At 41.4% G+C, this 66,594-nt stretch overlaps 2 protein-coding genes across 4 annotated transcripts; both read right to left on the bottom strand.

The window, feature by feature from the left end:
* Positions 1-7,443: 7,443 nt before the first annotated feature.
* LOC106956463 (endothelin-2) lies at positions 7,444-11,271 on the bottom strand. Its single transcript, XM_015047315.1, has 5 exons — positions 10,758-11,271; positions 9,779-9,935; positions 9,412-9,525; positions 8,220-8,273; positions 7,444-8,137 (listed from the first exon to the last, which is right to left on the bottom strand). The coding sequence occupies exons 1-5, from the start codon at positions 10,813-10,815 to the stop codon at positions 8,050-8,052; spliced, it is 471 nt and encodes a 156-aa protein (XP_014902801.1). The 5' UTR covers positions 10,816-11,271; the 3' UTR covers positions 7,444-8,049.
* A 4,982-nt stretch (positions 11,272-16,253) lies between these two features.
* Positions 16,254-65,361, bottom strand: hivep3b (HIVEP zinc finger 3b). Of its 3 annotated transcripts, XM_015047321.1 has the most exons (10): positions 65,032-65,361; positions 40,265-40,374; positions 31,868-34,195; positions 31,106-31,395; positions 28,981-30,987; positions 27,376-27,521; positions 21,089-21,264; positions 20,881-20,982; positions 19,530-20,188; positions 16,254-17,999 (listed from the first exon to the last, which is right to left on the bottom strand). In XM_015047321.1, the coding sequence occupies exons 3-10, from the start codon at positions 33,843-33,845 to the stop codon at positions 17,346-17,348; spliced, it is 6,012 nt and encodes a 2,003-aa protein (XP_014902807.1). In that variant the 5' UTR covers positions 33,846-34,195; positions 40,265-40,374; positions 65,032-65,361; the 3' UTR covers positions 16,254-17,345. The 3 variants fall into 3 exon arrangements, with proteins under 3 accessions (XP_014902807.1, XP_014902805.1, XP_014902808.1); XM_015047319.1 differs by lacking the exon at positions 40,265-40,374; XM_015047322.1 differs by lacking the exons at positions 40,265-40,374; positions 65,032-65,361 and adding an exon at positions 37,361-37,721.
* Between the last annotated feature and the right edge of the window lie 1,233 nt (positions 65,362-66,594).

Here is a 66,594-nt window from a genome sequence, read left to right as displayed (position 1 = left end):
GAAAAGTACAACTCGTATAAAAATCCGTCACACACACACACACACACACACAAAGTGATGAATGTTATGACCTGCACAGTCATGGAGCAGACAGTATACTTCATCACGGTCTTGCACACCTTCATTGACAATCTCTGTAAGAAGGATAAGCAACAAAAGGCTTATCCAAGCATATTACTGTAAAGTTGAGTGGAAGGAAAAAGTGCGGTTGAAAAAGATGCACAAGCAGCAGGGAGAACAGTTAAGTTGGACTTGTTTGAATTTAATTTCTTAAACGTATGTACTTTTCATGATAGTCACTGATAGTTATTTATCGATATGTAATCACATAAGAAGTCATTGACAAGTTTATTGTTTTTATAAGATGAACCTTGAGATAGATAGATAGATATTTTAAACATGAGTCAAAGAAAATCTTTATCTATAAAAAAGAAGAAAACCCACAATCACAAATAATTTGTCTCCTGAGGAATCTCAAGGCCAATCCAAAAACTTTGACTGATTGTCTGCTTTTAAGCATCTTTTGCAGTTTAATTCATTACTAAAAAACAAAGTGCCAGCCTTGTTTTTTTGTTTTGTTTTGTTTTGTTTTTTGTTTTGTTTTTTTGACAAACCTCATATGTGAAAATACTTAAATAAAGCCATCTAATTTCACAGGACAATAATGTCTAAAAATTGTAAAAACAAAAGACAAAAGCAATCAAACAAAAATAATCATATCTTTAATATGAACCCATTTATTCAGCAGTTTTCAACAAAATCATATTTATTTTAAGGGGATTGCTTCCAACCCAGTGAATTTGTTAAAAACTATTTTGTTTTCACATGGTCTTTTCCTCTCCAGTAAATCATCTGTGTAGCTCAGTTGGCTTTTTATTCACTTTTCAGTGTAAGGTTATGTGTCTGCAATAAAAGATTAATCTACAACCAGCCTTTTTAAATTTTTACTTTTATTTTTACTGTATGTGTACAACATTCCTGCATTCCAGGTTATCAAACATTGCATAATAAGGATCTTCCCTTGATTTGTTAGTTGTTACTGATGAAGTCATGGTGAGCTTTTCTTGTTTCCATTTGTTTGCATCATCCTCACACTCTGTCATTTCTCCTGCAGTCAGATTGAGGCTGTTCTCTCCACTTGCAGAACATTCTCACTCTTCTCTGCACTTAGCACGAGCTTATCTTGTCTCTCCGTTATCTTGATTACTGTTTAGTGGACTTTCAGATGACCTGAATTATACAAGAAAGCTTGCAAAACTCTTTTTTACAGCCTTCGCTTGTTTTTTAGCAATGCAACCGGGAAGATGCTGACTGCTGTTAGTCTTTCAGGAAGTCTTTAAAAGATGTCTAATCTGCATGTGTGTTATAAGTCAGAACTAGCTAAGAAGTCTGAGAGTCTCCTCAAATTTATTGTTTCACACCTGCTGCCTCAATAAATGTTAACTTACAATACAAAAAATATTAATTTGTCTAGAGCAATACAGACAGGGGTTGTAAATATTAGTTTAAGCTGTCATGTCTTAACCAAGAGTTAATCCAAGTTATTCCTTTAAATCTGTCCAACAGCATTTTGCTAACTATATTTGTTCAATTTGAGACTATGGTAGCCACACGCCCTCTACTGGTGAACAACCGTATTGGCATAGTTCTTTTTCCAACTCGACGGATTTATCTGAGTCACTTTTTTTCTGCTGATTATCTTCAAAACAGTTTATATCTATAAGTACTGAGACAGGTTGAAAAATGACATCTGTGTGGATCTGCACAAAGGACATATTCATGATTATTTGAAGCCAGGAAAACCTCCAGCACAAGGAAGCATTTGAACCCACGGGAAAAAACCTAAACTAATCAAATCAATTTCCTCTTTGTGACCCTTGTGAATGTTTGACATTAAACATTAAGCAGTAGAAGAATTGAATGCCTTCTGGTTTAATAGTTTATTTCCATGCAGTGTTTGAGGGTTAGGATAAATTGTTAGTTCATAAGTCGCTTGTAGATGTAAAGTACTTTTAATTACTTTTTCTTGTAATCTTTTGAAAAGGTCTTCATCAATATTTCTTTTGTTTTGGTTTCATATTTGCTACCCTTCCACTTATTTTCGGTCCATTTCCTGATTGTTTTCAAGGAAACTTAACTTTTTTTTTTTTTGTTACGTTATTTAAATCTGACCTTATGAATCATTAAACTAAACCAGAGGATGAAACAAATCTTAAATCAGATACCAATCCGTTACCAGCCTGTCTCAAAGATGCAGTTTGTTTATAGCTATTTTTTAAATCCAGGAATAATCATTTAAACTAAGGTGAAGTTGAAAATACCACTTTAACATCAATACGGTGGTTCCCAAATAGATTGTTGTGCTGGATAGTTTAGGAAGTGACTTTTAGATGCAGATATTGATTAGATTTTGTGAAGCATTCATGTTTGTTTGTACTATTTCACAGTACATCATCAACTGAATCCAGTGTGATAGGGTGCTAATGGCTGTTTTCATGAGGCCAGGTCAAAGGTGAAAGAGGTGCCGAGGCATGACCTCAAACAGGTCGTTCCGATTTAAAAGCCCTTCAACGTTGCTGAATTAAAACGACGTTGCAAAGAGTCGGACAAAGTTCCTGCACAGTGACGCAAAAGACGATGGCAGCTGTTGTTGCCATGGGTGGAGCAACTAGTTAATAGGTTTGTTATCAAATTCCATTAGATTAAATCTCACCCAGTTTCTGCTACCACGAGCGTTATGGGTTTCCAGACTGATCATTACCAGAACTGTCACAATCTGAGTGCAAATTGTCAGAGAATAGAAATCCATGAACCTGGTGGATAAACCTGATATTTTAGAAGCTTATCTTACTCCAAAAGGTGTCGGGAGTGATAAAGAGCAATTTCAGTGCATAACTGGCAGTAAACATTGAAACAATACCAAGCTGGAAATGGGTAGATGACCCATTGTGTTATTGTACAATTTCATCTTCATTTCCTTCTTTAATTGTGACTTTTTCTGTTTTAATGAGTAAAGCAGGAAAAGTCATGTTTTATCACGGCTTTGCTTAGTTTGTTTAGTTTCCTGGTGCTGAGTGGCTTTGTCCGTTTCTGTGCAGCAATTCCTGCTCAGCTTTCCCACTTCCAAGATGCTAATGTATTCGGCAGTGGGGATGGTGGTGGGAGTCCGTCCCACAGTCGGTGGGTTGCCGGACCGCTCTACCTGCGTCTGTAGCGTATGAACGTGTTCAAGCCATTTACCATCGACCATCCAGCTCATCCAGGAAATCACTGTCACCCAATCACTGTAATGTAAACTCCTGGTTTTCTCTCAGTTTCTGGTCAGAATCTCCTGTCTGCTCTTATCCACCAACATCCTTCCCAAACCGCTGGACTTTCTTTCATTTCTTTCGATAATAATCTTCTTCTTCTTCGGCTGTTCCTGCAGCTTAATGCTTTTAAAGCAAGAACTATAAAACAGCATACATCTTTGCAGTGTACTGATACACTGCAACCTAAATAAAGTGAGCATGTTAAAAGGATAAAACAGGTATACTAATTCCTCTGTTAGAGTACAGAATCATTATGTTTCCTAATCAGTTTCATAATCTATCAAAATTCGGTCTCAAGGAGAATTTTTTTTCTTCCTTTCAGTAATATTTGTCGCAAATTTAAAGACAATAATTGATTTCTCTATATTTTTAAAAGAGTCAATTAGCACCAATTTAGGGTAAATTGTATGCGGATAAGGGTTGCAATTCAGAGTTTAGCACAATCACTATTTAAAGTTATGAGTAATTTCATGAGAATGCACTAGAATGGATTATTTTAGTGTTCTGAATTTCCAAATTAGCAAAGCAAAATCATTCACTGTGGATGAACTTTTCCATATACTGATAGGTATTTCGACAGGCTGCTTTCTACCACAACACATTGAGGTTTTCAGAACATAAATATCAAGTCTGGACCTCTATCTGTGCAGGTTAAGATTTCACTACGATGAAATTTAACACGCCCAGAAGAACTCTTTAGAAGTGATCTGAAGAAAGTAATGTTTGTATCTAAAAGATCAAATCTAACGAATTTGTGTACAAGAGCTGAAATGAAAAGCACAACATGCTAACATCTCTGCTGTGTTGCAGATAATCAGAAACATTGATGGTGCAGTGCCTTCTTGTAAGTGTGAAAAACCCAAGGGGTTTTTCTGGCCTGAGTGGCTTCAGTTTTCTTTTGGATGTTTTGTTTCTGTTAATTTAGTCGGAAATGTCTGTTTTTACAACGGTAGTCTACACGGCCGTATTTATTCATATTATATAACAACCAGGCCACCGATTGTAATCTGAAACATGACGTTGCTGTAAGCGGTTGATAGAATATGTAGAAATTCATGTAATCTGCAATATCTGAATTAGGATCCTATGCTCTGTTTATCTAGAAACCTTTATCAGCTGACTCTGTGAACTCTGGTATCTCAAAGTAAAACAGATAAGGGGAACATAAATCAATGAACAAAGATTTCCCTGACTCCGCCAGAGGCACAAGATCTCAGAGTAACAATCTGATGTTAATACTGAAATATAATGTGCAGCATTTTAGAACCGTTCTGTTATTAACTATGTTGAGCTTTGTACAATCTCACCCATTCAACATGAACTTGTTAACTTGTTTCAGCAAGAAAACTACAAAACAAATCAAGTTACTTATTTACAGTAATATACAAACATGGCGATCACAATGTTTTGTTAATTGGTGCAGTGGGAAGGACTTTAACACACGCTTGCACACTCTGAAACCTTTTGCACAAGACCTCAATGATGGAAGTAACTCTTTTATTCCACCAATGATGATCCTGAAACTATGTTTGATTATTTCTGCTATGTTTTCTAAGACCAGCATATTTTGTAAAGTATGCAATCAGAGCTTCCTGACCAACAAAGGAATTGTCCCTTTCAGATTGATTATTGAAAGAGTCCAAACAGACCAGTTTTATTTCCTGAGTCTGATACAAGATCTGACCCATGTTTTTCCTTCCAGGTCTGCCTCATATTTACTTCCTCTGACCAGCTTTCCGATCCCTGCCAAAGAAACACGTTCCCACTGCATGACGCTGCCACCACCATGTTGTGCTATGAGGATGGCGTTCCTTGTGATGTACGGTATTAACTTCGATGCCAGAGCGTTTTGTGCCACGTGTGTCCTCTGTACAGCATTTAGCAAACTTTAAAAAAGGTCATATTATAACGGCTTCCTTTTGAAAACACTTCCTTCCTTTGTGGGGGTGCAACATTCCTACAACTTTATCCTTGACCTGTGACTAATGTTTTAAAAATAGCACAAATGAATGCTTTAACAAGTATGCAACAAACACTCTGACAAGGCGATGTAAATGTTTTTGTTATTTTGTAGGCCGACACGTTTGTGCTTTCAAATGATTCCAAATCAAATCCTAAAGACTTTTTAAAGGAGCTCATTTACGAGGTAAATCTTTTACCAGGAGGCTATTTTAAGAGAGGGAACACACTGTGATCAATGCCTGCTGGCTGTCACTTCAATAAAACCCTTCTGAGAACATGTGAAGGCGGCGCACTAAAAGCATTTAGGAAATGTTCACCAGTCACTTTGGGCTGTTTCTCTTGTGGCGAGGCCTTTGCAAACTGCAGAATTCGCTCAACTCTCGAAACTGCATTACTGCTCTCAATGTAAATAAATCTGAATATGCACATTCAATATGAACGTTGTTTGTATGTGCATGCACAAACAATGTTTTTGTTAGCTTCAGGTGCTTGGATGTCTTGGCAGATAAGCTCAACAAGAACATGACGTCATTTCTTTTTTGGTGATTTGCAACTGCAGAGAGAAAAGTATCGAAGTGGTGGGGAAAACGTTCTACCCTTCAGCCTGCCTGCTCTTGCAGCCCCTCACTTTTTAAAAAGTTTTTCTACTTTGCAAATCAAACATTGATCAAACTGTATGATATAATTCTTAGCCATGTCTGGTGTTATATATTGGAGGATTTATGTATTTACATAGGGACAGGTTGTCGCTATGTTTTTACGCAAGGATAAACATAGGGATTTTTCCTCAAGCAAATCATCAAATGGAAACTGTATTTTCACTTTTACACAGGCTGATGAAATGTGTTTCACGCTCTGAAACACGAGAGGGACACAACGAAACCCAAACAGAAACAGGCTTCATCTAAATGAGGATAAAAAGTGTTTTTTAAAAATTCCTAGCTAAAAAGAAGCAACCGTGTCAATATCCTCATAACCCAAATAATCCATTTACAGCTTCATGTGAACGACATTTCAGAAACATAGGAGAAGTCCTGCATTGACTGATGTGATTGTCTTTTCTAATTTAAATCATTGGTGTAATGAAAACCCCCAGGCGGCGTCAGCAGAAGCAGCTGAAGCAAGAGACGGCTTCCACCTGTTCATGCAACTTTAAAGGGCTTTTCTGTGTCGCTGCTGTGCCAGCACCATGGACAGAGTTTGGCTCCTGAGGCTTGTGTTTAGTCACTTTGGATAATCATTTATTTATTTTTTTTTAAAGATGTGCTTATCTCCTTCAACCTCATAACACATTTTACAACACAATCAGTTCTTCTGATAGTGTTATCAGTATGACTGGCTCTTGGCAACTGAGAGAAAAAAAGAAAGAAAAAAGAAAAAGAAAACCACAACAAACAGCGTGAACCTGCAAGTTACCACAGAAAGACTCCCCTCAACGCCGTCGTCTCAGGATGACGAACCAGTGATGCAGAGCGTTGTCATGGCCGCTTAAAGCATTGCGAAGCACAGTCTGCGTGCGAACACTCTAATTGTTTTCTGCGCTGAAAGCAGCCTGCCTGTGGCTTTGTTCAGGCCTGTCAGGGAAGCATGGATGGCTGCAGGGGGTCTCTACAAAGAAGAGCCCAAGTATGTAAAGAATGACCTGAAATACAGTCAAGCAAGGCAACCTACTTCTTAAAAATAGATGCACTTTAACAGTCAGCTGCTGTTGTTTGTCTTTGCAGCCTGATTAGTCAGAAAAAAAACCCCCAAGAAAAACAAAACATCTCGGTTCAAGACGGCTGTTTTTGTTTTGAGCCGACCTCCGTCGGCCTCGCTTGCATATTCAGGTACACCAGCGCTGTGTGCAGTGGCAAGCAATCAAGGAAAAACGCAGGGTGACAGGGTATTTCTGTGCTTCCCCGACTTATAAATCGCAGCATTCTTTCCACAGATCCCTGTGATAACACGGCCCTGAGTAGCAGGTAAGCTCATTACTGATGTGAAGCGGTAAATTCCTGAGCCATTCACCCATGCAAGGTCTCCTTTTGAACCCAGAAAAGTGTTTGCTTGACACACAATTGAATCACACATGTTCCTCTAATAGGATTTTGTGTTCCTTTGAATTTCTCCTCTCATGAGTTACTTTATTTACTTTGGCACAGAAAACAAAATTGTAGTTCTTTTGTGCGTGTGTCTAACCTTGTTTTTATTGATCTTTTAATGACGCTTTACAGATATAAGTATGATTTACCAAAACAAACAAGAATAAATTCCCTTAAGCAATCAGTCGTATGATAAAGGCTAATTCATACCGACATATTATATTCAATCAATCAATCAATCAATCAATCAATCAGTTTATTCATTCGATTTAACAGATTTTAATCTTTAAATTGTATAAAATAAATTGGTTAGATTGAACTAAAAACAAACAAACAAACAAAAATCCATGCATGTCCCATATTTCCATGCTTGTATTCGAACTTGCGTTCTGCTTCTTAGGGCCTGTGACTCAGTCGCTTCAGTTCCCTCATCCGGAGTTAAAAATAACCCGGTTGCATCTCCACCTCTGATGATCCTCCACTTTTGTTTCCGACGCGTACCTGTAGACCTCGGGCACGTACTTCCAGCCTTCGATTTACAGGCACAAACAGAACAACACGCGGCCTTCCCGGATCGAACTCATCCCTTAGCGACCTCTCTGCTGGAGGAGTGGAATTTGTTCAGGTGCTCGCTTTCTGCTCCCTCTTTCTTCCTCTTGCGCTCTCACTGCTTCTCCAGCTTCCCCCGTTCATCACACGTTCTCCCTCTTAGCCTGGGACGACTGTTCTCTGCCTGCACGCCCCGTGTCTACTTCCCGCTTCGAGTTATTGGCTGCCGTTCTGAAAGAGAGGAGAGGAGAGGTCAGAGAGAAAAGATGTTGCTTCTTTGGGGGGTTTTTTATCGATGGTTTCTCAATCTCACCTCATGATGTGGAGCATGTCAAGCTGAGGTTTCTTCTTAGACCGGATCTCATTACTGCAGACAAGGAAACAAAAATGTCAGCCAAGCACAAACTGCAATTCTCCCCTCTTTACAGGTCGACTAACGGTCCAGTCATCTGATCAAAACTGCATCACTTCTGAGTTTTAAAACATCAATGTATCACAATTCATCTGCCCCGCATACAGTGCCTAACAAAGTCTATCACACACATTGAACTTTGGCATGTTGTGTGGTCAAGCTGGCATCACTTAAGGAAGCAGTCAAGAAGTCCCTATTGACTCTGAAGGAGCTGCAGAAATCCACGGCTCAGGTGGAAGAATCTGTTGCCTGGACAACGACTCTGTCCAGACTCCATAAATCTTTCCTTTACAGGAGAAGATGTAAAGGAGAAGATTAAACTTTTTGGTTTACGGTGACAATGTTATGTTTGTGGAATGAAAACTAACGCTGCACCTCGCTCTGAAAGTGAGGCAGCATCATGACATAGAGATTCTTATCTTCAGCCAAGACAGGGAAGCAGGTCAGAGCCGATTTGACGACCGATGGTGGCAAATACAAAGGAAGTGAGGAAGAAAACCTGGAAAAGGCTTGAGACTCAGCCAGGGCAATCACTTTCCAGGAACTCATGGATGCCTACTACACCTTAAAGGTTTTCAAAAACATGTTGCATCATTTTCTACCTGGTGCTGTTCTATCATGTAAGATCCCAATAAAGCACATTGAAGTTTGTGGCTGCAACACGAACCCCCCCCCCCCCGCCCCACCAAAAGAAAACAAAAAACAATCTGTAAATGTTTAAATGTTGGAAGAACCTTTGCAAAGGCCCTGCATGACTCTGCTCGCTGTCTCCTTGGTTTCAAGGTGCGTACAGTACAGTACAGTCATTTCTGGGGAATGTGACTAAAGGTTTCAGAGCCTCCCACGCACGAGCTTCCTCGGGGCAAATCCAGATCAACCTTTTGCAGACTCTGAGTCTGCACCCAGTCCTTCAGGCCTGAGCGGGACTGTTTTGATGCTCACACCTGTAGACACGTAGAACGCGTGAGGCACTTTTTGGCTAAATATAGCACCAGCTTCTGTTTGCACCCTACCACTCCCTGTCCTCCTTTCTGCTCACTACATGTGCAGTCTGTTTCCTTCCAGCTGATGAGTGGATGGAGACCCGACTCACCGGAAATGGCAGAAATCGGTGCAGGTCTTGTCGCCGAGCCGGGCACAGGAGCAGCGCCCGGCGGACCTTTTGCGCCGCAGCAAGCCTCCGCCTAGGCCATAAACCGTTGTCTTACTGCGGATTGAAAGACAACCCGGGTCACATAAACATTCCGCAGACTTTGTTCTCTGTTACTTTGCAGCTGCCTTGTTTAATGGTCCAGCAATAATGATAGGAGGCTCAGTCTGAGGTTTCTAGGCTCAGAGTTGGAAGCACTAAACTGTTTTGGTATTGAATCCAAGTAGTTCAGGGCATTGTTGTGAGTCTAGAAGTCTAGATTAAACAAACAAAGCTGCTGTGTCTATTTAATGTGTCCTCTGTCGCCCACCTGGGTGTGTTGACCCAGATGATGTCCAGGTGACAGAAGTAGTGGCACTCGGTGTCCAGCAGCTCGCTGCAGGAGCAGCGCTTGGTTCTCACCCGGTGAGTCCGCACGCCGTCGACGGCTTCTGGTTCTGCCTGTTTCACAACCGGGAGACCCAAACCTGAAGAGTTCAGACGAAACCACAGCAAACACAGCCATAAGATCATTCACATTTCACTGCAGGGTAGTTTTATTACATTTTATTTTGAGTTATTTTACCATAAACGTTCAATGGATTAGAGCTTTTTTTTTTTCTTTTTCTTTCTCTAAATATTGCAGTGAACCACTTTGTGAAAAAGAATATTAACATTTTTACCTCGAGTTCAATTTTAGAAATGCATTTGGGAACTGAAAAAAATGTTTAAACAAAAAATCAGATTAAAAAGTATGAATTTCATAAAAAGTAGAAATGAGTTGAGATTGAAACATGTCAACATTTAAAATAAAAAAAACCTGTCTAGGTGTTATTTTGGTTGTTTATTCTGTGGCATCTGTTTCAGATTCTTTAAGACGTTGTTGTCATTTAAAAGTCATATTTTGAGACGACATTTGTCATGTTTTGAGCTATAAAGCTTTTACTGTAAAAGGTGTGGTGGAAAGAAGATGAGTTTGCAAAAAAAAGAAAAAAAAAAGTGCTGCGTCATATCACAATGTCTTGTGAGTGCTTTAAAATGTGATTGCTTTTAGCATACCAAAAATACACGTTTTGAATTTTTCCTTTCAATTAAGCTTGCTCTAAAAAAAAAAATCTGGTTTGGGAAAATTGCTTTTTTTGGAAAATCAAAAGAGCCGCTGCAAATGAACATCAACACATCTATATTGTTAGCAGGACTACGATTGATACGATGTCATGCAAAATTTATACCAAAACTTAATTATAATATTTTCTAAATGAAACCATGCTTTGAATATAAATTATAAGAAGAAGAAGAAGAAAACTTACCGTCCTGAACCGAGGCCCACAGAGTGACCAGAAGGAGAAGGCTGCTGTGAGTGGGCATGGCTGATGTGTTGTGGATGAGCCTCTGCAGGGAGAAACTACTGTCTGCTCACTTGCTGCTGCTGATCTGCTTGTTTTACTGCTGCTGTCTGAACTTTATACTTTGCCTCCTCTGTTACGTCACAACACAAGCTCCCCGCCCCCTCCTCCTATGGCGGCCACATTCGACCCCTGGGCATTCAAACCTGCATCACATTCCAGGAATTGTCTGCGGCTTTGAAGCCTCTGAGTGGTACAGATAGATATCAGCTGTCCAGTGACATTTACGACTGTAGGCGGATTCTGACTGAGGAATTATCTTGGCAGGGGAATAATGGGGAAATTAACATGAGATTACTGTACAGTGATGATATGATCCCAAAACCACGTGGCGGCACCGTGGCCGATGGAAGCACGTGGAGGAGGAGATTGGAGGAAAGAAGCAGGACGTTCTGTAACAGAAAAACGTCAAATTAGTTTTTTTAGGTTTTTTTTTTTCTGAGGACAAGATTCTGAAGAAATCATTTCTAATGAGGTTCACATTACTCAAACATTTAGGCTTAAAAACAATTAAAATATGTGTGGTTGCTTCAGGTACGATTTACACATATTTATCTTATTAAAGTTTGCTCATTACATGTTGCTGCTGCAGTTGTATTTTATTTAAGCACTTTTTTGGCATAATCTAAATAAATGTTACTTTTGTAAACAACATCAACTTGACATTGCTGGGGTTCATTACACAAGCTAAAGCAATAATAAACCTAACAAATGTTTAACTATTTTCTAAATCACCTCCTTTGGTAAAAACTGATTTCGTGATGATTTAACATCTAAATAAAATGCTTCATAAAGGTGTTTTCACTCTTAAAGTTTCTTCTGTTTTTGTCTTTTCATCAGTTTCAGATTATCGGACGTTTTATGTTTTTTTTTTTTTATGAGACAAAGATAATCTGAAGGAATGTGAATAAGTATTTCCGAATTAAAATTCCACTGATTAAACAACAACAAAACCACTTTCCAAACCAACTGCAGCCTGTGTGAGAAGATAGTTAATCAAGTATTGGTGATTACATGCTTCAGTCGACGAAGGGAAATTATATAAACCTTGGAACAGTAACTTGGCTCCATATCAAAAAAACATTAATACCATGTTTGGGTTTAGCGAAAATGTTACAAATTTTTTTTTTAAGTTTGTGAAAGTTTTTAACCAGATGTAGCAGAATGCACAGTCCAGACATTTCCACTGCTTAAACAGTGGAAATGTCTGGACTGTGCGTGCATTTGTTGGTCAACAATAGTTTTTGCCTTTAAAACCATTTTTTCCCAGTCTGTCTCTTAATGTTAAATCATTAACACTTACTTCAAGGCAAGAAAGGCCTGCAGTGCTTTAGATGTTGTTCTTTTTTCCCTTTTTATTTCAAATATAATCTCATTTATAAATGGTTCATCCACTCAGAGTATTTTTGATTGGTTGGACATTTCCTGATTGTTCCTCATTGTCTTTATTTGTGAATAATTGTTCTCACTGTGATTTGTTTGAGTTTCAATTCCCTTTATGAAGTTTGTTTTAAAAGTCTCTCACTCTACTTCATGTTGCCAGATTTCACAGGTCTGCTAGCAGGAAGAACTGGGTGTGGCAAAGGAATTATAATTCAGTTTTACAACAAATGTAGTGAATCGACAAAGACGGGCTCCGTTTCCATTAATAAGTCAAATCATTGAAAAGATCTTTCACTGATACAAGAAAAAAAAACTATTTGATGATTTGAGACGCAACAACAAAAGTAAAACAAGAAGAAATCTGTAAGCAGCGTTGCATAAAAATCCCTTCAGGAATGAGATCTAATGATGCAACTTTAAGCACGTCAGTAATCCTGACTAAATTTTTATTTCTTCCTTTTTCTTTTCATTAAAATAAGATATTTTTTACGGGAACAAATTGACAACAAAGCATTTTATTTTTTTTTTATCGTTAATGTCAGTGTTTTCATGATTGCGTTATTGCCTATTTTGTCACATAAAATTATATTTTACCTCTCTCCAGGAAATAATCGAGATGATGTAACTTATTGTTAAAAATGTTATTGATCCGTCTATTCCAAGCATATCACCTGCTTATTACTCTAAAAAGATGAATATGTCTAAATATTCTGACTTCATGGGCAACAATTTGCTCATCAATTTGAAACAGAGAAAATGAAAAAGAGGTAATGCCTGTCAATTAGAAAAGTCCCAATCTCAATATAACAGGTGATTTAACTACATTTACCCAACCCAGTCCCTCCGTCCACAGTAGACGGTGACATACAAGACGACTAATCCCAGCAGGGATCAGGGATCCTGGTCGTGTCCCACACGTGACCTGCTGAGACAGTTCAGCCATGGCATGTTCACGCTGATAGGCAAATACCAGCCCTCACACACGGAAACACAGGGAATAAATGTACAGATGTGACGTGCAGATACATCCACAATGATACTCTTTTCCCCAAAAGATTAGCACATGGGTTTTCCTGAGGAGAATGGGTGAAGAGTTGAACTTGTAACCCGAAGCAGAGTGAATTTCTTTTCTGTGAGGAAGAGACAAAATGTTTAATGAAACCTTTTAGCAGAGCTAATGAGAGACGTAGCCGCATTAGTGGCTCAGGAGAGAAACAGTTCAGAGGAGAACCACAAGTATAATCTGTAGGAAAGATGTGGTTAATGGCACCAGTAGCTCTTCCAATGGCAATGTGCAGGAAATAAACGACGGCAAACAGAAAAACAAGGCCAAAATAATCAGTCATAGTAGAGGAGAATGCTAGCAGCATTTTACACGTCGAAACGCAGAAACACTTCAGAGGAAAAAGCTGCAAATACTAAGTGACCAGTGAAGCAGTTGGTTACTATGGAGAATCTGAGCATATATACTGATGGAGAGACATGGCTGACCGAAGACTGAGAGAATGAGAGCATCAATAGATGCTGCTATTTGATCCGTCACGTGAAATGGAAGATATTACTTCATCAAACTTCTGTAGCTAAGTGGAAACAATTTAGTTTTGCTATATATTTCTCATTGCATATGAAATGACAATTTAATGACTTGTTGCTTGTTAAAACCCTTCTATGTAATCCTAAATTCTGATAAAAAAAAAAAAATAGCATAAACTTCATTTCTGTCTATCAAATGCTAAAATGTTTGGTATTTTTAAATGAATTTAAAAAAAAAGATTAAAAATAACCATTTATAACATTCTGGTTGCTGCAAAAATAGGACTATCTATTTTTGTGTTTCTAGAATGTAAAACATTTCCACTCATTCGTTGTCTGAAGAAAGCTGTAGATTGCTTTATGGTGGCAGAATAAGCAATAAAAAATTATGACTTGTATAATATAAATGTACATTGATACTGGATTTGATCAGCAAAATTTAAAATATTACCATGGCACTCTTAATCTGAGTCACACTAAACAGCATCAGTAAAGGGTTAAAATATTGAGTTGTTGTTATCTAAGTTGCTTTATAAACCAGTAATAAACAGTTGTAATTCTTAAATATCATCAACCTCTCATTAACTCACCCTCTCGGCTGTGTGATCTTTGCACTGTACTTTTGTTTGGATGACCTGATCGGTCATCAGATCATCTTTCGACCTCTCATCAATAAACTTAAATAAGGTGCCTGTGCAAGCTTTTCATAATCTCTGCCCTACTGCGCTGCTAAACGCAGTTCCTCGTGACGTAGGCGAATCAGAAGCACTGCGGCTGATGGTTTTGTGTGAAAACTTAATAGTTAAGTGACTCGCTCAAACTCCTGGGATTCATTTTCGTATCGCTAAACACAATGTGCACACTTGAGTTTGGATGACTCAGCATGACAAGAGATATTTTAGGCGTGACAGTGCTGATGTTTCTCAAGCAGACCCTGTGAATGTGTATCCGCAATAAAAACCCGAACTTTGTTGGAACTTATTCACAGAGGATCCGGCAGCTGACCCACTTGGCCCGGAAACTCTCTGGATTTTTTTAACAGGTTATTTAACCTGGTGTGGGCTCTGATTTGATAAGCTGGTTTTTGGTAATGTATGTGTCACCTGTTTATCTCAGAAATGAAATTAATTAACAATGTGGGTCAGGTGAGTCTGTAATAATGCCTGCTTGTATATGTGAGGTACTAGAGATAAATCTCAGGTTAGAGACTTCAGGTCTATATACTGATCCTCATGTTTTACATCAGTCTGTAAAACAGCAAATAGCAAAAACAAACAAACAAAAAAAACATTTTATTTGCAGTTCCCCCCCCAAAAAAACCCTCAAATTGAAATAAAAAAATCTTGCTTTTATTTATTGACTACAATATATCTATCATTACTGTAGTTATTGTTTTTAAACTCTCAAATTAGAAGAAAGAGAAATGTGAGTATATAACTTGTCAAAAAAGAAATGATTAATTATTAGCATAGTTGTCAGCCTAAAAGTGTTTTTAATGAGGTTTTAGGGGGGAAGGTTTCTGCATCTCCTGGACTTTATTTTCCAGATTTAATTAATGAGCAGAAAATATTGTTTTTATCAAAAAGGTTGCGGATCTCTGTCCTATACCCAATTAACCACATTAAATGAACGAGACTTCACATATTATGTGAAGTAGCTAATCAGAAGACGGCTCTCCGAGTACAGACCAATCAGCGGATGGCAGGAAGTTTACTGTGCCAAATCCCGCTTTCTTTTGTCACACTTAAATATTTCAGATAGACAAATTTTAACTTGCAAAGGATAACAGGAGTCATAACAAATGAAGAAACTTGCTTGGCTAAAAAAACATATATGACCCTCTGTAAAATTAACTAATTAATCTTATTTATTTTTTTTTTTTTTGTGGCTTAATTTCCTCCAAAGACCTGAAAAAGCAAAGACATTGAAGATTAGATTCTGACATCCCTTACATCGATCTGTTAGGAAAGAGTTACAACGCCATGTCCGAAGCTTTGGGAGTGAACCACAATACAATCCTTTTGAACAAAAGGAGAGAACATGAAGTACGTTGAATCTTCCCAGGACAGGTCGATCTACCGAAGGAACTCCAGACGCACAACGACGACTCAAATGTTAGATCAAAGCAATTTGCAGTTAAACCAGGAGATAAACGTGTTTTCCACACATGACCAGGTTGGTGTGGGTAGCCTTTTGTTTCCACTTATCTTATTGAATCATCATTTGAAAACTGCTTTTTCTTTTTTTTTTTTTTTTTTACATTTACTCGAGTTATCTTTTGTCTGATCATAGAATCTGATTTCACTGTATAAACTGAAACATTTTGGTTTGGCAAAGAGACAAAAACAGAAACATACAAAGTGGTAAATCTTTTTTCCACAGCACTCTGTACCACATATTCTGTTCTTAAAATCCCCGTGGATTAATAAGTCTAACCATCTAATAAACCACAATTTAGTGAAACAAATCACTACATTGTCCACAGATTGTCTGATCCTTTATTGTGTTTTTGTTTACAACTTTTAAAGTGAAGTTTGCAGCAAAAATGATCAGAGATGTTTGAAATATTCTGTCCAATCTTCTTTCTGTATTTAAACACTTGTGTCTCAAAATTGACTGTGAGAAATAAAAAAAAGGCACAATCTCATTGAAGCCCAGTGCATTTTCTTGTTTTGTTTTATTATTGTTATTTTTTTTTAGCAACTACAAATTTTGCTGTGAAATCTGCAGGGCACTTGATCCTCTGGTACCAGCCAAATTCATTCATATCTCATCTTTACCACCAGTTCAAGTTATAAGAACATGATGAAGTCAAACAGATGTAACAAAAAAGTTTTTCTCCCCACCCCTAATAACAAAAATAAAAATAAGGATCAATGTCATCAAATAAAAATAAATAAGGAGCATTCTCCCTTGTACAGACACATAATCTGAAGCATTCAGTAATAAAAATAAAACGTCAGTGCATTTATTTTGACACGCGTCAGCCGCTCCTTAGGTTCTCCCATGATTTGACTAGTTACCTTGGCGATAAAGCAATGGCCCTCAGAACAAAAAACACCAAATATTAACCCTCCATAACAACATAAAAAATAATAAAACTGAATTCACAGCCTTCTCTTTGTGTACGTTTACATTTAAAAATAACACAAAAATGGACAGAAAAGGCACAAGAAACTACAATTTGAGTAATACTGAACAACCTAAAAGGAAATTGTCTTTTTTTTTTAATAATAATGAAATATTTTGGTCATTTACAAATTTATTATAATTTTTTTTAACGCATATTCAAATAGACATTGAGATTAGCAGTATCTAATTAGATACAGGATATATATATATATATATTTGTATATATTTATAGAGATTTACAGGAACAATATTTTCACACAGAAAAAGTGCATTTTTATAACAAACCTGAATATTGCCAAAGACCAAACATTTAAGTTAACAATAGTATTGAAATTTGTATATATAAAAAAAACAAAGCAATAATAATAATAATAATAAAACAAGACTAGTGTAGCAACCAATAAACCAAAATTGGATGCGAGGTGCATCAAGGTGTCGACACTGCTAAGTGCTCTGTTCTGTTGTGGCCGTGTCTTCTTGACCGTCTCCCTCCGCCGCATCACCGCTTGACGCCGGATCGTCCCGCTCTGGTGCGATTCCTATGGCACGATAAGCTACTGGGGCTGCTGTTCCGAGGCTAGGCGCTCCAGTTTGACTGTCTCTAGCGCCGCCTTCCCTGGTCTCTGTGGCAGACCCGTGGGGGCGGACGGAGCTGTGTGAGCTGCCATATTGCTTTGAGTCTGTGGTCTCCAACTTGAGTTTGGAAAAAGTAAGTTCTGTGCTAGGAGCGTGGTGGCTGGCTCCTGCTGCCTGGTGCTCCGACCCGGCGTCTCCAGGAGTCCTTAGCCCTTGAGTCCTGGGGGTCCCGCCCCAGTATGATTCAAACCGGGACAGCGATGGCCCCTCCAGTGGGGGGGAGGTTGGAGATGAGGGAGTAGTCGGGTGGGACCTCGGTCTGGCCTGTACCATTTGGATCCCACCGATGGGTATCATCAGGCAGGGGACCTTTGCTTGCTGGGAGTGCATGGGCAGATGGCTGAAGATGTTGTCTGTTGCTTGGAGGCCGGGATAAGCCTCGCAGGTGGAGAGACGGAAAGCCGGTGGGAACAAACTCGCTTCTGACAATGTTGGCCTTTCTCCTGCAGCGCCACTTTTCTCCTGCAGGGGGAGCAAACACTTTAATTTTGAACACCAACTCTGACAGAACACAAAGCGCTGCAAAGAGTGAAAAAGAAAAGAAAAAAAAAGAATGAGATTGATTATTCCCCTGAATAAAAATATAAGTCTAAATATCAGATTATTTTACAACGATGCGTTCTGTTTGTGAACCCTTTTAATTCAGACCTATGAATCAGCAAAAAAAGGGGCTACTAAACTCAGGGTATTAATCCGTCCTGTGTCTGAAGGCCTTAAAAAAACAACTACTATTCATAAACTTTTCAACATTTTCTAATGCTACAACCACAAATGTCAGTACATTTTCTTTAAATTTTCATGACGTACCCACACAAAAGCAGTAGATAGAAAATAGTCTATGTATTTTCAAAGCTCTATCACTGAAAATGTGACATAACTCCTTTTAGAAGCACAGTTTACAGCAAGCTGAATCATAATATCTGTGACAAACAAAAGTTTTAACCTTGAGACAGATTTTCAATTTGAACTAGCTCTGGACATTTGCTGGGCCCTTCTGATTCTTGAACATGGTTTTATCTCAACCAGTCGACTGCAGCTCTGGCTGAATGTTTGTTGTTGTCGTCCTGCTGGAAATCTCAACTCTTTGACAGATTCTAACAGGTTTCTTTTCCAGGATCGCTCGGTTTTTATCTCCATCCATCTTCTGGTCTGATCTGAGCAGATTCACTGTACCAGCTGAAAAAAAAAAACAAAAAAAAAAAAACAAGGCCACCCCCACACCATGATTCTGCCACCACCATGCTTCAATGTGGGGTATGGCATATTCGGGATGATGAGTAGTGTTTTACACCACACTCTCTTACTCATCAGTAAATTAAATGTTGGGCCTTTTCTTACCAGAACACCTTGTTCTGTGTTTAGTATGACTAACCTCCACTCTTCACTTAAAGGATGTGGTGGATGCCACGTCCTTTAAGTTTTCTTCCACGTTATTTTATCAAGGCGGTCAAAAAGTCTAATTTTGGTCTTAGCTGACCAGAGCACAATGTTCCCCACAAAGCTTCAAGTAATACATAAAGTTTTTTTTTCTTTAGTTGTTAGTTGTATCCTGTCGTTTCACTTTTACCGAAAGGTCAAATTTAGCTGAGTTGTGAATCACTGTAGCTCCTCCACAGCTACCCTTGCTCTCTTGGCCGCTTATTTCCTTACCTTTGTCAAGTATGCGCTATTTTAAATTGGTCTATCACATGAAATGAAATACCAACTACTGAATAGGATCTTTAGACACTTTTGCTGCCTACAAAGACTCAATCTTTGATTTATTTTGGAAGACAGCACACAATATGCCATATGTTCCTGGTCAGATGGAAGAACCTATTGGAGAATTGGTGAAAAGGCAGTCTTAAAAAAAAATATCTTATTTTTAACATATTTTCAAGAGCACTTTGAATACAAATAGGAAAATCTGGCTCTTAATAGAGTCAAAACCAACACATGTAAAGTTTTTGCTCAGTACTGCATGTAGAGTAAGTTAAAATAAAAAGTATTTACCGGTTTAACATGACCTCCCTTCGTGCCTGGGCTCTCCCAGGGCAGGTATCCGGGGGTCCTGTGCAGCGCCCCCAGTGGTGATGGAGAGGTTGGAACTTGAGACGGCCGGTAGCAGCTGGGTGAAACGGGACGAAGAGGAGAATGTGCTCTGACGGGAGACGGCCTCCTCTCAGGGGAGGGCGAGATGTGTCTGCCAGGCGAGGATAACTCGGTCCTCGGGGAAAGGCTGCGGATCGGCGAGGGCAGCTCCAGGCGGGGGGAGAGGCTGCGGCTGGGGGAGCAGCTCTCGCTGCTGGGGGAGAAGGCCCTTGGAGAGCCCTTCCATCCTTGCCTCGAGAACAGCGCCCTCCTCCTGCCCGGAGACGCCGCCCGTCTGCTGGCACAGACTCCCCTCGGGGCGGGCTCCAGACCGGGACCGGGCTCCGGATCGGGGGTGACCTGCTGCGAGCGCCGTGCGCAGCTGGAGCGCCCTCCCATCGACGGATGAGTGTCCGATGAACAGGAGGACGGCGGGTCTTCGTGGGACGTAGACTCCTCTTCCTCCTCGTCCTCGTCCTCCTCTTCCTCATCATCGTTGTCATCCTCATCGTCAGACTCCTCCACGTCGGAGAACTGATGCTCCCCCTGCTCCTCTGAGCCGAGGACGCGCTCGTCACTGCCTGATGTTTGAGGAGATGGAGAAAAACACAAGAAACTTTCAATCGTTTCCTGTCGCGTTCACGCAAACTTTAAAACGTCTATTCAGAAAATCGTGACATCGACTCAAAAAGCCTTTACAGAACAACCTCGGAAAAAAAAAAAAAAAAACCCAAACGGGCGATGAAGGCTCAGTTCACCTTCCACCAAACAAACCCCTGTTATAAATAGACTAGGAATGAAAAAGGCTGGAATTCAACTGAATAGCACTTTTCAAAAACTATTTCTGCAGCTTTGTGAATGGAGGAGTCGGTACGTCCTTGGCCTGGACCGTCAGCGAGAAGGAGGCGCAGAAGACAAAGCCAGGGAGGAGACAGTGAGGCGCTCGACTCGAAGCCAGATGGAAACAAGTCTGCTCTGTTCAGCCGCACTCGGGCGACGCATTCTTGAAGACGAGGTGTAGCAGACGGACTCCTGCGACGACCGCACCGGAAGAATGGGACTGGCTCCTTAGTCTTCATTTATTTATCTCACACTTCTCCCTATCCCTTATGCAACATCAAGGGGCCAGAGACTAGAACATGCTGTTGCATAAGCTGTCAGGGCTGAGCAGCTTCTATCCTTCGCAAGCGGGAGTTCACGTAGCTGTGCACAGGCGGTTCTGCGGGGTGGAAGCGGAAACATGAAGGACGTCTTCCCGTCCCCACTGAAGTACCTGTTTCCTCGCTCTCTGGCTCGTCCAGAGACGTCTCAGACACTCCCACTGCCTGGCATTTTTTCCCATGAGCCTTTGACTTCATGTGTTTGGTAAGGTTTCCTGGAAGAGAGCGAGGAAATATTTTTAACAGCCGGGCTAAAATACGTTCTCCTGGAGAAAACCCAAGCCACACAAGTCACGTTGGTTATTCGTGTCTTAGCTTTACCTTTGGTTTTGAAGGCAAAGTTGCAGTGTTTACAGATGTATGGGCGGACATCGGTGTGCGTTCTGATATGCTTTTTCAGCATGCTGGGCTTCTTGCAGCGAATGCCACACTCTCCACATATGTACTTTCCCCGACCGCGACCTCGCACATAGACGTACTCCTCATTGGACCTGTAGCTAGGGTAACCAGAGGAGAAACAAAAGACTCAGAAGAAAAAAAAACAGAAAGAAAGAAAACTGTTTTCAAGAAAACGTTTGAGTTACAAAAATTAAGAGAATTGGTTCCAAAAGTTCCTGCTGTCCTCATGCAACACGCTGGCAAAATAACTCAAAACAGCGACGTCAAGAAAATTCTTATTCTTCAACAAAACTATGATTCTTTGACCAATTCTGGCTTAGTTTCAGGGATGGAAGTCAAATATTTTCTGGTAGAGAAAACGTATTGTGAGACGCTCTGGCTGCTGTGCTCAGACCAGATGATCTGTGAAGAGAGCAGCTGAAACACCAGTGGTTATATTTTATGACGTTCAAAGCAAAGTTCATTAAATGGAACAACCTTTTTCCTCATGTTTGCCCTCACAAAATTAACCTGGAAGCACCATGAAAGTCAGCTTGCAACATGAAATATTTTACAGGCTGAACTGCTAAAGTCAAACAGACTTTAAACTAGACTTTTGCATAAAACGATTTTCAGACAATAAATCAGACTGAACTTTTCCTTTGAATAACAAAAATAATCTATACTTGTTACCAGAATAATGAGACAGATATTTTTTAGAGAACTTTCTTTTTGTGTAATTTGTACGGGCGAACCAAACTTGTGGAGGTCCATAATTGTCTGATGTCTCGGTTACCTTGGTAACACGAGGTTACCAAGGTGTTTTAGGAGTTGCCTTACAATGAGACATGTCTCAGATCAACTGAAAAGTGAATTAAACCAGAACAAAGCCTTACAAATCATTATTTAAGATTTTCTTTGCTTAAAAATGAATATTGAAATAATTTTAAAGCATTTAGCAAACAGAAACAGTTTTGATGCTCCAAGCTGAGCCGACACAGGAAAGATTTAGCTTGATTTAATGTCAGACAGTGAGAAACGAAGGTTGAGAGTTTTTTTCTATTGTTTATGTGTGTGATAAAGCTGTGCATGGTCTTAGGTGACCCATCATAAGAACATAATGACAGCTTTGCTCTGACAGTGGAGTTAACCCCTTGTGGAAATGGCACATTAAGGTCGCCCTGTAGAAGCTCCTGTTGGGACTAAATATCTGTCGACGTGAAGAACATCACTGGTGAGCGAGTCAAGTTTGACACAATCACAACATTAATATACGCCTCGTAATGCAAGGCAAGCTCATTCACAGCATTGATTTTCCAACTTTATTTTCGTATTAGATTTCAACTAATGCCTAATCTTAAGTGACTCAGGTGGCTATACAAATCTTGATCATCTTTTGGAGTATAGATGATGGGAAATGACCAAACGTGGATCCTTAAATAACCCTGTTTCATTGACCATCTTATGTCAGGCAGAGAGGACATGTCTTAGCCAAACACATTCAGACCCAATGAGTCAGGGACCCAGATGTGTCAGGTTAATGGACGCTCGGCACAGGACAATATCAGACACTTAAAGTTATAGCATGCCAGGTTAAGAATGAAAATCAGACTGAAAGTAAGAATAGAAGCTTTTTAAAAGTTTGAGGGAGTTTAAACTCAGGCCATTTATGGCCTAAAGATGAATGATGAACAAATAATACAACATTTCTATGTTTTCTTCTCTGTAAAGTTATTATGTCCAATAAAACAAGATAAAATGCTTAAGTTTATGGACATTTCATGAATCGAAGCTCAAAACTCACTCAGGGCCAGTTTTAGTCTTGTGTCTGCAAAATTGTGGCAAGTAATTGTATATTTCTATAAAAAAAAAAAAAGCCCATTGTTCTCTATATTGTGATTATTTCACTGTGACGTTATCCGTATTAAAAACCCAAAGAAATTATAACGTAAACTTTAAATCATGGAGTCAAGTGAGATAGTTCTAATGCTTTCATCACTGAGAATGACCCTGATGGAAAAAAAAATAAAAAATCGATCACAGCAGCTAAAACAACAATGACGGATGTGGTAGCTCACATTCACACAGCACACACACACACACACACACACACACACACACACACACACACACACACTGGAAATACAGAAACAAGGCTTTCTCTATGGAGGTGGGTTGGGGAAGCCCCACCAAATGCCCAGCAGCACCGACTCCCTTGGTCTCACCCTCCGCTACACTCCGGGATCGCAAAGAATACCAGCTATTCTGCTCCAAATCGGCTCGTCCTGCCAACAACAGCAGCAGCTAAAGAGAGGGAAGGGAAGCCTGGCTTCAGCCAACAACCTAAAATAGACACTGCATATAAAAATCAAGCAACACATTTAGGTCTAGTCTATAAAAAAAAAAATGTTTATGCACAATCTCAATGTTTACCAAGAGACTATTTGAGGACACAGCAGACCACAGATCTTTTATATCTGAACAGATTGTATTCTATGAAAACCTCCTTCTCCCGTCTCGCTGCATAAGAAGAGATGCACAATTCATTCTGGGCCGTAAACACCCAGTGGGCACCAACTGTGTTTAATTACGGGATCTCTACCGCATCTACAAAACTCCCCGTTGTTCAACAGTACTAGCCGGAGCGGACCATAACAAACTGCTGCGCAACGGCGAAACACTGTCAGCGGCGGCATTGAGCTGGATTCATTGAGGAGCTGGCTGCTGCGTAAATAGCACAAACTTCTTAATAAACGGTTAAAAATATCCGCCCACATCTCAGGAGAAAGCATTGCAAACGTTGCACTCCGTCGACTGAGATTTAAATCTTCAGCCTCTGATAGAGTCAACAGACAGTCTGGTTTTGTAACAATAAAATATAAAACTTAAGGAATAAACAAACTTTGAATTTATAAGATTTTAAGAAATCTTAGTTACATCATTGATTAATATTGTACATTTAGGCAAAACATCCACGTTTCTTGAACTATTTAAACATTTTTATGTTACAACCGCAGATCCCTATGAATTGTAATTTGATGTTATATGATAGACAAACACATATTAGCACATAATTGTGTAGTAAAAGAAAAATCTAAAACATTCTTCAGTGTTTTTCAGCCCAGGTCAGAAAGACACACTGTCCTGCAAGTTGTAGAGATTTTCCTGCTTCAGCACAGCTGCTTTAAACTGATGGCTGATTAACAAATTTTTGCTGAACTGCAATCATCTGAATCATGTCTGTTAAATCAGAGAAATTTGCCTTTTGTCCTGGCAGCTACGGCTGCTAACGCTAAAAACACATTTTCAAGTAGAAGGTCTAAACTACTTGGGCTTTTCTTTCTGACAGACATCTCTGAAAGTGTAGGACTAAATCTGACAAGCCACTGTGACAAAAAAATAAACAAACAAAAAAAACATGGTTAAAAGATAAATAATTATGCTGTCACACATTGCACACAGGGAGGAATTCAAAGTGTCAACAACTTTAGACAGAAATAAATAACTGGTCCTAACAGAGCAAGGAAGCAAAACATTCTGCTGTGTTCGTAGCTTTAGCTTCTGAGCTTTTTTTCAGCATGTACTGCATGAAAGCGAAGAAGGACATCATGTATCTATCCGCATGATAGAGACAACTTGGAGCAGGAAATGCATGATACAGGCAGCATGAGCAGAGAGTGGGTGCAATGTGGACAGACAACAGGAGGAGGGAGGAAAACAGTGGGGTCTTTAAGGCAGAAGTGCTCACTTCCCCTGGTGTGTGTAACGTGTGGCTGGAAATCATAAAGAGTGTGAATTAGTGCCTTATCTCCTGTTAAGCAGACACCTGCTTCACTCTCAATCTGTTCTGGACATGAACACAAAGCAGAAGCCTCACTGTCTGTCCACACATCTCAAAATCCAGTCAGAATTGTTTCTTTAATGTCTCATTTCATACCAATGTAAATTATCACCAGAAAATAAAACAAAATGGGAACGATTTAAGTCTGTCTACCACTTGAGTAGACATGAGTACACATCTTCCTGTATTACATACATCTTCCTGTATTACACACAGGAAGATGTATATAATACATCTGCTTTAGTACAAATGTGTCTCTATGAAATCAGGGGGAAAACGTCCAGTTTTAAAACACAGGCACTATGAGTTATCAAACTAAGGACCAGTATGCACACTCATTCTTAGAAGCACATGTGCCTCTGCTCCTGGGATAACCCAGTGTTGTATGGAAGTCTGTGAAAGGCTGGAAAACTCTAAACTGTAAGTATTGTTTTATTTTTGGAGATGTCAGCACAGGAGACTTAAAGGAGCAGAAGAGACAACGCAGTTTGCTTGGTGCCGGAGGATGGCGAGGGTGGTTTAATTTCATAGACTACCTCATCGCCATCACACTTTTGCCCATGTGGTTTCCATTCAGCCCACTTCTTGTGTTCTTCTGACTCAGGACGGCACACACTGCAGATGATTACACATTCACAGGCGAGGAAATAAGGACCCAAGGAGTGATGGTGCAGAACACGGAGGCCGACAGGTTTACATCCACTCATCATTGTGTTTAATGGCATTTTAAAGTCGTTCCTTTTCCAGATTGGAAAGATGATACACCATTTAAGTTCAATGATTTATATACATATAAAAAAATAACATGGTGTTTAACTTGTGTCTGAATATCTGACCAACCCTACTGTCAGAAATGACACTTAAAAAAAAAAAAAAAACGATTCCAGCATCGGCCATTCAATGTTAACGTTGGTCTTCTCCATCTACTGCAAAGCCAGTTTTGATGTGCATCTGGATGGAGCACCAAGTTTCAATCAAAGAGTCGTTCATGTGAAGTAAAGTTGAAGAATTCAGAAGGATGTCTTCATTATTGCAATAATTTTGTGCGACCCAGCTGTACGACCGGCAGCAAAGCAGATCCTCTGCATGATGTCATCACTACCATGCTTGTTGATGCCGTTATTAGACTTGCAGCTTCACCTTGAAAACTGTGGCCAAACAGTAAAATCTTTGTCTCACGTGACCTTAAAACTTTTTTTTTTTGTTCCCACTGAGCATTTGGCTTTGCCATGTGGGCAGCTGCAAAATTGAAGGCATTGATTTTGGAGGAGAGGCGCCTGCCACTGCAGGCGTTGAGAGTTGTGTTTCAGCAGTTTACTGTTCATGGCTAGCTTGAGCCTGAGTGGATCCAAGACTTTTTTTTTTTCCTTCAACGACTTCACCAATTTACTTGTCTCTAAGTTTAGATGAGTTGTTTGAAACCTGGACACAGCTGGGAGTTATAAAAGAAAAATGTTAACATTTGGGATGAGTACTGAGGAAAGTAGGCTGGCTTGTGTCACAATCGGTTCACAAGTACAATTCATAAGCAGTTACATAAAATTGAGTTCAATTCAACTTCAACTCATGTGCACGGTTAAGCCCCAAATCATACCACTGGCATATTTACATTTAAATACTTTTCAATCAACCAAATAGATTGTTTCAGACAGGAATCTATGGAACCAAAAAGGTTTTATTTATTTTGATAGAAATTACAAAAAAATTCATATGCCCTTTTTTAGTAGTCAAAAAATATCATTGCAATCAAACTTCTAATATATAATTGCCAAGCAGCTTTCTGCATGTTGTCACAGGGATTTTTGATAATTCATCTTTGGTTAAAAGCTGTGAGTCTTTGAGGTAGGAAGGCCTCTTTACCATCACCCTAATCTTTAGTTCCCTCCACAGATTCAAGTCAGGCTGGGTTGGTCCAAAATGTAAATATCATCTTCAGCAAGAAGCAGGATGTTGGTAAAAAAAAAAAAAAAATAATAATATAACACTTTAAAACTAAATCTGCCAGGGATATGAATGATTTTGGAGTGAACTGTTAATACCGAGTGTTTAAGCCTACATTCAGTTTTGTCTGAATATTATTTGTATTGACTGTCATGGATAAAAATATCATGCACTCTACACTCCCACACATACACACACTCAAAGCAGATGCACTGACACGCAGCTCTCACTCCAAATCGACACATCTTAGAAGCAGAAATTCACGCCAGCAGTTAGAGCAAAACGCTTGGCTACAGGTACAAACGAGCTACAGTGCCTCCCCTTTTGCTCAACTCAGCTCAATATGATCCTTATTTATTCATTTTTTTGGTTTGACTTTATCAGGAGGAACTTTTGTAATGATGAACGACCATGTTTCCAAATATATACTAAAGACGGTTGCACCTACCCTCCTTCAAAGATTCGGACCAAACTAGTTTCGCCTTGTTTGGAGGTGGAAGGACCTTCCTCTTCCCTCATCTCTTTAATATTCTCCTTCTCATGCGTCTCCTCATCCTTCATCTCAGGCAGGGTGCTGCGTGGGGTGTCTTGTGCCTACGTTCAAGACAAGTAACTTTAAATACTACAAGGTCAATTTTAAAGAGCATAACACAGTTCTAGTTCTCAGTAAATAAATACCACAATATTTACATTATACAGTATAAACTTTTGCAGAGAGTCATTGTTTCTATGTCAAGTCTCAAGTGTCCAAGGGCCTAGTCCAAGTCAAGTCTCCAGTCTCTGTTTTTATTGATTGAAATAAGAACTCCATAACATCTAGCACATCTCTAAATCTGCGTTATTGTAAGTTAGGATTCAAAACATGTACCGATTGTTCTTCAGCCTAAATGTCTACATGAACATTTAATACTAATTTTAAGTATTTTTTTAAACAATTATGTCTTAATCTATTACTATTCATAACAGCATGTCTTTACAATGACTAAGTCAACATCTGTTTATCCCTTTCTATCCCTTTCCTTCCTATTATCCACACTTTTATTATATATTCCACTAAACAGTTTGGAGTTTTTCCTTTACCTCGCTTTGAGCTGGATCATTTTTTAATAATAGTGGGGGGAAAAAAATTCTGCATCCACATTTAAAACCTTTGTTCCCAATTCAAAATAGTAAACATGTTCAAATGTACTGTACAAATTATAAAACAATGAAAAGGTCATGGTGCTGGAAGCAATTGAAAGCATGTTAAACAGCAGAATTCCCTTTATTTAAGTTTTTGCAGCCAGACATGTCCTTTGTATTGTTGTTTATTGTTAACAGGGAAAGAACGTTGGAGGTAAGTGAAGTTTATTTTGTTCTGAAACTACATAGTTATTTAATACAGCTTCCAGTTGGAGAAACATTAATGTGGTCATAATTATGAAATTACAGCCGGCATGAACAGCGACAGGCTTCCTTTCAATCTTTATTATATGACTTTATTAAAATGCTACTAAGACTTGACTCTCACACCAGGAGACCAAGTAAAGTCTCAAGTCTTTGGGGCAAGTCTGAAGTCGAGTTTGAGGTCTCATTCTTTTATTCAAACTCTGACCTACACCCACAAACGTTAATATATCTTATTGGAATTTTATGAATAAGAGCAACACAAAATAGTGCATATTTATGATGAAGACTATAATAGTACATTGTTGCTGCTTTGAGTGCATTTCTGTTCAACTCCCTAAGTAAGTTCTTAGTAGAATCGCTGTTTACTGCAATTGCCGCAGCAGTACAGCTATAGTTCTGCAGAGATTATATTACACACGTATTTACTAGTTTTCCTTGTTTGCATTGGATGGATTTTATAAAGGGATACCAAAGTAAAGGGTATACTTGTCATTTTTCAGATCTTATTTGTAAAAAGAAAACCTTGAAAATCATGTCTGCCACTGGTCTGTCGTATGACGTCCAAATGAAGCGCATTGAAGATTTTGTCTGTGACTAAATGTGAAAAACGTCAGGAGTTATAAATCTGTTTTCAAGGCGTTGTATTGCGTGTGTTTGTGTTTACCTCTGAAACATGTGGAGTTGTGCTGCTTTCAGGGACTGGTTCACCTCTGGCTGGTGTCGAAGCAGTGGCCATGGTGTACGTCTCAGAGCTGTGCTTCTGTTTAGAGCACAGCAGAGACAGGGCCACCTTAGTGCTGACGCCTGGCAGATTGGGGTTGTGTGCGCTGACACTCCATGTAGAATAAACCGAGGTACACGGGTCTCTCTCAGCAGACGGGTTGGGTTTGACATACTTCAGGTAGCACCAGTTTACTGAGGTGGAAGTGTGTAGGCTGGGGTACGAAGGGGGGCTTGGCTTCTCAACCCCCACTTCTGGAGTTGGCACCTCTTCCTTTTTTGGATTCGTCTTCTCCGTTGATTTTTCCTTGCTTTCCTTTTCTTCTCTGTTATATTTCCATGGGAGTTGTTCCTGCACCTCTTCTAATTTGACACTTGTGCCTTCTGATCGATTTGGTTGCCATTTCTCTCTGTCATCTAGTGTCCTCCCAATGTTTTTGCTTTCTTTTTCTTGGCCTACCTTGGGTTCTGCATCTTCTTCCTCTTCAACACTCTTCTGTCGCTCCTCCTCTTCTTTTACTCTTTTCTGGTGACGCTTAGCCTCAGTGCTGAGCTCTAGACTAGCGGCAGGTGAAAGCATGCGTTTGCTTCCTCCAGGTCCCAGAGAACCATACTCGTCCTCAGACACTGAGGACAGCTCTTTCGAGAGGGACAGAGGGAGAAGGCTCTGGATGGATGGAGATGGAACTTTCAGATAGGATCCTTGCAGCTTGTCCCGTTCTGTTTGGGCCATGACGATCATAGCCGTGCAAGAAGTTGATTCCTGTGAGCGAGTGGAGGCCAGAATCTGGGAGAGTGTGGTATACATGGCACTGGCAAAGGTAGGTCTATGAGTTTGGAGGCGCACTGGCACTACAAGAGATACCACTGGCGTAAGCTGTGCCAGGCATTTGGTAATGACTGGTTGTTGTTGGTGGTATGAGATGGTTACAAGAGAGTGATGGGTCAGAGCTGATGACATGGAGGAGATGGGAGGTCTGGTCTCTGTAGAGGACAGAGGAGGAATGTGTGTGCCGAGACTTGGCGGAAAAGGAAAGTACGGAGGCTGACTGCTTCTAACCCTTGAGGAGCTCGGGAGAGGAACGAGGGGTGGGAGATGATGTAGTGGTATTCTCAACCGTTCTGGCAAGTGGATCTGTCCTGGGTGGGACTGTATGGGAGATCCAGAGTGTGAATGTAAGATGCCTCTGTGAATGACTTGGGGGGGCAGGACATCAGTTTTGGATGTAGTTATGGGGAGTAGTTGTGAAAGTGTACCTCTTTGAAAAACGTGTTGTCCTCTGTGTTGCAAAGGGAGCACATCATGAGAGGATGAGGACATTTGAGAATGCATTAACTGCATGGGCTTCCCTGTGGCGTCCAGACAGAAGTGGGGATTGACTTCAGCAGGGTAGACATAAGGCATGTTGGGGTGAGAAGGACCGGGCATTGGGCTGTGACTAATGTTACCCACCATCTCCTGCTCTGTTTCACCTAAAGTGGCCTGTTTCACAAGAAGAAACTTTCTCCTCTCTTTCCAGGAGGACATCGACTGCTGAGAGGAAAGAGATCCGTAATCAAAGGATTTACTTCTTGTCTCTGAGATCTGTTCAGTTTGTTGGGGCCTAGGAGGGGCCTGCTCTGAGGCTGAACGCCTCATCTCCTTGTGGCTTTGGTTGTGTTGGTGAGAAGCAGATGGGACCGTCAGCATCTGGGAGCCTTGGCTGCCGGAACCCCAGACAACGGGCTCTGGACGTATCGTGTCCTCAAAAGAAGCAGAGAGGCTTGAGACATTGCTTTCTTGACTAGGGCTGCGAGGGAGAGACGGAGAGTCAAAGCTGGACTCCCCAGAAGACTGAGCTGCTTCTGCTAAGCGGAGTCGTTTCTTCTTTGGTGGCAGCTTTTCTGCAGGTAGTTGAGCCAGAGTCTGGCTCCGCTGGGGCCACTGGAACTCCTCTGTTTTCTCGAGCTCCTACAAAAGAACTACAAATTAACAAAGTCTCCTGGGTAAGCAAATATGTACAAAAGTCTTAAAAAGTGCAGTCCAATTTGTGTAATTAGACTAGACTAAGGAGGAAAGTCTTCCATACCTTGGATGAAGATGCTTTCACTGGGGGTGAAACAGATGGCATGTCGGAATCAAGCTCCAAAGTAACAAATATCTCCGGCACTTGGATGTTTGGCTGACGGATGAGGCGGGATGTGGAGGGAGAGGGTTTTGGCTCAGGTTGTTGTGGCTGCGGATTCTCTCTGAGGTCTAGCTCCTGGCTTTCCATCGATATACTTTCTTGCTTTTCAAAAGAACTAGTGTGCTGGATGACAGAAACACCCTTCCTGTCCCGTTGCTGCTGTTGGTTTGGCTCATTATGTAAAGTAACACCTAGAGGCAATGACCAGACAAAAAGCATACAAGGTAGTATCAACTTCAATGGCTCCAGGGTTATTAAAATATATTTTAAAAAATTAGCTCTGTTTTACACTACTGTCTCATGTAACAGAACCTTTCCTTTCTGTTTTTTTTAAAGTTTGAAATAAAGATGCACATGTAAATATTAAAATGTTGGTCGTGTATTCCTGTATTAAGACGGGTCAAAAATGGGTCAAATACAAACCAATGCAATTCTAGATCTTTGGAGCCAGTACTCTGCATCTAGTAGATTTGTCCAACAGACTTGCATAAGGCATAATTTTTAAATAATTTTTTCTTCTGTTATCAAGTTTTGCAGGAGCCTCCTAGTGATCAATTCATCAACACTAAGTCTGTTTTAAAGCAGGTCACATCTAAAAGATGCAGCACGTTGTCTCTAAAGAACAGAATTACCAGTAATCCAATACAAAATGCATAAACAAACCTGAGAGGCCCTGGCTGTGCTCTGGTCTGCTCGGCACTGGAATGAGACCTTCAGAGCTGCCTGATATGGGTACAGTTCCAGGACTGGGGGGATCCTCCTCGAGGCTCTCCTCTTTCCTCCTCTTCCTCACAGCCATGGCCAGTGCTCGGAACTTGGAGTGCATCAGTGGGGGACGATTCTCTCTGCATGGGCTACGTGCATCAGTGCCCTCTTGTTTTGGTCCTGGACATACTCTTCTGTGACCCTCATAGTCCTCACTGTGCTGAAAGCCAACACCACAAGATCTACATTCGAAGATGCTTTGACTCTTTTGCGGATGATGTGGTTGCTTGCCTGAATGATCTTCTCTGGCTGAGGAAGATGAGGATGCAGGGCTGCTCTCCTCCAACACTGACTCAGCTCCCAGGGGTACCTCTATGGCAGGCTGGCGTCTGAGCATACGCTGTGCACCTCTCATCTCTGCGACCACTGCTTGCTGCTCATCAAATGACTGGCTAAGGCGGTAACTTCTTGGAGACATGGTGCCCGAAGTGAGGGGCTCTACTTGGCTTGTAGTTGATGGCAATGAGTGGCTTCTGAGAAGAGGCACTGCTGAAAGTTCCTGGGTACTCAATGGATCTGCCTCAGAGTTTTGGGGATGCCTCAAACCGCTGGGACCTGCAGCTTCTATTTTTGGGTCAAACGTGTAGGGATCTTTAGGGATAATAAATTTGGGTGACTCCATACTACTTTTCCTGGAGATGGAGGAGCGTCTAGGCTTTACGCTGTCAATCTCACTGGTGTCTACTACTGCTTCATTAATGGTAATGAGCTTGGTAATGTGTTCAATAACTTGAGTTTTGGGTACAGCAAAGGGAATGCTTTTGTCCTCGCTTCCTGATGATGAGGAATGTGAAGTAGGAAGCTGGTGCTGGTGGGGACTGCGCTGCTGTCCTCCAAGTCTTCCATACTTCCCTAGGATAATTTCTGCATAGGTTTTGGCACTGGAACTTGGCGGGCTGACTTGGGACAGGTCGGTACTGCCTGATCCAGAAAAGTAGCCAGATTCTGTGCTGCCCTTACTACCCGGGCCTAACGATGAAGATGATGTGGAGAGAGAGGAGGAGGGAGGGTCATCTGGTGAAGCCATGGGGCCCCGTTTCCTAAGTCTCAATGCCAGTTTTTGCTTGACAGCCTGAGAATCCTCAGGCCTTTGGCTCTCCTCAGAGCCTCCAAGCCGTTCTTTAGCCCCTTTCCTCTGCTGTCGAAGCATCTCTTTAGAAGATTTTCTGCGCTGGCCAGTCTCATCTTCGGATTCAGTGCTTTCTCCCTCTGTGTGCTCTTCGGGGTCTTCTCCAATACTGCTACCCTCTGGTCCACTGAAACTGGGCTCATCTCGGCTGGAGGACAGACCTACTTTAATGCGATGGGCGTGTGACTTGCGGTGCTTGTACAAATTGCTCTTGGTCTTGAAAGAAAAGCCACACGGAGCACAAGGATAGGGTCTTTCTCCTGTGTGGGAGCGTATGTGTTTCTCAAGAACACTTGGCTTGGCACATGGACGACCACAATATGAACACACATATTTCCCTGGCTTTTGAGGTTTCTTCTCCCCCTTTTTGGGAGAGCTGACACCTTCTAGAGCCTCGTGACTAGAGTGAGATGGCCCCCTGTGACTATGCTCACCCTGGGTGGAGGACATAGTGATGAGGGATGAGGATGAAGAGGAAGCTGCAGGGAAAAAACTGGCTCCAGAGGTACCAGGGGTTTCTGAATGCTGCCATACTGCTGCTTGCTGCTGCTGTAACCGAAGCAGGTCAGTACGTTTGGGCTGACGGTTTTGCAAGCGCCCCAAAGCTCTATGTACAGGACGAGGATTAGGAGGCTGCTGGGGTTGCTGAGGTGGACAAGACCCTAATGAAGACTCAGCTGTTGCATGCTGCGACTCTTGCCTTCCAGAGCGCTCCCCGTTGGCCGGACGGCTGGGCTCAGCCTCCATAGAGTGGGGAGGAGACCTCACAGACACGTAACAAAGGGCTCTGTGAGCCTCATTGGTTTAATCGCATGGCAAAATAAGGTCAGAGGCGATGGAACATCGAGAGATTGAACTGTAAATCAAAAATGAGGACTTTTTTCAGAGTGGGCCGCGAGTTAATCCAAAGTTCCAAATGAGGCATCATTAAAAGGTGCCCTGGAGCTGCATTGATGCAGGTAAACATGAAAGCTCTCTCTGTGCAAAGCAGCTAAACGTCTCTCCAGCCACAGCCATTCTAGCAGTCCTCCTAGGGTGATGCCCACATCTTCTTTGTTGATTGTTGAGGTTGGCAGCTGCTCAGCTTCTGGGTGGATCTAAAGAAATATAAAAAAAATAAAGAAAAAAATGGTCACAAAAGAGGATACATATTAAAGCTGTGTATTTTTTAGATGTACTAACATAAATACTTTAGTCCTCTTAATAATCTTATCTGTAGTTCTAACTTGACTTGCCAGTTGCCAAGGTTAGAGGTGTCCAGCCTATTGACCAATGGAGAGAGACACTAGACCCTACAGTGCTGATCATTCCTTCTCAGGATCAATTAACAGTGGGAACTGTTTATTCAAAATTTCATTTGTAAAACAGTATCAGGAAGTCCTATTTAGTTTGATGGAGCAAAAGAAATCCTAAGCCAGTCAAGTCAATATTTCTGTAATGTAGTATTTCAAAACATCATAGTGATCTGGACAAATGTACATGGCAACATGGCATACAAATATTTCTGAATCTTCATAGAAGGTATAGAAAACCTCATTACAAAGCAATCTAATTTTGAACTGTTGCTTACAGAAGATATTTTAAGTTCATGGTATCACATCTGACCAAAGAGCAGTCCACACTGCAGGGGTCAGAGAAGCCTGAGGTCCACCAGGCAGCATCCACAGCATGGGCACTTGCAGTCATGCAGCCAAGGCTCACAGTATGAGAGCAAGAAGTCAAAACAAATGTTGCAAATTCTACCTATGCTTATCTGATCTGGCAGCAAAGCAGAGGGAGGTAAATGGTGTGGATTGTTTTCCAGGCTTAAAACTGCTGCGTTTCAGTGTCGGCTCCCTCCCAACGCTTACTGCCACCAGGCTACGTCAGATCCCAGGAAAACCTTTTATCAAGATGGATCTATTGTAATATTTCCCACTTAGACACTACTAGAAAGCTGTGTTTATGAGGAGCTAAGAATAGCTGATCACAGAGACTCAGAGATGAGGCTGGAGTGAAATCTTATTCTTTATCAAGATCTATGTTCTGTAATATTTCCCCCCACCCTCACCCCCAAATTGCTACAAAGGCTGTACTGAGGCTCAACTCAAGACACAAGAATCTTGTACTGCAGCCAGTAAAAGCACACTGGGGGGAACGGACAGAGCCAATCATAACATTTTCAGTCAGCAGCCATGCTTGACTGCTGACAGACTCTCAGCACGGGCTCATCCAGAGTATCATTCACTATCTATGACATTGACACCGTCTTCAACTCCCTAACCCTGTCACACTCTGGAGATGAGCGCTCGGTAAAAGGAGGACGCCCTGTGTGTTCCTCTTCATAGCTGCATATCTCTGCAGCGGGGGGAAACAGGCAGACGGAGCAAACGCAGACAAAAATCCGCACGGGTTTTCTGGAAAATATTAGAGAGAAGCCGGTGATGGAGGAAAAGAAACAGAGGTGGGAAGTGATGAGACGGTGGCTAAATAATCAGACCCAAGAGATGACTGCAGCTTACGGTGCCGGCGGTGTCAGTGTGGTAATGACAGCTTTTTATAATGACAAAAACACAGCGCAGTCAGCCTTCATTAGAGACGGTGAAAAAAAAGAAGAAAAAAAAAAAAGGAAAAGAATCACCTTTCCTTTTGGCAACAACTTGACAGATTCTTGCCTCGGTCTGCACGTTTTCCCACATTTCAGATGCGGGCCAATCATCTGTTCAGCTTGTGTTTCTTTAAAGCAGAGAAGTCTTTCATTACAGCGGATTTCCAGCAACAACACTGGGCCATTACGCAGCACAACAAACCGAAACACCATTAAATTTCACTTCTGTTTTCTTTTTTCCCTCCTCCACAGTTTGATGGCTGCTGCAGCTGTTTCTATCCTGGGACGTTTCAACCAGCAGGGACACGTTATTCTGCCGGACTACGAGAACTGCACCGGGAAGAAGTTGACGTAAAATAAAAAAATATCCATCTAAAGAGGACTATTAAGTACGCACCACAAATTAGCAAAAACAGCAGATAAACATGAGCAAAATGAGCAAACCGGGAACTGGGCAGTGCCGCGTGTCTAGAGAGGGAAACAGCTTATTGGACATCAGTCCTGAATAGTTGATTCAGGAGCATTGATGCTTCTAAACAGAAAATGTTTTTAAAAAATTGTGGAGAGCTGTGCCTAAAGCGTCCATCACCGACCAGATGCGGCTGGTGTGAGCTGTTTAACACAACATAAGGGTGTGTTTTCCAATTCTGGCATGAACATAATCAGTGGTGCCTTTTATGCTGCCCCTTTAGGTAAATCCACTCTCCGCAGCTATTCTCCTGAACAGCAGACATCACCACAAAGATCTGCCTGTTTTCTATAAGTGATAGAAGAAACGATAGGAAATACATTCCCAATGAGCAACACAGATTGACTTTATAAGACCTATTTGAAGTAGATTTTAAAGCCTAAAGCATTTTGCTGAAAAAAACAAAAAAAACAAAAAACATTCTCCCTGTAGTTGTATTCTACCAAACATATGCTGCTTTCAGCCCTCCACCATGCTCACTCTTCCTTTTGAGCCACTGCAAATCAGTTGGTTGGAACAAATTCATCCTTCAGACAAATGTTTGACAGAATATAGAGACTGTGACTACACTGATTTCAGTACATTAACATAGTTTAACCTAATCACTGCAGCACACACTCACAGATAATCTACAACAAAATGTGTCTATGCAGATGATGAATTGATATATTGTTGTATATCTTTTGCAAAGCTTGCCAGTATTGTCCAGGCCTCACACAAAGAAAAGGAAAAGTGTTGGTAGAGAAACCAAGTGGGTGAAAATGAGAAGAAAAAAAAAAAAGATGGTCCGGATATAAATAGAAGAGAGAAGGCAGAGAATAACACACACTCGTTCTCGACATCCTCTGTAACAAATGTTCACATAGTTGTTATCAGAGGTCAGGTTTAATGATCTCAGGACTGGCTGTTGACGCAGCCCTTAAACAGGGCAATTAGAAGATTTTTAAGACGGTTTGGGAAGAGCACCGCTTTCATTATTCATCGCAGTCTAGACTGCGAGGTCGGAGTGAGGAAGCACAGTCAGAGCCGTGCCAGGAGGATGAGCGAAAGGAATGCCAGAGACAGCCTACTTTAAGACAAAGCACACACACCCATATATGCGCACACACATAGTGTAGAGCAGAGGTGCAACCGGGACGAAATGCACAGAAAGCCCTCGAATCTACCTCGGTAAACCTGATCAGCCGATGCCCTGAGGTGACTTACCCTGATTTCAGTCAGGGGGTTTCCTTTCTCACAGATCTCATTCCACAGAGGAGACATCCTAACAGTGGTTCCTGTTAACGCACAACAACACTACAACGCGGCGCCTTCGACGACTCGCTTATGGCTGAAAATGAGATTAGAATGTGACACACAAGTCTTCTGTTGCTGGTACGGGTGGGGAAAGGGTGTTCCTGCGTCTATTTTTAGGCCAAGGTGTGAGGGGGGGAAGAATAATCCAGCTGCTCCACAGATTTAAATCTACTCCATGTTAATTCGGAGTTACAGCGTCGAAGCTCGTTAAAGCAATCTGTTGTGCAAGCTGGTTTCCACAACGGTGTCTCCGCCTGAAATGTGACTAATGACTCGTCTGCAGAGACGGGAAGACGGAGCGAAAGGGGGAACGTGCGCAGGGTGAGCATGCATGCGCAAAGCTCCGTCTGCACAAACGGGCTGTGATGCAGTCACCCAAGGGAGCCCCTGACACACGGAGGAGCTCACACTTCATCTCCCTTCTACGCGTGTGTCATCATGCACGTCAAACGCTGTCTCCCGCCATCATGTTTACTGGATCCAGCGAGGCTCCTCGCCCGTCTCGAGCTGTAAAATCCCACAAAGCATTTGGCTCTGCCCAGGCTCTAGATTAGCATTGCAGCAGTTTTACAATTAAATTTGTTAAAAAATGTCTTTTGAAACTGTGTGACACAGACTAAACTTGGAGTTGGCTCGAAGTGAGATTAGCAGGTCAGACCTCAAAGATAACTGGAAAGGGTCAGGACAAGCCAGAGAGGCGCATCTCTCACAGCTGTATTGCTTAACAATATTTCTTCCTATTTAATTTGATATATACGACATTAAATTGTTTAATTAATGCGTTCAAAGAGCAGTCACTTCACAATAAAAGTGCAGATCAACCGATCAAGATTTTCCACATAAATACCGCTTTCTGGTTTCCTTTGTTGTCTTCCTTCCTTACTCAGCTGTTTTTCTTTCTAAATACTAAAGAACACAAAGGGGAAAGTCTGTTGCAGGTTTTTTGACAGATGTACTCGTTTTGAATCCAAAATTAAATGGAAGACTTACAAGAGTAATCCAACTTACGCATCAAAGCCTGTTTCCCCAAACCCTGCCTGATTTTTATAACATGCAAAAATAGCATCAAACATACATGCAGTTGGGTGAAGTTTTTAGTTAGGGAAATGGTTAGTGTTCTTGGTTTTAATGGATTTATTGATTAGGGGAAATAAAAACGATATGTTTTTCATGATTTGATCGATTAAAATATCCAATCAAGAGGAAACCAGAGCGGTATTTCTGGTGGGCCTATTGTTGCATATTTAATTTAAAGGTTTGATCAATAAATTTGAAACTAAAACATCTTTGTGTTTATTTATTTATTTTTTTAATAAATCAGCAAAATAAACAAGCTGCACAAACACACTCTACTTCTCTTCCTCTCCTACTGGCGGTAGCCTGCTGCAAGTTCCCATGGAAACCATTCCTACTCTGAAGCAATGGGCAGATGGAGAGGGAGCTGGAGGTCTAAATTTATCTCCCAGCATCCTCTCTGACTACAGACGCACACTGGCAGCAGGAAGTAAGGTGGGGAACCGCTTTGCCTCGGCGTGCGACGGCAAGCTGGCGTGACCCCTGACTTTGGCCTCCCCCTCTGAGCAACGACAGAACCACAGTGCCAAGTAAGCAGTTCAATGCTCAATACTGTACAGGTGGCTCTGCAGCATTCCCAAGCTGAAGAGGCAGTCGGAAAGTTAAATCACACCCACTCTGCACAGAGCTCTCGGTCAAACCCAGACACTGAAACCCAAACGGTTCCGCAGAAACAAAACCAGGCCAGAAAACCCCAAACGCCGAGACTCGCACCCACCCAGGGTTACCGCTGTGTCTGACAAACCCCACATACCAGAGCCCTCGCTCACGGCCGCTCGGCTCTAGTCTGGGATCGCGCTGTGTTTGCCGTGCCTCTGAGGCCAGAGGACGCAGAGAGGGATTTCGCAGAGCTCCGACAAGACTGGCACCTCTCAACCGTCGCCGGGCTCGCTCTGACTAATAACACAACTCTGTGCAGTCGCAGGTAAACAGGTCTCATTCAGAAAGGAGCAGAGCGTGGGTAAAAAACACGAGAGGCTCTCCATCGTCACTTTGTTGACCACACACAGAATTAAAAGTGGTAGGTTCTCCGTCCTCTTATTTGTGGATGTGGTTGCCTTAAAACATAATTGAGAAAAGTTGCAAAAAAATCCCCCAAAATAATAAAAAATTAAAGTGCCATCTTCCAAACACTAAATGTCTATGGATATCTTTTATAAACCTAGTTCAGCTTGGCCAAAAACTTTATTTTCCACTAAATAAAGGAGTTAAAAGTCAGACTTGGTTAGTCCATTTTTCTCAACCCCAGTGACCCGGGATCCACACACAGACATCACCACACATCTTTTGGTTGACATCTCTTCACCTTCCACTCCCCAGCCACAAATGTTGTATTCTCAATCAATATTAAAGCAAAACTTTGCTCCAGGGATTAAAAACATTAGGGAAACACACAAATCTATCACATAACACATGCATAGTTCTGGAATTTCCCTAAAATTATAGCAGGCTATAAATTTGCACCCATGCCCAGTAAAAGAAACAGTAACCTGGTGACTCCTTTTTTGAAAAGCTGCACTGAAATCACTGCTGAAACTCTGAACTATTCTAATCAACTTTTGTACAAACCTACAAATTTCTACTCCTCTGGTTTTTTTTTTTGTTTGTTTTTTTGTTGTTTTTTTTTTCTTTTGGAAAATATGAGCAGTTGCAGTTTCAAGATGGATTATGCAAATATGAAAAAAGAGAAAAAGAAATAGAAGGAGAGGGGTGCAGAGTGAGACAGAGAGTTTAGATTACCTGACAGAGCAGACCGGTCTTCCCCCTCAGAGACGCTTCACAGGCACTGTGAGACAAGCAGGGAGAGCCAGAGAGTGCGAGCGGATATGACTGCTTGAGTGGGTGTGTTGCTGAGAGAGAAGGAGAGAGAGGCAAAAAAAGAGTGATGGAGAAAGAAGGGGAGAGGAAGACACTGAATGAATGTTTCTACTGTATAAATATGCAGGGAGGAGGAAGATGTCTCAGCAAGAAGAAGAAGCTGCTTCGTGTGAGAGTGATGCCGAGGGTCTGAGATAAAAAAAAATAAATAAATAAAAAAAAAATCCCCTCATTTCTAAATTACTGCAGTACTATCATCATTTACCATTAGCACTCATACGGGGCAGGATCGTCTACAAACACATGTCATAGCTGTGGCTCGCTGCTGCCAACAGACAAGATTACAAACAGGTTCTCGCGCGGGGTTTTCCCCTGCAACACACGACAAGGAAGGCGCTTCCTTGCGAGTCATCATCGCCTCCTTATCAGCAAACTCGTCCTACTGTGTGGCAGTGAAACGAAAGAAAAAACTCTTATGGTCCCCTTCAAAAGTGACAAAACATTCATCATGCGTGCAGAAAAAAAAAAAAAAAAAAAAAAAAAGGCTCCCAGTCTCATCCAGCTGCGATCCCGCATCTGTAAATGCATTCCAGAGCGGGATCGGCTCAGACGATTACACAGGAGCCCCCGGGCCGGGCCTACCAGCTCTGCGTCGCCACGGCGGGCGAGCGAGGGAGAAAACAGAAAGAGAAGGAGAGGGAGAATTGAGAATGAGCGGAGGGGTCCTGCTGTTCCATAGAGATTTGCCTCGCTGGCAGAGAGCGCAGGAAGTGTGAGTCACACGTTCTAAAATAAACACGCTCCGCACAGTGTCGAGCCGGCACTCGAAATGAGCGGATGGCTGGGCCGCTGATCAGAAGGCAGGCAGAGGGGAGCATGAATCCATGCAGGCCGGCAACACGTGGTGGCCGGGTGGGACTCGCAGCCAGGAGATGCGGATGAGTCAGGAGGAGGAGATGATCCTCTCCTGCTCTAATTGTGTCTTTTTTCATGCTCGTCCGCCCCCTTGTTTGCTTTCCCTTTCAAAACGTCCCGTTTTCGTGCTTTCCTTCACCCCTTCCCCGAGTGATTCTTGTGTTAACCACATGCGTCTTCTATTCTTACATCTGTGCTTTGTGTTTCCCTCTGCTTTATTTTGCCACAGTCAATAGGAGTGTTGTTCAGAACTGGGTGATTACCCCCCGGCTCAGTGCAGCTGACGGCTGTAGATGGGGTTGTGCCGGCCTGATGCTGCCGGCTTTGCAGGCCCAGGCGCTGTATTGTGTCTGCCTGAATGTGCTCATTGTCACCCTTTACAGCACACACCTTCCATGCCGTACTTCCCTGTCAGGGACCTTCACCCATCCGTCATCCCTTTGTCCACTGTTCCTCAGACCGAGGGTTTCTGACGGGAAGATGTCGGGAGGACAGAACAGAACTGCCACTGTGGCGCTGATTGACAGGAAAGTTGCTCAGCACAGATGTTGCGAACACTGAGACCAGGCCTGGTCTGATGTAGACGCGAGTTTGCCCAAAAGCTCCACAGCAACCGGAAATGGTACTGATACGGTTCGATAACGATCACGGCTCCGATAACAACATGACTCTTTGATCTGATATCAGGTTTATATTAAAGCCGATTTTACCTGGAAAATTTCAGTCTGCCAGCGTTGCACATAAAATGTAAACAGATGTTTTAAAGAATGGGTGGTGCTGATTTCGTCCTTTCACCGTGTCATCACACTTTTGCAGTTTTAGTCAACCCAACATTTTTGGGGAGAAAATATTCCTGTCTACCGCAAGATGTTTAGTAATAACCGCGAGCCGATTCGGACCCACCAGTCGTATGCTTCATACCACTTTGACAACCAGCAATTTAATTTAATTCTCTGTCTCCTATACGTAGTCTGCTGTGAGGAAATGTGGTTACAGAGATTTTGTTTTGACCACTGATCATAATCTTTGACGCAGTGCTGCTCTGTGTTGCACTTTTCAGTTATACTCTAGAAGTTTGTGTATCCTGCACAAACATTTTGCAGCATCACCTTTTCAAAATCAAAACCAAATAATTTATTGAGCTGCTTGGTGCAACCCTTTTTCAGTGTCTTACATCTCTTTACTCATTCATGATCATCAATTCATGGCAGAAAAGATTGTTACGGAGGAGCAGAGTCTCAGCATGCACCAACTTTTTAGACCCTTTTTAACTCCTAACATGTAAACGTTTTGAGGGTGACAGCAAAGAGGTTAGCCAACATTTACAGTCCCATCAAGCTACAAAGTTGATAGCAGATACTTCAGTTATTAAAAAAGTAGCAGTCCCCTTAGACTCCTCTTTAATCTCACCAACAGATTTAGCAGCTCTGTAACACAATTTATTTTTTTTCTAATCTAAAAGGGTCATTCTCGTGAATGCCACATTTAATTCAAACATATTAATTCCACAGGGACGTTAAACGCTACTATTATTTTAAAATATTAATATTATGGGCACAAACAGATGCTGTTCAGCAGACACTACATGTGTGGGTTTCTTTCTTATTCACTAAAAGCAGCAAACAAAAATAAATGTTACAAAAGAAAACGTTCCAGACAGGAAAGCTTCGGCAGATATTTAAACTCTGATATCTCCTGGAGTGGAGCATCTCTAACGGGGGAAGTGAGGTTCAAAATGGGAAGTGCAGCGATTGTGAAGGTGTGAAAATACTGAGTACATTATTCTATAAGCGTAGAGCAGTCCAGACTTACAGTATATGCAAAGCTGTTTGCCTTTACAGTAAATGGAAACAAGGACTCCCCTGTGGTGCAGTCGCATGAGGAAATTTCTTTACTTCTCCACACATGCTATAATGTAGGTAGAAGCAACACCTAAAATGCAAACATCATGCTTTATAAGAAACTTTGTGCTGTTTTGGAGCAGCCACAGACTATAATTTGGACCAAATGAGTGGTTTATGCATTTACAGACAACCGTGCACATGACATATTTTTGGACTTTCACCCTGTAAATTGCAGACACTGGCAGTGGGAAAATATGTCAGCAGTCAGAAAGAACTCTCTCTGTCGTGAGGCTGGATTATTTCAGACGTGTGGTTTTCCAATAAACTGACCCATTCTCTTCAGAAGACTGTGGTGTTATGATGGAAATGAGATCCATTTAAAGAGGGACCCTACCCAGTGCGTACGAGGCTCGGCAGTACTATACCTGTTTGTATTTACCAAACGAGGAAAAAAAAAAAAACAACTCTAAAAATAAGAAAACTCTAAATTTGGAGGGAAGCGGCTGATAAACATTTGGGAACAGGATGTTAGACCCCTAAGTCCGCTCACTCCTCACGGAAATGTACATTTACTCCATCATCTGCCTTGTTTGTCTCCTGACAAAAATCATTGACATATTTTACTAACTTTAATCTCTATTGTTTTTACTTTTAAACACAGAACCACAATCAGCAGCAGAAGTACTGAGGCTTTTCACAAACAGTCGTGTAATTCTGCAGCTGTCGGTTTTCATCATTCCAACGCAGCTCTGAATTAGTGAAAGATGTGAATACAGCGATCTCGGTTTGCTTGTTGGTTACTGGGAGTTTGCCAATAACAGTGGAAAATTTAGAGAAGTTAGTTAAAAAAATAAAATAAAATCACTTAGACTTATTTACTAAATTTAGCAATGCAATGCAATGTACAGCAAACTGCACCTTCTTAACAGATATGTTGAAGTTATGATTATATTCCAAAGAAAAGAACCTGTTGTATTCCTTCAGTCTCTTCTCACTATCTAATTTGACTTTATGCTTTGGACAGTCGTCCATTTGAAAAACCTATTTGAGTCCAAGCTTTAACTTTAAACATAACATTCTGCCATGTTTCTAATGGCTTCTTCCTCTCTGAGTGGTTGTCAAGCCCATGTTGATACTTGTTTTAGTGTGAATAATGACTCTCTTTGACCATTTTCAGCCAATATCTTCCAGGTTCACAGAACTGTCTCCTTCATGAAAGGCATAGCAGCTCGACACCCCAATACCCTTTATGCTTAAAGAGTATTGGAGGCATTTTTGTCATATCTTTGCTTAAAAGTCTACATTTAAGAATTGCACCGATTGATTTGTCTAAATGGAGAATTTTGGAGGGTCAACTCTGAACTTGAAAGAGGCCGAATTAAAGAAAGAAGGAAAAGTTTAAACAGAGATTCCTGTCAGAGACACTCGATCCCCTTTTGGACAGTTCGATACTTGGCACGAGTGGTATGCAAACAAAATAAAAGAGTGACAAAGCACACAGGGAGGCGAGTGCGGATAATTATAGAAAGAGGAACTGACATTTTGACATTTTCAGAAGCTGTCCCTCCTTGTGCTCACAGGTTTCACTGATGCGTGGACGTCGAGACCACAGAGCACGCTCTCCCACGCAGCTTACTGTACACGTCGTTCACAGCTGGCTGCTTTGTATTTAGCTTTTCCTCTGTCACGGTGCGAACAAAAGAATGTGCTTGCTGCAACACCGTGATGAGAGAGCTGCGTTCACTTCACTGAGTAAATATGGAAAGACACAAAAGCTCTGTTGGCGCGAGCTATATTTTGAAAATATTCAGCATCATTCAATCTTTCACTACGAATTAATTTTTCATGCAGGTTGTCGCAAACAGATAACAGAGTTTAAAACAACAGAGCATTCTCCGTAATTGAAACCATGCCTTCTCATGCTGGTCAGCAGACTCCCGTCTTTGTCTTATAGCAGCAATCACTTTTGCACAGTTATTTTTATTTTTTGCTGAAGTTGTCGTTTTTCTGTGAAGTCACCCTTGTGGATTCCTCCCACGTGATGGGAAAACCAGCGTTAGTTCCTTTTTTTTTTTTTTTTTTTTTTGCAGCTGTTCTGCACAAAAGCCACAACAGGTTCACCCTTTCTGGCTTCGTGCACAACCCTGGCGCCGTGACTTATCGCCACATCTCGGTAACCCGCCGCGATGTTAATTCAAGCTGTCGCTGCTTGAACTGCTGCCTGGACAAACACAGATGCAGCAGCAAGTCAACAGGTGAGAGCCTGGCCCCAGAGCGTTCAAATACGACGACCGAGCCCACAGAACATATCAACACGGACCTCCCTATGATTGCAGAGTTTACTCAAAACTGGACTGGTCCGGAGTAATTGCTACCTGCAGTAACAAACAACTCAATTTAAAATAGCGTTCATGTAAAGTTTACTCTGCCTCCTCCACGTCAAGCCGCCGCTGCCATGCTGCATTAGCGGCCCGTCAGCAGAGGCTCTCCTGGAGCATCCATGCCTCGTCAGCTCTCTCTTCGAAGCCGATTCATAAATACACACAGCACTCGCTGTTTTGTTTATGCATTCACTTGACTGGAAGTGGAGGTGAGTGTGAATACAAAGAGAAAGGAGGAGTGAGAGGAAAAAGTAACAGCACAAGAGGGAAAACAAACTGTCTGCATGTGGACAGGAGAAACTCCGAGACAAGACAGAAGAGTTTCACTATTAAAAACACATGCTCTCTATGCAATGGCTCTGACTTGTGCCATTTGAAACGTGGGCCTTGGCACTTTGGAAAAGCAGCTCTTAAATGGCATCGGGTGGATCATTTATACACAGTTGCCAAGATAAAAAACACACTGCACCATAATAATACAATTCTGTACAAATGTGAACCTTAAGCTAGGTTCACAGGGCTGGGCAGAAAAACAACAATGATGTCTATTGTGACCAACAGGTGATCAATATTAATAGAAAATCTGTTTGAAAGAATGTTGATCATTTCATTGAACGCCGATCCAGAACCGCAAGGCATTCTGGGGGATGTAGACTAAGCATGGTAGGTTAAAGCAACCAACCAAGCAGCCCAGCTGATACCACTCACTGTCTGGTTAGCCAGCAACAAACTGTAGCACAGCAGCAGTTTCACGTTGCATGCTTCACTTTTTACGAATATGGATTTCACCTAAAACTCCTTTTGCACTTAGGGTGACTATGAAAGAGAGTATTAGTTTCTCTCTTTCATTTGTTAGTTTCTGTTGCTCACTGTCTGCCTGTGCTGTGTGACCTTCCCAGTGCTGTGCTCTGATGTCACCAGACAGCTGCATACCTCATTAAATATCATGGCAATCAAGATAGGTCTAACATGAGAACATTTTCTTTTTCTGCACACAATTAGTGATACTAAAATATGTAATGAGCTAAATTATCAACAAGTGATATCAAAACAGAGGCTAATGCTAATGTTAGCTAAGGGCTGTAGCAAACTGCACAACGCAGAAATATTCCCAGATGGTGTAAATTTACTGAAGACATAATATTTAGAAACAAGTGATGGTTGAAACTGTGGTTAAGGTGTCATATCAACAGAACATTATAGCTTTTGAAAACATGTTGGGAAAGCACAGTAGAAATGTGCTGCAGAAACTCTTGTTGGGAAGAAACATTTGTTGCTGTCAAGAAAAACAGGTACACGCAAAACCACATGCTGGGATTTGAACCAGCAGCAGCTGTAAGGCTTCAAACTTGAAGCCAATAAAGGGAATTTTCCAGGCTATTTGGTGATTACTACATGCTATTTTACTGGAGCACGCTGAGACGACCCAATATAATAGAAGGTGGGTAGCTAATAGATACTTAAAAGACCTAAATAATCACACTGTGGTCACCTTATTTTTACATCGACAGTTCTCACTTGCAGAGACAGTTTTACTGTACTGTAAACACGAGGTTTATGATGTCACGATTAGAGCCAATTTTTGCCGTGTGCTTATAATAACACAATCTTAGTGACAGCCAGACATAAACCGCCCTGTTTCTGCACCACAACTCAAGTCTGCTTGAATTGCATCACACAAGACAGTAGAGTGGAGATTATTTGTGACTGTCCAACTTTTCATGCCTCTATTAAAAGCATGGATGGAAAACCCCAATGTGCCGGGACTGTAACTAAAATATGGCCCAAGCTACTGGAACCAACTGGCCCACTTTGAGTTAGCAGACACATAGAACTGTGTCAACAACTGCTCCGTTTGTTTTACTCGACAAAAAGACAGGACCACACTTGACTATACTGACTTATTTCTAGATGTTAACAAGAATTATTGTCACTGCAAACACAGGCAGTTACAGAGGGCGATAAAAATCCCAGTGTTTTAAACACATTCTCCAGGGAATTATATGCTGACCACCAAAGCCATAATGTGAAATGATAAACTGTGCTCTTGGTTATCAAGCACAAAAGGTAATTTGACCTATATTAGGAACGGTGGCATGCCTTTGTCCAGTTGTAGTTGCCTTGAAAAGATCTGATCTAGGAGAATTAAAAACTCCCTGAACCACAGGCACCCCCTCTGCTCCTTCCTCTGCTACCATCCTACTCATCCTGAGAGCTGCATCATCCTGCCTGCAAGCCTGATCATTTGAATATAACAGAGAGAGAAAAAAAAAGGTTTTGCTGAAAATAGATGCTGTCTGAAAAGTGTGCAAAGGCAGAAGACAAAGAGAAATAGAGAATAATAAAAAGATATGGAGAGGAATCAGCACATTAATGTAGGATAGGTGGCCAAGTAAATTGATTTCCTGCTATTTCTTGTTATAGTAGCTGATTTAATGCAATCCATGCATTACTGGTTTTTATAGTAATCCATATAATTCATTACACCTCTGTTACCTCTAGAGGTCTAGAAATAATCCCCCTCAAAGAAGTGCAGGTCACTAGACAAAATAGCAATGTGAAAGAAACTAGGTACATAATTAATGATTCTATTGATGGTTAATTAACTATCCCAGCCTTGACAAAACTTAAAAAATATCTAAGAAATTACATTTGAGGCAACATAAGATATAAAAATACTTTAGAATAAAACCAAACTTTCAGCTGCAGTGTCACTGTTTACATTGCCCCCCCCCCTTTTTTTCTATAATTAATAATCACCTCACCATATTTCCATGTAAATTCAATGCTTCATGTACAAGTAGGCAACTAATTATTAGCTAATTACTTAGAAAACAGAGCCAAGTTTCCAGCAACTTCAAGCAGTTGGCATTCCAAGGTGACTGAATCTGCTGCCTGTGCCTCCAGCGTTCATTAGGTAAGAGGTACGGTACGCCCTGGGCGGGTCGCCAATCCATCACAGACTTTGACACAATAAGGGATGAATTAGAGCATCAATCAGAAAAGAAATACGCAAAGAGTGAAAGAGCTCATTTCACCTCCATTAAAACTCTATTTTTTTTAAAAAATGCAATAAAATGTATTTCTGTACAATTGGTCAACATGTGTGGATGATGGGCTTCAGCTGATCAGCTGATTCAGGTCTCAAGAGAAAGCATATCTTTGGTGGATGCATACACCTAGAACTGATTAACGTCTGGGTGGATGCCGATACAAAAACACTGCTGTTTGTCCATGTTAGGTGAGAGAACATTCAAACGGGTAAAAAATGTTATATAGCGATAAGAACTCGGGATGTGTATTTTTGTCAAAAATTACGAGTGCTTTTAAATTGGATTGAGTGATAAATGAATAATTTCCAGGAAAGATTTTCACAAGGCAGAGTAGCCTTGATGATGAACGTGGTTAAACAAGTTTTTGACTCGGCTGTTCTGCGGCGATGTGCCAATTTTAGTTATCCAGTTTCTAGAGAAAACAGATCCCTTCACACATTATAGAACATTTCTAAGCTTATAAAAAGTTCGCTTTGGTGTCAAATTCCAAACAAAATGATCAGAAACAAAATTGATGCATAATAATTAATATGAAATAATATCAAACAGGAATACATATGATTTTAAAATGTCTATTTTTCCCCCGTTTCTAGCTTTCTGAAACATACTACCAAAATAAATAACAAAGAGCAATATTTCTTTGTGGTTAGAGCCGACAAAATCTTGACACGTTTTAACATTTTACAGATGCAATATGCATGCATGTGTACATCCATGCTTAGAAGCGTATCTTCTCTCGTCCCACAAAGGATAACAGCTCATGTTTGACCAGTAATGCTCCTCCTTAGGAGGTCTGGCTATGCAAAAATTACAAGTAATGAGGTCAGAAAATGCAACACCTTCAGTAGGTCAGCTACTTTGTCCAAATCTAATTTAACACAGCCCGACTCTCGAAAGAATTTTTCTAAGCTATAGAAACTCATTTAGAGAATCGTGAAAAGCTGACAAGGAAGTCATAAGGCTGAACCTGCAAAAATTTAAACAAATGGAAAGATGTGCCCTCCAGTGAGAAGTCAAAGCAAGAGGAGAAAGTCTATTTGGAATATGTCAAAAATCTAATCTGGTGCCTCACTCCTGTTCATTACCGATGCTGAATACGGGCTGCAAATCCTTCAGCTGTGCACATTGTCACAGATTACCAGTATTAGAACATATGCGGCAACGGGGGAGTTAAACGACAAGCTGTGTGTGTGTGTGTGTGTGTGTGTGTGTGTGTGTGTGTTTGTAATACCTTGTGGGGACGATTTTCCTGACATATACTACGGTGTGGGGATCAATTGCTCCTTGTGGGGACGTGAGCCTGGTCCCCACAAGGGGAAACCCTGTTTTGGGGTCAGGGGTCAGATTTAGGGCTAAGGTATGAATTGAGTTTTGGTTAGGGTTAGGTATGTGATGGGTGGGGTTAGGAAAAGGGTAAAGGTAAGGTTTAGGCTGTAGAAATGAATGGAAGTCAATGGAAAGTCCCTACAAAGATAGCAACACAAACATGCATTTGTGTGTGTGTGTGTGTGTGTGCGTGCTTGCAGGCACATACATACTGTAATTGGAGCAAAACTCTGTAAACACAGAAAATTCTCTGAACACACACCAACTTATTTACAAGCAAAAACTCTTAGACCAAGACTTGAAAACCGCCAGATTTTGTGTTGCTCGTTGTGGTTTGGCAGGTTGTCAATGGATGTCTGAACGGAGAACTGTGAAAGCAGTGTTTACTGATATATTTAGACATGAGAATCGGCGTGTCTTCTGTTTAAAAGGTTAGAAAGATTTTCAGTAAAACATTTTTGGTGTTTCATTTTTAATGTGCTAAAACACACCTGAATCAAATTAACCCTTTCATGCATGGATTATGATCCTTTGTGTCAAGATTTCTTTCCAAATTGTTTGGATTTTCTTAAGGCATAAAAAAAAGTAGGAAAAAAAATGTTATGTTAAAATATTTTATTTCTTGCATTTGCAGCTGATGGCCAGTAGTTGATAGAGTATTTTATGATGCATTAGTGTCCACTTCAGTGTTTTGTGTGAGTTTATAACATAAAAATCCACAAGAAGCACAAGAAAATGGCTTTTAGACAGCTGTCCACTGTAGTGACCACTATGCATGAAAGGGTTAATGGCTCGTTACATAGCTTTGCCAAACTTGAGGGTGAGCTGATGATGCAGTCTAGTGATTTTAGGTGTGTAGGAGCAGGGATGGATCTAAAAGTTGCAGGGCAGTAGACCCCTGTGCTAAACCAAAGTATAAAAGGTGTGGCAAACGAGAAACAAAACTAAATATAGCAGTCTGTTCAGAGTGACAAACTGCACAGAAGATAATCTGATAACAGAGAAGTTACACAGAAAGGTAATACACTGCATTACAGGGATTGATGAGGTGAAACCCTGATGACACCAACGAAGCGAACCGCCACTTCCACGGTTTCATCTCTTGAGCAACCGACGTCTGACTTGTTTTTTGGAGATGCTGAGAACATGACGGACCGGGCGAGGGAAAACACAGGCTACGGCCAATGAAAGAAATACTGTTACAACAGGGACAGCTCGCTCTCACAAGACCATCCATCCCACAGGCTGACAAAGACACATTATGCTTTTGCACTGACAGAAAAAGGAAAAACAAAACAAAAAAAATTGCAGCAGCATTAACCGTAACAACTTAATTCAGGATTTATAACCTTACTGCAAAGATGGTCATAAGGCTGATATTGAAAACATGCTTCTTCACACCAAGGCAACAATGCCTTTGTGTGTTTCACGCTCTTTTGCTTGGAGCGAATTGATTTCTCCACTTTACACCCGTCAACTCTCCTGTCCTCTCACAACACAGTTCTCACCAGGGCTCCCCTCTCCCATCTCCCGCCGCTGTGTAATTTGGCCACTCCCACTGTAATGGACACCCTACTCAGGGGCAATGAGTGGGAATCCAGCGCCGCCGCTGCTCTGACGCAACGATGCTCAGAAAGAATCCCAATGAGAGCTATACCCACACTGAGGCTCTCTGAAGATGGAGAAGAAGAAACGAGGAGTCTTTTGGATAACAGAGAACAGAAATAAAAGCCCACTTCGCTGCCAGGTGTGCACCAGCCTGTAGTGTCCTTGTGGCTGCAGTTGTCAGAGTGAAAAATCACGTCTTGGCCAGAGCCAGAGAAGAGCACCGCATGTCCTTCCACTATACCATCCCCCTGGCCCAGCAAGCTGTCAATCAGCTGACACCAGGGCGAAGGCAGCGCCATTAAGCATATTAAAGTTGCAGAGTGTTGATGAAAAACTGAATGCAGTGACTAAGCTGGCTTTTTCTCCCTCGTGGCGTGCTGACAGTGCAACACAGGGAAGAGGGAGGAGGCGGCAGACTACCTGGACACAAACACACTGACTGCCGATCGAGGCGGCTGACAATGACAGGATTACATAATTAAAGCAATCTAACTCCTTGGACTAAGAGGAAGCGCTTCTTACAGGAAGCTTCATATGCAATATCGCTCCATAGCTATTGTTAGAGCAGCTATGGCTAACTGATGGCACAATTCATTTCACCCAGCCCATTGAATTTTACTGCCTCGTGTCGCCAACTAATACTGAGACATGTTACAGAGCAGTAAAACCTGCTCTGTTTAAATAGCTGCAGGTTCTGTTAAAGACGAGTAAACATCACTCCAATGGAGGAGAGGATAACAGCAAGGGAAGGTTTAGGAAGAAACAAACAATTACTGGTCTGTTGTTACGTCCATGCAGCCATCTTTCTATAATACATCTTCTACTCACGAGACATTCATCCTGTCATTCATTTTCCATTCATATGTCCATCCATGTCTTCATCCAATCATGGATCCATTCGTCAATCCATTCTAAAATGTCTGGTTTTCAGTGGCTCCTTGTTGAAACCACTATTAAATCTGGAGAATTTCTTATTCATACACGTCGACTGCACAATCTCAACATTTGATTCTGGGAAAATACATATTTAAAAAAAAAAAAAAAGGCTATACATGTAAACTTTGACCAGGTTCTGCTAACCACATCGTTTACTGGAGTGAAAGTTGTTGAAGATTCATTTAAAGTTTGCCACTTTCCGGGGGCCTGAAGCACAGTCGTCCGACCTGAAAAATGATTTTTTTTTGCCAGCAAAGCTGATTAGAGGATTTTTAATCATGCTACTGTTCAGTCCAAACAAAGTGTTGCATTTTATTGCAGGCAGATTGAATTTTAGGAGCCTTTTTCTCATCAGTAAAGTTAAATCTGAAAATCCAGTGGATAGGTTTTGGGCTTCATCCATCGCCGAGGGGAGTTCAAAAACAAAGTTAGAGGAAACATAAAAGCTACAAGAAAAAAAATTAACAGGAAACTAAAACCGAAGATTTGAGATTCTATGTTTTTTATTTATTTGTTTTTTTTTTTTTTTTGCCACGCAAACCTTAACTATTTACCTTCTCTTAGTTTATCCTCAGCACCTTATCCATCTTTGGAAATCAAAGGCAGATGAAAACCTTGCCTTCAACATCTAGCAGCAGAAGATAAACATTTAGCCCCACGATGAGAGGCAAACTCTCCCCCCATCATCCCCTCATCATCTGTTTATTTTCTCAATTACGCTCCGTGAGTCTGTGTCAGCAACTTCGGGGGTTTTGCTCTTGCAAGAGGCGAGGTGGGGGGGCAGGGGTTTAGGGGGGAGTAGAGGGGATCCTCTCCAGGGGTGCAAAAGTTTGCAGAGAATGCATGTTGCAGACAGTGTATGTATGTGTGAGACTGTGGCACTTAAAATAATTTTTAAAATGTTCTTTTTAAAGTGTCTTTAACAGATTATCTGCATTTTCTGCAGATCACTAATCACTGAAGTGAAGGATTTCTATTTTTTTTATGTCAAACTTTTATATATGTATAAAATTGCTTGCACAGTTCTTAGTTCTTTTCAGACAACTTTAAGATTTAAACAATAAGAACTTCAATAAGAATTGATGGTCAATAATTGTACACTTCAACATATTTTTAGCTGTAAATCTCTAACATGTGTAAAAAAGAAAATCTTCATTAAAGTCTAGTGTTTGCATGGCGGCTACCAGGCTTTTCAGGCACAAAGAAGGCACTGAATGTGTCAAACCTTCAACATTTCTCTGAGAAATGAAAGTGTTCTTCAGTACCAATAATCCATTGCAAAAGTTTGACTCAGACAGAAAACACTCCAACAACTAGAAAAAAAAAAAGTCTGCACTTTGAGTAAGGAGTGGCTGCGGTGAAATTATCACACTAACTTCTCTTTAGTAATGGTTTTACTTTCATTCATGTTTTCTATTGTTGGGTTTTTACCACCATAGACACTTGGTTAGATTTTGGCACTATTGAGGTTTGGTTTGTAGTTCACTAAATTCAGTGTGAGCAAAGGATTGATTGTTTAAAACTGGCAAGATATACATGAATTACAATGCAAAAAATAAATAAATAAAATCTTCTTACAGTTGGACTAACTAAACTGACCGATCAGAATATCCAGTTTCAGTCTTGACCTGTCTGAAATTTGATTTTATCATTTTCCAAGTCCAGATAATTATGCATTACTGAATTAATTACTGAAAATTGGGTATGGAAATAAAGCTTTAAATTTCAGATTTTCAGCCAGTAAACGACTTCATAGTTCCTAAGTTGTGCTAAACTAAACGTTTCCTTCACAGTTTTAAAAAAAATCTGGACTGCGTTTGATCATATGGAGCTCAAAATTTCAAAAAATGTTTGACTAAACTGAATAATTTTACTCTCGACAGTGATTATTAAAACCTAGTTCGAAATTTGTAAAAACACAAAATGGATGCATTTCAAAACCTTTTTTCAACATTTGGATTAACTTAAATCAGACGAAAATAAGGAACCTCAGTATATGGACCAGTCAGCCCTGGACTGCATTGAACAGTTTGTAACTGACTCAATAATTTTAAAATGAAATAAAAAGTACAGGTCTGTGGATTTCTAAAAAAAAATATTCTCCTTCTTATGAAACATGTACTGTATTATATCTTCTTGTCTTGTGAACTGGATGTATATTTACTCTCCTGACATTAACAGTCTTGAAAAATAATTGATGGCTCAGATTAGCTATGAGTTATTACACTTCCTGCAATCAATGCATGAGGCCTGACTGCCTGACTCCTGCAATCTGCGTTTTGTTTCTCCTCCAACTCAATTTCTTGCTTTCAAATACCCTATTTGGACACTAAAGTTTAAAACCATCATATTGCTAAGCGCATAATTTAGAACTTCATCATTCCCCAGTAATGTTACTTTAATGGTCTCGTGTGCACAAGATGAGTTCAGACTCTTTAAAAAACATCAGACCACAAACATTTTCATCAGGATGTTACGTCAGAACATGACAGCCAGTCTGATTCTTAAAGCACAGGGGCAGCCTGTGTCCTTTCCAACCCGAGCCTCTGCAGGAAACGTGTTTGTAGGAATGCTCATGCAAATATTGACCTTTAATTAGATGAAACAGACACCCAAACTCAGGGCCCGGAATATGAAGCGATCAGCAGAAACGTTGGTCACATAAACAGCCACAGAACATGCTGTGCAAACACACACAGTGTACAGATTGTGCTCAGACAAATCATGTATAAGTGCATCTTCCTTTGCAGTGAACATACATCAAAATAGGAGACAAGTGCAAAACCCAAAGGCTTACTGAGCGCAGCTTTCCAACCTCAGACAGGATGTCAGCAGAGCATCAGGACCAACACGAAACCACAACAATGATCACACGTTTCTTTTGTAGCAAAAACGGATGAAAATCTGTGGAGTTTGTCTGCTTTTTCAGGGAGGAAATAAAAAAAAATAAGAGCTTCCACGCTGATGGCAGTCGACCACACAGCTGGATAGCTAACAGCATATAAAAAGAGGTGATGGGCTGCACGGTGGCGCAGTTGGTAGCACCGTTGCCTTGCAGCATAAAGGTCACAGGTTGGATTCCCAGCCTGGGGTCTTTCTGAATGTTCTCCCTGTGCATGGGTGGGTTCTCTCCGGGTACTCCAGCTTCCTCCCATAGTCCAAAAACATGACTGTCAGGTTAATTGATCTCTCTATATTCTCCTTAGGTGTGAGTGTGTGCATAGCTGTTTGTACTGTCTGTCTCTGTGTTGCCCTGCGATGGACTGGCGACCTGTTCAGGGTGACCCCGCCTCTCGCCCGTTGACAGCTGGATATAGACACCAGTGACCCTCCTGACCGCAATGGGATAAGGGTGTAAGAAAATGGATGGATGGATAAAAAAGAGGTGTTCTTCTCTAGGCCTTCACTGACAATGTTGGGCCACACTTTCTACAAGAGCCAAAAACATATGAACATCCATCCATCCATCCATTTTCTGAACACCCTTGTCCCTCAGTGGGGTCGGGAGGGGTACTGGTGCCTATCTCCAGCTAACGTTCCGGGCGAGAGGCGGGGTACATCCTGGACAGGTCGCCAGTCTGTCGCAGGGCAAACATATGAACATACCTAGGAAAATTATTTATACTTCTTGTACAGCTCCAATGATTATATATTTTTTTAAGGGTTTCCCTTCATTTGCTGATTGCACAGGGCTCTATTTATGGGTATCAGATTAAAGGGGACTGAATACAAATGCATGCCACACTTTTCAGAATTTCTATTTTCACAAGTAATTATAATTTACCCTCACTTTACAGTTATTAGCTATTGTCGCATCAAGTTGCAATGACATATACAAAAGTCAGGTGCTGTAATGAGACAAAATGCCTTTAAAAAGGGGAAGGAAAATGACCACCTTTGCCGGGTAGTGTACATGCAAGTCCAAGCATTAAGGATAAAACTTTAACGCCATAATATCCTGTGAGTCAACAGATCAGACTGCAGTCTCGCCCCCGAAAAAAATAACAAGAAGCTGGCCTCTGAGCTCCCTGTAAGCCTCCACACTTCAGAGCCCGAAGGCCCCACAGGTAAGAGACTGTTCCTCAAGGCTGAACACGGCACGCAGCAGACTGCCAGTACCAAGAGTCAGACAAAACAAATCTGGATTTTATTGAAGGCTGCTCCACGGATTTCTCAGGGCTTTTAAAAACGTACAGCCGAAGGAGGGGGCGGTGAGCTGCTGGTTTTGGATCCGTGGGGTTAGTTCAGCCTCCCTGCCTCAGCGACAGAAGCTCGGCTGGGGTGGGGAGGAGAGGGGAGGGGGGATTGCACCGGAGCATCGCCTGCCGCCTTGATTTGCTCGGCAGATCCGCAGCAAGGTTGGGAGGATTTCTACTCCGAAAGCTCTCTTAGCCTCCCACAGAGCAGAAATCCCCTCCAATCCTCACTTGCAGTTTCTGCAGGGGTACCGTAACACGCTGAAACATACGGCTCCTTCAGAGAGAGAGAGAGAGAGAGAGAGAGAGAAGTGGAGTGGAGCTGGATTTTGAAGAAGCTAAACAAAAATAAACATCTTTAAATTTAAACAATACAATCAGAACTCCTGCCTCTTTCTCTCCTTTGTTAAGAAGTTCTGCAGGCACCGCCACTGCCGTGTTAATGCTATAAAACCAAACAGATGAAGATCCTAATGGATGATGCAGCCAGGGGATTTCAGGGAAGTTAGACCAAAGGTAAACAGCTGCCCTCTTTGCAGGTGTTTGCTTAATGAGCACAGATTAAGGTTGTGAAGAAGCATCTGGAGACTGTGATCTGCATAGAGACCCTGTCTGTCAAAGGGCGTGGTCCGAGAGGTGCCAAGGGACCCAGAGCAGGAATGCTTGAGATTTAGAAGAGGAAGTGATATCCTGTTCTGAAAAATAATACCTCCTCTGCATCACCAGGCAGAACAAAAGACTGCATCTTCCATGACAATGTGCAGCCCTGCAAGGTTACAGAGCTTTACTAAAGTTTTAACACCCTTTTGAGCCTGTCCATGTTTTTTTTTTTGTCTTTTCGTGTTACAGGGAAACAACTTTTGACATGCAGCTCATAGGAGTTTCATCAACAGAAAGTAAATCCAGTTAAAACAACTTTGTGCAGCAATTATCTTATAACCGCCTCGAACCAAGTTCTTTGTGGAACCACCTTTAGCTGCAATTCCAGCTGAAAGTCTTCAGGGTATGTCTCCACTAAATCTTTGTTTAATTGATCTTTGTAAAATATGTGAAGCTCAGCCTAAGCAAATAGATCATGTTGAGCTGATAGCATCTCTGGGTGACAATTTTCAAGCCTTGCCACAAATTCTCAATTTGGTTCATTCCGCCTTAGGGTTGTTGACCTGCTTGAGGGTATATGTGAACCTCAAACTCAAGTTTTTTTTTGTAGGTAATAAACTCCTTGGAGCAGTCACATGTGCTTTACTCATGGTTGGGTTCCAACCATGACTTTTTATGGCTTTACTTTAACAGTGGCTGTGTTCTTGCCATTCTTGCATAAAGACCAGATTCGTGGTGTGCATGATAAATAGAGGTCATGTACATAATCGTGGATCCCTGTTGCTCCTTCAGAGTTACCATTGGTCTCTGGCTGCCTCTTGTTTCACTCCATTCCTTGACCTGTCGGCATCCATGTCTTGATCGGTTCACAGTATTAATTTCCATTTTGGGACGATGGATTGAACAGTGCTGTGTGAGAACGCTTGGGATGTTGTTTTATCGCCTAATGTTGCTTTAAACTGCTCCACAATTTAACCTCCGACCTATCTGGTTTGTTCTTTAAAGTCATCATGATGCATACCGCACTTTATTTATTTTTTAATTTATAAACAACACACATCAGTTTCCTTCCACTTCACAGTTATACACCATTTTATGCTGGTCTATGATATAAAACCACAATAAAAATAAATTAATAAAATTGTGTTAATCCCATTCAAGAGGCACTATAATTGGCTCTTTCAAAAAATTATTCTGAAACTCTTTAAAAACTTTGACTTTTCGTGGTCTCGTGAGTTCCCCCCCACCCTCAAGTTTCGCAAATCTCACAAGTGATATCGTGACCTATCCCTTTCCAAACATACCTGCGGTGTTCAGCGCAGAGGCTGACAATCACACAACAACAAAAACAGTTTCACAACGCCAGCCAATGTGCAAAAACGTGCCCTCAGTGTTGCCATAAGAAGAAAACAGAGGGATTACAAGACGTACACAAGAGAACAATGCAAAATATAAATCAGGCAACAATTGCATAACTTATGGGCTGGTGAAAAAGTTGGCACTTCTCTGATGTAACAAACATGCGGCCTGTTTTGGAGAGCGAGTGCCATCACAAACGGCAAACTCGCTAACATTCCAGCCGGGTACTGACTGTGCAGGACTAGGTAATGATTAACTCTTATGAAGGGAGTGTGTGTGAATGAACAGCCGTCCGTTTTCTTTTTTTTTTTATGAGCTCCTCTATCCTGCAGAACATGCGCTGCTACGTACATCGTTGTGTGCATTCATAGTTACATAACCCCGGGCAAATACGCATGGTAGCAGGCCAGGCATCCGAGCTGGACCACACATCCAGACACCGGCCCATGGCACACACACTGAAACTTAATCTGCAGTTCAAGAGGCAGCCAACACCCTGGGCTGAGCAAGAGGCGAACAGAAAACTGACCCCCCCCCCCCGCCCCCCCACCACCTCCCCCACCCCTAACACAATTTGATACAAATATCCTACACACAAACCTCCACCGGTCTTAATAAAGCACCAGCTCGGAGCACCCTGCATGCCTAGGAATAAGATTATTAGGCTAGTGGGACACTTGTGTGTCTGCCAGAATGGCACTCTTGGCCTCCGCTCTGCACTGTGTGCTCGTGTAAATGTGTATCCAATGTCTTGTTCCTGGTTCAGTCCGGTCTCCCAGCACAACAGTGGGTCTATTCTTCAACAGCGCTTTACCGAAAAGGATTAATTAGCGACAGCATGGACATCAAAAGGTTTCAGCCTGCCACCAAGAGGGATTTTATGACTTAGGTGTGTGTCACTGTTTTCTTTTTAATATATATATATATATATATATATATATATATATATATATATATATATATATATATATATATACATTGCCATCATTCTTACTGAGCCTCTGACACCGAATGAAAACTTCAACAGGCTCACACATGCCATTTAGCACTTTGAAGAATGTGTGGAGCAAATAATGAACAGCAGGATATTAATATTACATGTTAAAAGAGAGACTACACTTCTGCATCAAGAATTCAGACAAATAAGAACAGATGAATTGCTGACTCTTTGCTCCAGTCTGATCATTAGTAGCTTTTTTACAGTCATAATGGGAGTCATGTCTGACTATCTGCTCCAAATACAGCCCCATCCTTCCCAGACTTCCCTCCCAGTTGCAATTCTTTACATTTGAGTCATCAGGCTTCACATCCAACCCCCATTTACTATTAAAGGCTTTGAAGAAAAGTACTCATACCCCTTGGTGATTTTTTTTCTTTTTTTTTTTTTACATTTTCAAGAAACACTTCTGTTCCGCAAATACACCTGAATGGGTTTTTGGGGGTGTATTACGGACATTTCTCCATATCTAGAGAGTAAACGTGCTCATTCTTTGTTGTAAAATAAAATACAAACATGTAGACTGAACAGAGAGGCTCTGTAAGGATACATTTTCAAGTCTTCCTACACATGATGATTTGGTTCCAAATTATCTTCCCATCGACGCTGACTAGCTTCTCTCTCCCTGCTGATGAAAAGCAGCCGTACAGAATGATGCAGCCACCACTGTGTTTCATAATGGGACAGTGTGTGCAGGGTTAGTTTTTCACCACGCAATATTTGCATGTAGGCAAAAAAGTCTAAAGGAGAGATTTTATGTATTTTCCTAGCACATAGTGGCATTTTATAGCACAGTCAAGTAACTGTGTTGCCTTCAGTTGTTAAAAAAGATTCTGTATCTATCAACAATGACTTAAAAAGAAAATTGACTTTGTAATCTTACGGCTTGAAATTGGCCTCTGTCTCTTTAAGAAGCTGCTCCTCTTTCCGACTTTCCACCTTCAGCAAGTGATCGCGACAATGCTCCTCCGGGATGTCAATTGCTACTGTTCTTAGGAGCGTTTCACTGAGAAGTAGATTAGGTTCAATAAGTTCTGCTGACTTGCAGTCCCGGCAGGTGTTTGCTAATTGCTGCTGCCACTAGTCTTGTGGAGCTCAGTGGGGAAGGTGCGGCTGAGGAGTACTCTGTGAGACGAAGCTAGGTTGAAAACCGCAGCTCTGAGGAGGAGCTGTGTGGAAATAGATGGTGCTTTGTGGAAGCAAGCATTCAGGCAGCCCCCAAAATACTTTCACAGAAAATTCAAGGATTTCGCAAGCATCCAGGGAAGAATCAAAGCAACACTCCAGGTAAGGTTTCTGATGATGGAATGGCATTAAAACATGACATAAAACTCAAAAAATGCCTCATGTGGTTCATGTGGGTCCACGTGTTTGTCACTTCTTCTACGTTGCTTTCATTTCTTCCATTCCATTTGCATTAAATTCCAGATTTGTTTGATTTTTTTGACTGCATGACTGACAGCTGTTCCTCCAAGGACATCTCTGGATCTGGATCTCTGCAGCTCCTCCAGAGTTCACCTCCTGGATGTTTCTCTAATTAATGCAGCCACGGTAGACTACGCTCTAGCACACAGTTTTAGATGATGGACTGAATAGTGACTACTGTTGCAAGACACTTCACAAGACCTGTTTTGATCTGTAGCTACTAGTGGCAGTGGGAAAAAAGTCAAATAACAACAGATGGGCATGTCTGGCTGAATCATGCACTAATCAGTCATGACAGACTTCTGTTTTCATTAAGCTACACCTGAGAAATTGCGTTGTGCAAGTTTCTGCAGCAGTAAATACCAGTGCAGTTTGTAATGAAACTGTCGCTGCCAAGCTGTTGACTGACGGGTTCGTATGAACAATCAAGTTTAGTCCCAGCTTTTAACGTTAGCAGTTGTTCTTACAGAGCATCCCGCTTTTATTTCAGCCACGCTACAAAGTAGTAAAACTAACTTCAAAGTAAGCCCGGCAGAAAAGTTTTAACTTCCATCTCTGTCAGCCATAAAAATAATAGCAGCAGCTGCTGGGTCAAAGTATACGAGCAGGATCCATTCAGGCCATTATACAATCTTTCCTATTTGCATGGAAATGGAGAAGTGGGCCCACCCCACCCTCCCCCCGGGACTCCCAAGTGTCTTTCTTCAGCCAGCAGCACAAGTAGTGGTGGCCCAGGCCGAAGAAGAGCACTGCAAGGCTGCTGCTTAGTGCTGATTCAATAAGCAATAATTACATGTTGGTTTCTCTCCATTCGTGGCCCTTCAACGTTACACTCAGTATGTTTTGGTCTGTGGGTTAAACTATGACAGTAAGGGACACGAAGGGAGAAAATGACACGGCAGCATCACTGGTGGTTGTATTAGTTTCGCTTTTAAAAGGTACGAGCTTGTGACATTGTTCCAAGGAGAAACTGGATTTAACTTGCACTGTTTTTACATAAACTTAGACAAACACTTTGTGTAGTTAACTTGATCAACAGAATTAGAGATAAAAAAAAATTGACATTTTAAGTCTAAAGGTTGTGCTTTTGAACCGAGTTGCAAGAGTAAATTTTTTTCCCCATCAGTGATCAAAAGATGAACTGATAACCTAAACAAAACATATCCAAATCATAGCTCTACCACCACTGTGCTTTACAGATGGGAGAGGGTTCTTATCCAAAAAGGAAGTCTTATTCTGCTCTCCAAGCTGTTATAAGTTATACCAACATAATTTCATCTGATTTGTCCCTCTTCCAGCTAACCTTGCTAGATCACATGATCTTTGGCTTTGTCCTTGGTCCTCCAACCTGGCAACCCACTGTTTGTCACTGTCCTGTGTGTGAAAAACGAAACACTGACGAAGCCAAAGTCAAAGACGCTCTTAGTCATCCTTGAAGTTAGCCTGTCTTCACATGGGAATGCACAAATTATGACGCATCTTTCCCTGGAAGTAAACATTTCTCTTCCACCATACCATGGAAGTCTTAGTTTCCCTTCTTTTAATCCTAATATCATACTCAGTGTGCCCACAAGAGCATCTAAACTTTTTGGAAATGTCTCAGTAATTCTTTCCAGCCAAATAAACGTCAACACCCCACCCCATCTCTAAGGGAGAACATATTTTGTGTGCATTCTGATAAGTGAACCATCAATATGACGTGCAGCTGTACATTCAAGCTTTTCAAATAAAACAATCTACAGGTCACATCTGAAAACAATCAACTAATCTTACCATCAAATTATCTCACAATATCAGATGGTCAATTATGATATTACCCAGTGCCGGCCCAAGTTATAAGTGAACTAAGCTTCTGCGTAGGATCCCGAAATCAACAGGTAACCACTTGAATTATGGTTTACAAATAGATTATCCTTGTGGTAATCGTGCAAAACAAAAACACGTAAAATGTTTTTTTTTCTGAGTAAAACATTTTGTTGTTGGACAGGTATATATTTTCGAAATAGCCTAAATGTTTTTTCTGCTCCAGGTTTTTAGATTCTTAACATCCCCTCAGTTTATATCATGTTAATAGTGCCACTCTACCTGTATAAACCAGAACTATTAACCCTATATAATTAGTTATTTTTCAACTCAATGCTAAAATCTTATTTAATTTATACATAATTTGGGTGGCACATAACTTTACTTTCTAGTTAAAAATAACAATAAAGGTAGCGATGGGTGTCCAAAAAAGCGGAACTTCATCAGGACGACTGTGTGAGTCAAAAATGTAACATTCATATAAATAAATGCAACTTGTTTACACACAGGGAGATTATTTCTAACAATTGCGGATTGCAGCTAATAAAAAGCCCAAATCAAAACTACTGCATATCACCAACAAGATTTTTACTAGATAAACGTCAAGCTAATGTCATGTTAAGGCTTACACAACCAGAGAAAAATGTGCTGTCTTTACAGTTGTCAGTAACTCTGTGCACAAGGAGTATATACGTCACTAAAGGTCACTGCTAAAAAGGTTGGATGTTCAAAGGGTTCAGTATCAAAGAACATGGAAAGTTGAGTGGAAGCAAAACAGCGTGGGAGAAAAAAGTGTGGTCACAGTCGTGGCAGGACGCTTGACCACATCCATGTGAGGGTTGGGAAGAAGAGACTTTTCAAAAGGTTGGGAGAGATTCACAGGGAGTGGACTGTGGCTGAAGTCATGAATAAAGAGCCGTCACACACATGCAGGAGACGTGCTGCAACTGCATTCCAGGTGCTAAGCCTTGAACCGGGGACAATGTCAGAATAGTCTCACCTGGGGAAAACGGACAGGATTTGTATTACTTTTATTATGAAAGTAAACTCTAGCGCAATCTTATAGTTTGGATTAAGAGTGGAGAGGCGCAGAATCCACTTGGCTTTACGTCCAACTTCAATGTGTAAAATTCATATAAATAAATGCAACTTGATATACTCTCTTGACCTAAACCCAACAGAGAACCAATGGAGTCTTGTCATGAGCAAAATGAGCGATAACAGACCTAATGAAGGAAGCTCCTAAAAAAAAGCTTCCTTAGCAATTCAGCAGAGCCACAGGGTGTTAACTCCATCAATGCAAAAGGAAAACCCACCAAAACCTGAGTGCACATATTGTACATGCTTTTTACATCTCAAGATACAAAATCATTTTTTACTAGTAACTATAACATTTTCTGAAAAATTGCAATTTCGGGTTTTCATTAGCAGTAGGTAAGCAAGCAAGTAAATATAACCATGTGTAATCCAAATCACTTTGAGTGCTGAAATAAAAGGAACTTTTCAATGACATTGTAATTTATTTAGATGCTCAATAAACAAATTATTCTCACTGCTTTTAAAACGTGTTTGCAAATCTGTTCACATGAAGCTTTATTTCTGGGGTTTAGTCTTGAAAATCCTCCCTGGAGGTTCATTTGCATGCTCAACAAGTCCAGCAAAAGCAACACCGTTATCTCATAATGTAAAGAGAAACCAAAACCAAAGGCTTAGCCCATCTACACTACAAGGGCAGACCAGCAGAGTGGAAGCATGATGTCATCCTGTACAAATCCACAAAGTGACGGTACAGCCCTCTTTGGACAACCTCACAGGCTGGACCATCTGGATCTGCTTCTTCACACGCGCAGACATACGATCCGCTGCTTTCCTCAGCTGGGATCTTAAGAAGACCGAGCAGAGCGAGTGAAGGTCCATGGTGAGACATGTGCTGTCATCTATACGCTCAGCCCCCGGAGCCGCTACCCAAGCTGCCCGAAATCCAGCTGACCTGCTGCCCCTGCCTGCTGCCAAACTCGTCTGCATGCAACATATGTTAAAACAACCAATCAACAAAACAAACCCGCTACAATCAGTCCACGCAGCTCAACTTTGACACACAATCAAGCAGAGGAAAGTAAAGGGTGGGATCTGCTCTCAACTTCTCACCCCTCTCTCTTTCTCTCTCTCTGTCTTTCTCTGGCGGCCACCGCAGCACAACCGAAACCAACTCCCGCACAGGCAGAAACATTTAGGTTAATATTTACCAGCTCGCTACGGTGTGCGCGCTGCAGCCGTCTATCCCGAAGCGAAAGGGCCAGAGGTCCGCATTTCCTGGGTTGAGATGCGCCGGACGCGGCGGCTGTGGGGCGCTGCTGTGGACGCAGAGTCGCGTTGCTGTCGGTTGTGCTGGGGCGTGGGGGGCCCGCTGCTGCTGCCGCTGCTGCTGCCGCTGCTGCTGCTGCTGTGTCAGACCGGACGGCGATGCCACGTTCAGCTGATCGCCACAACAAAACAACATCTCGCCCTACGCATCACACGCTCCGCACTCCCCGCACCACCCCGCACGGCAGCTCCCGCTGTGCGCCGCCCTCCTGTCAGCCTCCACCAGTGGACTGGCGCGCCTCATGAATAACCATGAGCTGGCGGCGGAGGCCATTGGCTGGCGGCAGCACTTCCTGGTTCAGACTATTGCAATTAGCAGGGAGAACTCGGCGTAGTGGGCTCAGGAGTTTTCACACTAGCTGGGTTTGAGGAGGACTCAAGGCGTTTTAATTTACACCTGCGGTTTTTACAGTTTACACGCGCTTTGTTTGTGAACACGACGTGAGAAATTGGAGCTAAAACGGCAGTGGATCAAATTATAAGTGATCAATTCTTCTGGAGGACTGAGTTTCCTCTCACTCTCAAACAATCCCCCCCCCCCATCTCCTGTTGGTAGAGCTGAACAGTAAATGTTGAAAAAAATCATCATTTCGATATTAGTGCCGTGATATTAACACCACAGGTCTGCTTTTAAATGCAGTCACTTTTTGTTTCTATATTGCAAGTATTATGAACTTGCTCCTTGCCAACTAGTTATATTTCCAGATGGAGTTTCACCAAATGAAGTGTCCTGACTTGACATGATGATGATGATGATGATGATGATGATGATGATGATGATGATGATGATGATGGTGAAAACAGGAGGAAAATGTGCATTTATGGCTACAGGTGATCAGTATTCAACACTCACCTGTGATGCGTGATTTTTAAATACTTTTGAGGATATTGTGTTTCATAAATGCGACATTTGAGACAAGAGTTGCTCTTGGTCACTTCACAGTGCCTACATACTTCCACATTTCACTCTTGCTACTTTTCAACTTAAATCATTGTATGGCAGTTTAGTTTTCTTTTATGACGCATTTTTAGAAATTATGAAACTTAATTGTCATGAACTTGTTAAGATCCTACATAACTGAATTGATTTGTATGACTAAGAACTAAACTAAGATAATATTAAGCAAATTTCTGGAATCCTTCACTCACACATCTCCAACAGAAGACTGTAGATTTTTCCGAAAATGTCTTATTTGCACAATATTCATACTGATTATTAATATAAGTGACATAATACCAATTATGTAGTAAAAGTAAACCTATATTTCTTACTTCATGGGGCAGGAAACAGAGTCGTCTGTAGAGGAAGCTGTATTTCCCACTTTGACAATTGACAAATTGAAATTATTTTCTGTACTTTGCTCATAGTTTTATGTATAGAAACATAATTACATTTACAATAAGGATGTTACTTGGACTTGTTTTGGTTTAATTAGGCGTCATAA

The sequence above is a fragment of the Poecilia latipinna genome, unplaced genomic scaffold (assembly GCF_001443285.1).
Source record: "Poecilia latipinna isolate Pla-1442-1.1 unplaced genomic scaffold, P_latipinna-1.0 Scaffold820, whole genome shotgun sequence".
In the NCBI taxonomy this organism is placed as follows: domain Eukaryota; kingdom Metazoa; phylum Chordata; class Actinopteri; order Cyprinodontiformes; family Poeciliidae; genus Poecilia; species Poecilia latipinna.
Note: the sequence above shows the minus strand (reverse complement) of the source record. Positions and strands in the feature narration are given on the sequence as shown.

What these genes read in the sequence shown, in the direction of transcription:
- LOC106956463 (XM_015047315.1), bottom strand. Translation starts at nt 10,815, where the DNA reads ATGCCCACTCACAGCAGCCTTCTCCTTCTGGTCACTCTGTGGGCCTCG. An exon ending in ATCTGGGTCAACACACCCAG is followed by an intron (nt 9,526 to 9,778) that starts GTGGGCGACAGA and finishes TTCAATCCGCAG; the next exon opens with TAAGACAACGGTTTATGGCC. An exon ending in ACCGATTTCTGCCATTTCCG is followed by an intron (nt 8,274 to 9,411) that starts GTGAGTCGGGTC and finishes CCTTGTCTGCAG; the next exon opens with TAATGAGATCCGGTCTAAGA.
- hivep3b (XM_015047321.1), bottom strand. Translation starts at nt 33,845, where the DNA reads ATGGAGGCTGAGCCCAGCCGTCCGGCCAACGGGGAGCGCTCTGGAAGG. An exon ending in GTCCGAATCTTTGAAGGAGG is followed by an intron (nt 21,265 to 27,375) that starts GTAGGTGCAACC and finishes TGGTTACCCTAG; the next exon opens with CTACAGGTCCAATGAGGAGT. An exon ending in GCCAGAGAGCGAGGAAACAG is followed by an intron (nt 20,189 to 20,880) that starts GTACTTCAGTGG and finishes CTCAAACATCAG; the next exon opens with GCAGTGACGAGCGCGTCCTC.